This window comes from Musa acuminata, chromosome BXJ3-1 (assembly GCF_036884655.1).
Source record: "Musa acuminata AAA Group cultivar baxijiao chromosome BXJ3-1, Cavendish_Baxijiao_AAA, whole genome shotgun sequence".
Taxonomy (NCBI): Eukaryota; Viridiplantae; Streptophyta; class Magnoliopsida; order Zingiberales; family Musaceae; genus Musa; species Musa acuminata.
The window spans coordinates 12,399,197-12,469,137 of NC_088349.1; the positions used below are offsets into that span (position 1 = coordinate 12,399,197).

General features: G+C 38.8%; 8 protein-coding genes and 2 long non-coding RNA genes across 12 annotated transcripts; 3 read left to right on the top strand and 7 right to left on the bottom strand.

The window, feature by feature from the left end:
* The first annotated feature begins 1,340 nt into the window (after positions 1-1,340).
* On the top strand, positions 1,341-4,660 carry LOC135629421 (auxin efflux carrier component 3a-like). Of its 2 annotated transcripts, none has more exons than XM_065136736.1 (6): positions 1,341-2,952; positions 3,068-3,356; positions 3,478-3,563; positions 3,633-3,790; positions 4,060-4,136; positions 4,215-4,660. In XM_065136736.1, exons 1-6 carry the CDS (start codon positions 1,731-1,733, stop codon positions 4,279-4,281), a joined length of 1,899 nt encoding a protein of 632 aa, XP_064992808.1. In that variant the 5' UTR covers positions 1,341-1,730; the 3' UTR covers positions 4,282-4,660. The 2 variants fall into 2 exon arrangements, with proteins under 2 accessions (XP_064992808.1, XP_064992807.1); XM_065136735.1 differs by having other exon boundaries at positions 1,346-2,952; positions 3,065-3,356.
* Positions 4,661-16,428: 11,768 nt separating this feature from the next.
* Positions 16,429-18,208, bottom strand: LOC135629295 (uncharacterized). The gene is made up of 2 exons (XM_065136475.1): positions 17,015-18,208; positions 16,429-16,931 (listed from the first exon to the last, which is right to left on the bottom strand). Exons 1-2 carry the CDS (start codon positions 17,303-17,305, stop codon positions 16,500-16,502), a joined length of 723 nt encoding a protein of 240 aa, XP_064992547.1. The 5' UTR covers positions 17,306-18,208; the 3' UTR covers positions 16,429-16,499.
* Positions 18,209-18,353: 145 nt separating this feature from the next.
* LOC103997261 (ATP synthase delta chain, chloroplastic-like) lies at positions 18,354-20,036 on the bottom strand. The gene is made up of 2 exons (XM_009418433.3): positions 19,883-20,036; positions 18,354-19,262 (listed from the first exon to the last, which is right to left on the bottom strand). Exon 2 carries the CDS (start codon positions 19,260-19,262, stop codon positions 18,540-18,542), a length of 723 nt encoding a protein of 240 aa, XP_009416708.2. The 5' UTR covers positions 19,883-20,036; the 3' UTR covers positions 18,354-18,539.
* Positions 20,037-20,564: 528 nt separating this feature from the next.
* LOC135629294 (syntaxin-111-like) lies at positions 20,565-21,769 on the bottom strand. Its single transcript, XM_065136474.1, has one exon. It carries the CDS (start codon positions 21,678-21,680, stop codon positions 20,742-20,744), a length of 939 nt encoding a protein of 312 aa, XP_064992546.1. The 5' UTR covers positions 21,681-21,769; the 3' UTR covers positions 20,565-20,741.
* Positions 21,770-27,941: 6,172 nt separating this feature from the next.
* Positions 27,942-33,365, top strand: LOC135629738 (uncharacterized). Its single transcript, XR_010493329.1, has 2 exons — positions 27,942-28,265; positions 29,890-33,365. It is a non-coding gene; the product is annotated as an uncharacterized LOC135629738 (long non-coding RNA).
* LOC135629737 (germin-like protein 5-1) lies at positions 32,188-33,228 on the bottom strand. Its single transcript, XM_065137614.1, has 2 exons — positions 32,999-33,228; positions 32,188-32,932 (listed from the first exon to the last, which is right to left on the bottom strand). The coding sequence occupies exons 1-2, from the start codon at positions 33,129-33,131 to the stop codon at positions 32,388-32,390; spliced, it is 678 nt and encodes a 225-aa protein (XP_064993686.1). The 5' UTR covers positions 33,132-33,228; the 3' UTR covers positions 32,188-32,387.
* A 2,529-nt stretch (positions 33,366-35,894) lies between the features above and the next one.
* Positions 35,895-38,453, bottom strand: LOC135628924 (uncharacterized protein C24B11.05-like). 2 transcript variants are annotated; one of them, XM_065135913.1, is made up of 8 exons: positions 37,985-38,453; positions 37,370-37,430; positions 37,231-37,296; positions 37,054-37,151; positions 36,860-36,985; positions 36,427-36,735; positions 36,282-36,347; positions 35,895-36,143 (listed from the first exon to the last, which is right to left on the bottom strand). In XM_065135913.1, exons 2-8 carry the CDS (start codon positions 37,413-37,415, stop codon positions 35,994-35,996), a joined length of 861 nt encoding a protein of 286 aa, XP_064991985.1. In that variant the 5' UTR covers positions 37,416-37,430; positions 37,985-38,453; the 3' UTR covers positions 35,895-35,993. The 2 variants fall into 2 exon arrangements, with proteins under 2 accessions (XP_064991985.1, XP_064991984.1); XM_065135912.1 differs by having other exon boundaries at positions 37,995-38,449.
* Positions 38,454-40,693: 2,240 nt separating this feature from the next.
* On the bottom strand, positions 40,694-41,409 carry LOC135628538 (heavy metal-associated isoprenylated plant protein 2-like). Its single transcript, XM_065135268.1, has 3 exons — positions 41,354-41,409; positions 41,201-41,276; positions 40,694-41,119 (listed from the first exon to the last, which is right to left on the bottom strand). Exons 1-3 carry the CDS (start codon positions 41,357-41,359, stop codon positions 40,869-40,871), a joined length of 333 nt encoding a protein of 110 aa, XP_064991340.1. The 5' UTR covers positions 41,360-41,409; the 3' UTR covers positions 40,694-40,868.
* An 8,842-nt stretch (positions 41,410-50,251) lies between these two features.
* LOC135628797 (uncharacterized) lies at positions 50,252-50,929 on the top strand. Its single transcript, XR_010492993.1, has 2 exons — positions 50,252-50,388; positions 50,561-50,929. It is a non-coding gene; the product is annotated as an uncharacterized LOC135628797 (long non-coding RNA).
* A 5,518-nt stretch (positions 50,930-56,447) lies between these two features.
* LOC135628796 (transcription factor MYB61-like) lies at positions 56,448-58,493 on the bottom strand. The gene is made up of 3 exons (XM_065135706.1): positions 58,069-58,493; positions 57,831-57,960; positions 56,448-57,715 (listed from the first exon to the last, which is right to left on the bottom strand). The coding sequence occupies exons 1-3, from the start codon at positions 58,199-58,201 to the stop codon at positions 56,728-56,730; spliced, it is 1,251 nt and encodes a 416-aa protein (XP_064991778.1). The 5' UTR covers positions 58,202-58,493; the 3' UTR covers positions 56,448-56,727.
* Between the last annotated feature and the right edge of the window lie 11,448 nt (positions 58,494-69,941).

Below are 69,941 nucleotides of genomic sequence, written 5' to 3' on the forward strand. Positions count from 1 at the left end.
TCAGATACTTGTAGCAGGTATATTGAACAAAAAAAAAACCTAAAGTCAATATCAATGGAGGTTTATGCTAGATAAGTTGCTTATTATGTCCAATTCATTCGCTGATCATATAATGTTAGTATGATACTTGCAGATGTTGTAGATGAAATTCTTACAGATGTGATCAGATAATATCAGTTGAGGGAACATTCCAAGCTTGAGCTTGAGAATAATAAATTCTTAAAGATGTTTAATCTCACGGTCTGCATGAAACTTTGATAGTCCAGTTTATCAAGCTCCTTAAAAATGACTCAGTTTTAGTCTCATAGAGTTCTTCCCTCCTCTAAGGTGTATCTGTAAGCCTAAGCTATTGAGTCAAGCTATAATTACAAAGGTAGTCTTTCAGTACCAGTTAGGTCTAATATCACTTGGAGAAATTAGGTCTTGCTAGGAAGATAGAAATGGGCACATCTACAAGAGTAGTGCCACCTGATCTAAAATTCCAATCTATTAATTCAAGAGCTCTCATATATCACTTCAACAAATACACAGTTCCTCCATGTGAGACTATTCATCACATGTGAATACCCAATGGCGCCTTCCTAACGCTGACAAAAGTGTACTAGGAGTTGAGAATTTGTCAACACTTTCAGTGACATTTTGTATTTCCAAAACACAAGAAGCTCAGAGTCCACTGAAGGTCTCAGCTGTAACCTGTAAGATGTTAATGGCCTCAATGGCCACAGGCTGTTCTATCGAATATCTATGCAGGTGATTGATTGCAAGCGGATCACTTTCATAAGGCATATAAAGCACTTGCATGAGATTTGTCATGTCAAATGATCGAGTCATGGTAACTGTTCATTTGGGCACAAACATAAAAGCATAATCCAAAAAGCGACTCAGGTAGATATTTGAGTGCAAGAAGAGGTCTATAAAAATGAATCAAACAACTTCAAATGAAATCTCACCATTGAAACATGTAAATCTCGTTCCTTCAGCATGAGAAACATGAACAGAGCTGGAATTCATGTAGATGCCACAGTTTGGTACAAGTCTGGTTGCTTTCTGCTGAAAAATATCTCAAACATAATCTGAAAGGAGAATAACAATTATCGAGGCTTTTGACATGAACTCGATGCATGTATAAATCATGGATCTTGTGTATACAACTTATCTCATACCTGTGACTTTGTCCAGAGTGTAAAGAAGTACCAGTCCTTTTTGACAAGCATAAATCGAGCAGGTTGTTCCTCATTGCGACGTATGGATCCCTCAGATGCTTGGCATATCAAACACAGGATGCATGCTGCACCCTCATCCAATCTCACTTTTCATCTCCAACACAAGATAGGAGCAATCCCAGCTCAGCAGTGCTCTGCTTGTCATCTTCCAGGCTTCCTTTGTGGGGCATATATAAATACCCGCCAGGGAGGGCAGATGTACAGCAATAGTTAACACGCACTCGAAGACATCCTAGACTTTCTACTACTGAAATCTCACTTCCCCTGCTTTCCCTTCCCTCACTTCTTGGGAGAAGAGAGAAAGAGAGTCACCACCAATCAACTTCAGCTTCAAAGACAACCATCTCCAAGCAAATTTATCCGTGTGCAGCTCTCTTCGCCCCCATTTTTGTTCTGCCATCATCAACATGATTAACATCACTAGCTAGGCAGAGTAGTGGCGGCGGCGGCAGCAAAGAAGTGATAGTGAGCGAGAGATTGACGTGAGAAGGGCTGAAAGCTTGAGAGATGATCTCGTGGCACGACCTGTACACGGTGCTAGCGGCGGTGGTGCCGCTGTACGTGGCGATGATACTGGCGTACGGGTCGGTGCGGTGGTGGGGCATCTTCACGCCGGACCAGTGCTCCGGCATCAACCGCTTCGTGGCCATCTTCGCGGTGCCCCTCCTCTCCTTCCACTTCATCTCCACCAACGACCCCTACGCCATGAACCTCCGGTTCGTCGCCGCTGACACGTTGCAGAAGCTGCTCGTCCTCGGGGCTCTCGCCGCCTGGTCGAACCTGCTCCCACACCGCCGCCCGCTCCCCGGCGGCGCCGCCCCTCTCGACTGGTCCATCACGGTCTTCTCCTTGTCCACTCTCCCTAACACGCTGGTGATGGGCATCCCCCTCCTCATCGCCATGTACGGGCCCTACTCCGGCTCCCTCATGGTCCAGATCGTCGTCCTCCAGTGCATCATCTGGTACACCCTCATGCTCTTCCTCTTCGAGTTCCGCGCCGCCCGCCTCCTCATTGCCGACCAGTTCCCCGACACCGCCGCCTCGATTGTCTCCTTCCGGATCGACCCCGATGTCGTCTCGCTCGACGCCGGCGCCACCGAGGCTGCCGCCGAGGTCAGCGGCGACGGCAAGATCCACGTCACGGTTCGCAAGTCGACGTCGTCGAGGAGGTCGGCGATGATGACCCCCCGCCCCTCCAACCTCACCGGCGCCGAGATCTATTCCCTCAGCTCCTCCAGGAACCCCACCCCGAGGGGGTCCAACTTCAACCACGCCGAGTTCTTCGCTATGGTCGGCGGGGGCGCACCCGCCCCAACCTTCCGCCCCTCGAGCTTCGGGGCCGCCGACATCTACTCCCTCCAATCCTCTCGCGGCCCCACCCCGCGTCCCTCCAACTTCGACGACGAACCCCATCGCCACCTCCACCATCCGCCGCCGGAGATTTCTGCCGCGGGGAAGAAGCCCTATCCCCAACCCAACCACCAGCATCACCACAACCGAGCAGGTGCCGCAACGGCAACGGCGACGGGGGCGGCGGCGGACGCAAAGGAGCTACACATGTTCGTGTGGAGCTCGAGCGCGTCACCGGTGTCGGAGGTGGCCGGCCTCCACGCTTTCGGCGGTCAGGACCTCTCCGCGTCGGACCTCGGCGGCCGCGCCGATCACGGAGCGAAGGAGATCCGGATGCTTCTGCCCGCCGAACTACCCCTCAACGGCCCCACCACCAAAGGTTTAGTTACTAACATATTATTATCCCTAACACCAATTAATACCCGTTTTCTTAAGCCTTAATCCCGCCCATAATCCCAACTAATCTCGATTTAAATGCGAGCGGTTTACAGCAGCCGGTGAGGATTACCGCGCGGAGGAGTTCAGCTTCGGAGACGGGAGGAGGGGAGCGGAGGACGGACGTGAGGAGAAGGAGGTGATCACACCTGAGGTGCTGCAGAAGCTGGAGCCGAAGGTCGTCGGAGGCCAAGGAGAAGAGAGGCCAGGCGGGGCCGTCCACCACCAGATGCCGCCCGCCAGCGTAATGACCCGCCTCATCCTCATCATGGTGTGGCGCAAGCTGATTCGCAACCCCAACACCTACTCCAGCCTCATCGGCCTCATCTGGTCCCTCGTCGCCTTCCGGTTAGCGTCAATACCACCACCTTCTGAGCGCCTTTACAGTACGCCATCGGTAGACAATGATAGCAGGACGCAGTGCTTGAAATATCGACCTGGTAATGAACTGTCTAATTTTGGGGTGCAGATGGCACGTTGCTATGCCGAAGATCGTAGAGAAGTCCATCTCTATACTCTCCGATGCTGGCCTCGGGATGGCCATGTTTAGCTTAGGTGAGTTATATCCACGGCTTGCTCAGCAAAAACTGGCTGTATCCGATGCTAATGTTTCTGAACTGGCAGGGCTGTTCATGGCGCTGCAGCCGCGGATAATAGCGTGCGGGAACACGGCGGCGGCGTTCGCGATGGCGGTACGGTTCCTCACCGGGCCAGCGGTGATGGCCGCTGCGTCCATCGCCGTCGGGCTGCGCGGGACCCTCCTCCACGTGGCAATCGTTCAGGTTACTGCTCCGCTCTCGTGTTCTCTTCCATCTTCGGCATTGCCACTAGCTGTTCGGCCGTCCGATTTGACGGGATGGGAATGGAACGAACAGGGCTCGGTGTCAGTCATGTCACCACTGCCGTCTGATCTCTTCTGACACTGCGATCTCGTCGCTTGTCTATTCTCCTTGTACGATCAATGATCGTGTGCACACACGTCCGCATGCTGTGTTGCTTGGACCACAGGGGGAAGACTCACATGCCATGTTCTTGTTTGTGTGTGTTTTAGGCGGCACTTCCGCAAGGCATCGTGCCCTTCGTGTTCGCCAAGGAGTACAACGTCCACCCTGCCATCCTTAGCACGGCGTAAGCAGAAGACAAGCGAACAGTAACAAGAAGCAGTCGGTCTTTGTGAATTCACTGAGCATATCTCCTAACTTGCAGGGTTATATTCGGAATGCTGATTGCTCTTCCCATCACTCTGGTCTACTACATCCTACTCGGACTGTGACGGGCTTCTTCCACGGCGATCCCCCCACGGCTCAGCTTTGCGCGTCCATGCAAGGGAAAAAGAGTGACCTGCCCGCCCGTGTCCGACTCGACTGGCACGGAAACAACGCAGCCACGTGAAGAGTATTAGTTCGTGGATAAGTAAACTCTCTCCGAGCTGCAGTGGCGTTGAATGTTATTAGCTCTATTCCAGAGGAAGAAAGCAGAACAAGGCTTCGTAGTAAAGGAACTGAGAAATGTTTTCTCCATTAGCTTTCGATTTTAGCTTGGCTTTCTGTGTTATTACTACAGTTGTAGTCATCGAGACAAGTAAGTGTCTGCTTTCGGATGCAAAAAGGTTTTGTTTGGCAAATGACTCGAAGCATCTTTTGCGTGGAACATATACCATCTTTTTGAACGGGCAGCAAAGCTGCAAAAGCCCTCAGTATCGTCCTGCTCCTCTGTCTTGTATCGAATTCTAACGGGAAGCATCTGTCGGCCCACCAGATCACGACACGTCCCGTCGCGGTGTCGGGGTTGAGGCCATCGATCGGGATGCCAGCAGCACCGCGAGCTCATCTTCGGGGCGGACTGAGCTCAGCTTGAATGCTGCCAGTCCGATGCAGGCGGTGGGACGCATGGTGATCGGGGTGCAGGCGTTGATGGATGCTGGTCCACCACGAGAGCGAAGGCATCGTGTGCCTCCCGGTGGTCCAGAGGCACGGCCATGAGCGTGTGTGGGAGCTCCTAATCCTGCCGGGAACAGGGCCGTGTGCTGCACTAGTGTGTCGTGTGTGGAAACTCAACAGCCCACTCCTGCTCCGTAGACCAATCAAACCGAGCAGTGGGCGCGGTGGTCGATTATGAAGAAAGAGATGGTGAACATGGGGAGTCCATGTGTTGGTGCATGGAATGGGACTGTCTTCTTCCCGGTGGTCTCATTTGACAGTGGCTAGAACTGCCTTTACTTCCTATATCTGCATTGTAGCTGCTCCATCAAACAATATCATCTGATGATGATGCCAAAAACAACTTGTTGAAACCTTCGCCTGTCGTGCTAAGACGACGGATTTCACATGGCAAAGAAGCTATCGAACGAGGACAAGAGGCGGAAAGCTGAGAGACAGAAAATGGAGGGCCATAGTAAGGAGTCGTGCATGGACGTCACTTCACTTTCTCAAGCCCCACGCCGCACTTCCACGCCCTCCCATCACCGATCAAGTCACCCCCGGAGCAGCATAATGCTACCGGCAACATTCTCCCATCACGCAGCACGAAGCGGCATGTAAGCTCCTTCTTCAGACATGGTTGTGGGGAGCAGCAGAGTCTACCGTCTTCGTGTAGAGCGTGGGTTGGGGATTGGGCTTCATGAGAATAATTGCCGGGAAGCGTGGCTTGGTGTTGCCCGCCCAACCCGCTACATCTTCCAGGAGCGTGCGTTGTGGGATTGGAGGGGAACACACGCAGTGGCGCGGGGTCTGCAATCAAGGGATTCGCTGCAGGTACAGGTGTCACTCCTTGAATACCTATCTGAATCTAAACCCAAATCCAAACCCAATTAAAGAATCTTGAACTCTAACTATAGTTCTTCAGCTAACATCAGTGAAGAAAAAACACAATCAAAGATGTTTATGTTGAATTTTTTTTTTTTTTCCCTGAATACAACTATGAGAAAATCTTTCAATGATTTGGAGAAAGTTCATCATTCCTTTTTATCTACAAGTTTATTAATTTGAGCATGTCTCTCTCTGAATAGGAACTTTGGGTTATTCTGTCTTAACAACAACTGCTTGGATATAACCAGACAATGTCTCTCTCTCTCTCTCTCTACAAGAAAAAACTCCCATCACAGAAGGTTAATGTCAATTATTGCCTACTACAACAGTACATATAACATCATTAATTACAATGGTCCAGGCAGATGCAGCAACAATGAAAACTACTTGTATGTCAACTAGTTGATGACTGAGAAAGATGGGTTATGTGGGGTTGGGGGACCAACATACACACCTAGATACATGCTCCTTGTTCATGTTAATGGGTTGCATGGATCCTTTCTCTCTCACTCCTAGTTGCAAACATCAATCTTTAAGTTGCTAGTCAACCATAATTAGCCCAACTTGCATAAGAACTCTTATGACACACATATATATATTATAGGGGGATTCTTGCTGTCATATACCAACAATCTTCTGGTGATACAATTTGATCTAGTATATATTTGTTTAAACATATCACAAAATATATGTTTTTATAGTACTCAAAATGATATTACAAATGTGTATGAGTCACACAACAAATGTAATTTGATGGAGTGTATATATATCTAAGGAAGGTGGACTTGATTCTCAAGTCTGGTAGTTTCTCCTAAACAACACCATAAGCATTTTTTATCGACGAAAATATTTTTGTCGCGATCGTATTGCTGCACAATAATAATTTTCTTAACTATGATCAGTTTAAACATAATCTTGAGCTCAAGTTCAGATGATAACTTGTCATTGGTGAAAACATCCTGTGCTAGTAGGACTGGTTAGGCTCAAAACACTTCTCTTGATTCCTTGTTCATGTTGCCAGAGAACAAAAAATAGAGAAGCATATCACCATCATTCTTGCTATCCTGTAAGCAAATTGTTCATGGAGTAGCTCAATTCAGGCAATCTCATCTGTTTGCTCCTGAGAGAGAAAAGATGTTTTCGACGGCGGCAGCGACAGTCTGCGACCGACTTCTTCCTAACGGATGGCCGATCAGGACGAAGAAGCCGATCGCATTCCCGACGACAACAGGATGGATCCAACAGGAGCCAATAAGATGGAGAAGAGAAGAGAAGAGAGGCTTGCAGCTGCAAGTGTGGTTGCAGATGGCACAGCAATGGATTGGGTGGGTCCAGGCTTGGTAGGTCTCTCCATGCTGAGCCCATGTGAGAAATGGGTCCAATTTGGTGTGGCCCAAAGCCAGCTTTTGAGATGACATTATTGAGGAAGACTTGTCCTTTTTGACCTCTGTTTTGTGGCCATGCATTTAGAGGCTTCCTCTTTGGTGAGCTGGTGCTGATGTTGATGCAAGTGGCAAAGTTTGCAGCTCTTGGTCTTGATGTTGGTTTAAGGATCTCTCCATGGATAAGATAACAAGGATATGGAGCAAGAGAGGAAAAGCTGTGATGAGCTTTTCACATACTTTTAGACAAAGGCAGGCTTCTAATCATTGGTGTCTTCATCTAGCATTAGGTTTGAACTGTTCATGAATCAAAACACTTGTATTTTCCATTGGTCCCATTACAATTTAATACAATTTTGGTGTGTATTGAAGCAATTTATGTTGATGTTTTTTTTATGCGATGCGATATTATTAGGGGTTATTTTTAGCTATGAAAAAGGGTTGACATTCAAGAAAAAACAAATGGATTAGTCTATGTAAAAAGATCATTAAGTTTTATTGAAATAATTTTGATAAGTTATAATTAGGATATTACGACTTATTATTGTTATAGAATAAAATAGCATTCAACCAATATGCATCTTTCGAGAAAAAGATTATAAAGATAAAACCTAATTTTCTTTCTATGATTTAAACAAAAAATTATCAAAAAAATCATGTGCATGTAAAAATGACATTGGATTCACTATAGCACTTTGATTCTTTCTTTAATTCCAGAAAATTGTAGGTTCCATGACAATCATCCGACGACAAAGCCATCAAAAAGAGATTCATTTGGTTCATTGTTCCAAGCATCGCACCTTTTTGACTCTAATGATTGTCCTTATGATCTCTCTTTTGATTTGTGAATCATGTCTTTAAGCTTCCAATGAGTCAAAGAAGAAAGGGACATGAATGGCCATGGTGTTCCAAACCAGATGATTGATTTACTCTTTTTTTTCTTTCTTTTTTTTTCTGTGGTTTGAGTGCCATCAATTTGCAGGACATTGGCATCACAATCACCCATTTTGGTATGTGGTTTTCTGCTTGGATCATATTGAGATGATTGATTTGATGGTACATGAAAATGGATCAAAGCATATCAAGCCCAACTTATTAGCTGTAGTCATTCAAAGAATCTATATTTAGCTATCATCGTCATCGTCATCATCATCATCATCGTTATCCTTCTAACTTCAATGTTGAAGGGATTAATCGAACATAATTTCGATAATAATTTTATGAAAATTTTACGTCTCAAAATTATCTATACCGAAAATCTTCTCGCCCAACATGATTCTCTCTAGTAAGTGTTTTTTCGGAAATGAATCAAATCAGATTAGTATGCTTCTTTCCTTGATGAAAAAAAAGTTTAAGTTAAAAATTAAATTTTAATTAGATTGGCCAACTTGGATTAGAGAATTGAATTTGGAGAACTATTTACAAAGTGGCAGAAGTAGCATGAATTAGTGTCAAACCATGCAAATGGATATGCCAAAACACATGCTAATGCTTGTGATTATGATAAATGGTAGTTCAAGCACTTACATTAAATTATCCTTTGAATCAAAACAGCAGAGTTCTGGCCCTTTTCTAATAGGTTAAACTTTTAGTATGACTAGTAATCCAATCCAATAATTCATTATGGTATCAGAATCCATGGAACTGTCTCTATTTCATTAAATCCAAATCAAGCACAGTAAGAGAAACCTAATATGGACTGAATAAATAACCCATGATGCTATCTTTTCCTTTTATTTTCTACCACCATTACAATATTCTCTTCCATCAAAAACTATAGATGACAAACAAAAAAACAGGAAGCAACTCTTTTGATTAATAAATTAAGTACATTGATTTTTTTTTCTTTCTAATATTCATCTTGAAGCATACTCATGCAACATATTAAAATGAGCAAAGAAGCTAAGGCCCATCTAAGTAGCATCTCTATTGCTGACACAAAATTGTAGCCTTTCCTTGAATCCTCACTAAAGATCTTCTTCACAATGTCAAGTAGTTTGGCCCATTTTGGTGTGTGGAAGCCATTCCATGCCTTGCTGCCACCATGTCCCAATGACATCTCATACTTAAGCTGAGGCCTTACTGATCATAAGAGCACTCATACAACATACTTTGGGAGAGAAAGATGAGCAAGAAGACAGAGACAAGAACTCCAAAATTAAAACCCAATTCAATTTATAAAAACAAGATGATAGTCAGAGTCACTCTTAAAAGTTAAAAGGTTACTATTTCAAATTTAGGCTCTTTTGGCAGTAAATTGATAAAGAAAAACAACAAAATGCTGACAGAAATTGAGGCTGCTCAAACCTCTAAGAATGATTAATATTTAAGATAACATCTTTTTAAACTACTTTGAGATGTTTGGTAAGGATTCAAACACAAAAATGAGTGGAAACAACTGTTAATTTCATATTTGTATATGTAGGCATTTTTGCTAGATTATCACTAACTGCAAATGTGAATCTGGGCAAGGGAAGATTGGTATACAGAAAGGGAAGATAAAAAAAAAAAAAAAAAAAAAAAACGTCAGTATAGTGGATTTATCGTTTATTATATCTTGATGTCATGTGATGGCTTTCATAATTAATTTGACGTCAATGATCAACTAAGTGATACTTTAGAATCATGATTATATTTAGAGAGAGCTAACATATTTAAATTAATAATAATTTAAAAATAGAGATCAATAAAAATAAATTTAAATATATTTATAATACAGAAAAATTGAGTGTTATGAATGTTTTGGATGGTTTATTTATTCTCTACAAATAAGATGTTGATGTGTGAGAGATAAATATCGTAAAGAATCAAGTACTTAGTATGAGATCTAGGATTACAATGATATAATTTGAGTGATTTACTAGTGAAAAGTGAGGTTTCTTTAACATTTTAAATATTCATCTTTAAGAATAGATTTGTACTTATTTTTTAGATAGAAAAAAGTTTTAAAATGTGAATATACTTAAGAAATTATTTGATCTCTATGGAATTATTATATATGATGATAATATCATTCATATAAACCAATGCATATATAATATATCTTTTTTATTATCGTAGAAATAAAAAGGTGTTAGACTTAAGGTTGACGAAGCTGACTGACATAAAAAATGAGCCAAGTTAAGTATATCAAGCTTTTAGAACTTGACGAAGTTCATAAATAGCTTTTCGTAGTTTACAAATATAGTTTTAAATTTGAAGGTATATGAAGTCAAGGGGTTATTGCATAAGAACATCTTTAGTTAAGGTCTCCTACAAGAAAGTATTGTTAATATTTAGTTAATGTATATGCCAGTCTTAAGTGACAGCCAAACTCAAGATGAGTCAGATTATCGTCAGTTTAGCAACTGGACTAAAGGTCTCTATGAAATCAATACTAAGTCGTTGGTGAAACTATTTAGCCATTAGATATACTTTATATTTGGCAATGGATCCATCTGAGTTCTACTTAATTCGAAAGATCTACTTATATCAAATAATATTTTGTGTGAGATGAAATAGTATAAGAGTCCATATGGTATTATGGAGTAAGATATTATATTCTTCACATATGATATTACACTAGTGTAAAGATTTTTTAGGTTTGAGTGATGATTATGAGTTTAATAAGCTTAAGTAAAAAGCTTGTGACAGTATAAAAATCAAGAATTTAACATGATTTGAAGATGTCATTTTTGGAGCATGTGGTCATGTCTAAGCTTAGTAGTATTATTGATTTGTATTAAAGATATAAGAATTGATGAAGAGTTAGTAACATATACCTAATCAGGATGATGCACTTTGGTATCACTTGGACATGGAAGGGACAAAAACATCATTTATGATGCTAAGGGCATTGCTTCATCGAGCATTACAGAGTTGTTGAGAAATCTTGGGGGCGACATCAGATGTACAGCGGAAGAACAGAAAAACAAAATCCCCAATTCCCAAAGAGATGTTCGTCGTCGTGCGAAGATTGGTGCGCAAAATCCGCGTAACTAAAAAAACTACGTATAGAGTAGATTGTGTTACCTAGGGAGATCGTATATCCCTGTTTCCTTACAGACCTTTAGGAGACGATGAAGGAGGTCAAGCGTCCTCCTCTCTAGCGGTGATCCACATAGCAAAGCTGCAACGACACTCCTCAAAACTCCAAGCCTGCTCTGAGGTGGAGAGGGGAAGGAGAATATGAGAGGCAAGCAAAGGCTCTAGCCTATGAGGCTCTGAATCCCTCCTATTTATAGAGGTCCCCTGTCAAACCCTAATGGATCCTCCCCTAGTTGGTATTAGATCTGCATCCAATAACCCAAGCCTTTTAGATTAGTGAATTTCTATCCAATAATCTCTCATGAGCTCTTATTAGATCTTGTCAATGAGATCCAATAATTCAGGGGCTTATTAGATATCCAATAAGACAAGGGCTCCGTTGGATATCTCATATCCGAACCTCTACTCATCGCAATGCCTACCATATGTGTGTGACCCTCTAGGCCCAATATCGAGCTGGTCGTGAGTCATACCTATCAAAACTCCTTCTAACTCAGTGAATTATTATCTCTGTAATAATTCACTCGACTCATCGACTACGGATGTACTAGGCCACTACGTCGTAGTCCCTAGACGATACAGGGGAATCCAATCTATTGGACCTGTCTGTCCTCAGTTACCGTATACCTATAGTCCCTCATCCATCTAATATCCCAGAGACCGTATATCGAGCATGGTACTATCAGACCCATACGGTTTCTACTCGAGTCTCGCTCTAATCGGATTCTCCCAGAGAACTCTTTTTCTCTCAACCCCAATGACCCTGGCCAGGGATTTGTCTGAGCAAGAACACATGGGATATTCCTCTCATGACGTCGAGAGTGGATGATCCTCTATCGACACTTAGTGGCCATCGTAAGGTCGACTACCACTCCCAATGATCAACTGTACTAGATCTGGGATAGCCAAACCTATAAGTCTGGTATCAAAGAGTGGAGCACTCATATAGGACATCCTTGGTGTCTCAAGTCTAAGGACCAGATATACCACTAGGACTACGGAATCGCTGTCTGACAATAAGGCATCATCAACTATCCAGCATTCCGTAAGCGAATCAATCAGTGAACTCATTCTCCAATGAGCACCTGTACTGTATCCCTAGTGTCCCTACACGAGCAGCTATGAGACCAGCTGCATCCATCATATGGACGGGTATACAGCACACCAGTCTGTCCGGTTATCACGATGTCCCTCTCGAGTAACCTCTGACCGGGATTATTTAGGATATGTGTTTAAAGGTGAATCGATCTTATTTTCGTGATATCATCACGATCCGATTCTCATTGCATAAATCCAAAGACATCACAATATATATGTGCATATATTCAATAGTTATAAAGTGATATATGCCAAAATATAATAAGCAAACAGATTCTATATCAAGTCACTTGTGTCATCACTCACGTGATTGGCTCGTTGGGCACCTATGACTAGCAAGAGTGAGTTGGTAGAGAGATAGATTAAGAAGTTGTCGAGGGGGTGAGGTATTATTAAACTATAGTAATAAGGGAGTATATACCTATTGAAGAATTACTAGTTGATATGATGAGAGGTAGGCTTTAGGGGGTTTGAGGTATACTCATATGAACCCATTGATGGAGAGATGGATTAAGAAGTTATCGAGGGGCACCTATGACTAGCAACAGTGAGTTGGTGGAGAGATAGATTAAGAAGTTGTCGAGGGGGTGAGGTATTATTAAACTATAGTAATAAGGGAGTATATACCTATTGAAGAATTACTAGTTGATATGATGAGAGGTAGGCTTTAGGGGGTTTGAGGTATACTCATATGAACCCATTGATGGATGGTATTGTTGAAAGAGCAAGATTTTAGAAGGAAAATATAGACTCAACAAAAATAATTTGACATGAAATAAAAATATTTCGAGTTTAAGGATCATAGCACCGAAAAGTATTATGTTGAAGGGTGTACCTAATAAAGATGCAAGGTTTGGAGTTAACTTATATAAAGCATAAGAGCGTAGTTAGGGATAACATAAACATCCAAATACTTTGAGTTTTTAAAGGTTTGAGATTTTATGAAATAACTTTTCAAATAATGATTAGTGTTGTAAGACTATGGTAAGCATACAGTTAATGAGATAGGCTATAGTTTGAAAGACTAATGACCAAAATGTTAGCAGCATAGAGACTTATGTAAGAAGATAAGACCAGTTTCAACTATATGTTGGTACTTTCATTTGACAAAGCTAATTAGTTGAAATATGCATGGTAGTGACTTGAAATATTATATATCATATGATAGAGGCAAGTTGTTAGAGTTTGGTATTCATCTCCTCTATTTACTGTAAACTATTTTAATGGTAGAATGGAGGAAGTTCTCGACCATCTTTCTAAAATGAGTAAAGATTATATTAACTTTAGATTTATATTTGAGATGATATAGCTATGTATATTTAGTAAAATAATATATCAAAATGATATAAAATTTAAAATTGTCAAAGGAAGTGGTTGGGGTAAGGCCTCAGACATCGGTATAGATAATTTCAAGTAGTTTAAAGTAAGATATGGAAGATGTTTCAAAAGATTATCTATGTTTTTTATTACTAAGGAAGACATTACAATGAGTTATAATTTTACTTGATTTGAAAGTTAAGAGTAACGAGAAATTAGCTATTGTTAAATGAAGGATGACAGATAATCAAAACGACTATGCCACACATCAATTGAAGCAACAACTGAAGCAAGAGTGGTTGGATAGGTGATTTATGAAGATGATAGTCACTGGTAGATATCATTTTGATTCTGGTCTTAAACCAAAGATGTCTCGTGCTCAAATTCTTTACAAGAAACAAGTTATGAAAGAATACAATAGAGGTGTTATGTTATTTATGGGATTGAGAAATAAAAATAAGTTTTCTTTTAATGTGAGGTGTTTACAAAACATCAACGAGTGTAAAAGTATTTGTGTGTAAATTAAGTATTGTAGAACCAGTATAAGTAATATGGATTATGTTATCGCCACCAATGATAATGTATTCATTGCCTCTAATGTCATCGTGGATAGATAGATTTTGTAAATTAGAAGTGTGATATGATGAGAAGTATTAGAATCAATAATCTAATTTCCTAGATGAGCAGTCGAAGTAGTCATAATGTTTGCTTCAGGCCAATTGGGTATAGTAGTATACTTAGGTCAAGATTGATAAACTTTTATTGTATTTTTAATTTTGTCACCGGCCGGTACCTAACTTTTTGTTGATTGGTATTGTTAGCATATGCCAAAACTAATAATAGTTATAATTAACATTATCATCTTAGTTATTTGGATTGAAGTTACTATTATGATTGGAGAGTTGATAGTGTAATAGAGAAGGACGAGTCTTAGTTATTCGATCCTTTATTAAAACTCTTAATGCTTTGATTGCTTTTTCTTTTATATTTTTTATTAAATTAAGTTATGATAGTTGGTCACATCATCTTCTCTTCTTGTTTCACATATATTTATGATTAATTAACTTATCATATAGTTTTTCAAATAGCATTAGTGAGTCGCATGCATGAACTATTGTGTGTTCCTTTTATTCATCTTCTAGGCCATTGAGAGTATAAATAATAACTTTTTTATCAATTAGGGGATGATCTATAAAGTTAAATCATCTATGATAACTTTTAATTTTATATATAATCAATAATAATACTTTTCTTTTGTGTTATTTACTTCAAAGTAGATAAAAGAACTAACATGCGAGTGTGAGAGCAATCGACGAAGGTAGTTTGTAAAGTGAACAATACTTCTATTAGAGTATTGTATGAAGAGATTGGGCTTGAATAACTTATAGAATAAGATGATATTGTCATAATCATAACTTATAATCAGGTGGACAACTAAGAGAGCCATAGATTTAGCCTAATAGATCATATCGATTGCATTTGGATAGTTTAAAGAGAATCAAAGTTTCTGTATTAACAAATATAAGTCTTGTAAATTGAGATTAACTATTATTTTTTGAGAAAATAATAATTGAAGCATAAGTTATAGTTATATAAGAGGAAGACATGCTAAGAAGATATTGTAATCTACTAAGAAAAAATTTGGACTCAACTAATGATTTGATATATGATGGTGATCTGATCTATTATTGGAGAAGATTAAATTTGAGATGTGCATAAGGGAGAAATTGATAGGGAGAGCGGTGTTGCTGAAGGATTGCTATTTAAGGAGGTGTTTTTGATCCAAGGAGGAAGAAGATTCGATGATGCATAGATATAAGAATTAGGAGAAAGCCCTTCTTTTGACAACAGCGGAGGGCAGTGGCAATGATGGAGTCACAGGAGAGAATATTGCATATCTATGGTGGTAATAGTAATGAATAGAATTGGGACAAAGAAAATTATAGATGTATGCTGAATATTATAGATTTAGGATGAAGACCATTGAGCAAAGTAATCAACGACAATGATCGATGTTTTGCAATAGGGAGAAGAGAACGATTGCCAAGCTGACAATGACACTGGAGCAGATCAACAAAGAAGAGAAATCACTATCGTTAGGGCAACAAGGAAGAGGAGGCCTTGCTTGAATCAAGAAAGTCTTAAAACCTATGTGAATGAGGTTGTCGATCATCGACAGTGACAACAAAGTAGAAAGGGCAAGTTGTAGATCACGATCGATGGAGATGATGAATCAGATCGAGTAGCATCGTTAGTAGTAACAAGTGAAGGAGAGCGCATGAACAAAGGAGTATCTGGTTGGTTTAACTAACAATCCACATATCTATGATTTACATCAAAGGAGGCGTTTGAGGACACCGACAAAGTCGACAATGATGTTCATGGCCGATAATAAAGTTGATGATCGGATGTGGCATTGATCGGTGGTACTAGCGAGGGTGAGACGCCTATAACTATAAGAGAAGTTGCAATGGCAACGATAATAAGAGCAATAATAATGAAGAGTTGTAGTGAATAGAGTGATGGGGTGAATAGAACTTATCAGCAGTAAGAAAGATAAGGGAGAAGGTGCCCTCGAGAAATTCCGATGCAGGAGGATTTTTTTTTTGTTTTTACTTGAAGATGATTATGATATCATAAAGAATTGAGAAACTTGTTTTATTCATTAAGATAATTTATATTTATATAGATGTTGAAAAAAAAAAATTCTCAATTATATACTTAAATTATACAATCAAATTATATATTTAAATTTATGATTAATCCTTAATTATAAATTGATTAGGGAGGTAAGAAATAGAAAGCTATCGTTTCATGTTTATCTCATGATCTTCTTTTTATCACATTCATGGCGAGCGCCGTTACCCCGTCCGCTGCAACCAAGTGTTCCTGAGCTGCACATGGACGGCTTCTCCGAAACATTTGGCTCTCGCGAGGCAGAAGTGAGTGCAAAATCCCAGCGACGACTTCACGCGGGTGGTGTCGAGGATGTAGCACGCCGTGGAGTCCATGCCGCGCCCTTGCACTACCAGCCCCCACGTCCTGCGGGCGCCACCGGCCACGCCACAGTTTGCCGTGGCCTCATCTGCCTCCGCCCCGCTCTCCCCCTCCTCCTGTTCGAGCACCTCCACCAGGATGACCGCGTCAGGGGTGCGGCTCTCCCGGTCCCACCTCTTCTTGATCCGCGGCCAGCTCTCCCGCAATGCCGCTTCGCTCTTCAGTCGCACGCCGGGCGCGCCGCCGCTGGAGAAGATGCGCATGAGAAAGGGCTCTTCCCCTACGTTCCGGACTATCTGCACAACAATGCAATTGAGGTCAGCAAAAGCCAAGCAAACAAGGAAGAAAGATTGCAGAAGGGAGCAGATGCGATCTCTACCTCCCCGATGGATTCCGTCATCCACTGGTCCACCTGTTCGGGTGTCACGGGCTCCCTCCGTTGCTCCTTAGGAAAAGAACGCTCCAGGCAGGCAGAGGAGGAGGAGATCCCCTTCGTCCCGCTGTGTCCCGCCGCTTGGGCGGCCCTCAGGCTAGCTTTTGCACCCATCGTCCTCCTCCCCCATGGCGCGAGATGGCAGCTCGAAGCGCCGCCTTGCTTCTCCCTAACCTGAAGGAGTTCCCTGGCCGGCCCTGCCGCACGCAGCTCCAAGGCACAAGATGAAGATGCCATCGATCGAGCTGGATCGATAGTCGTCGCCCTCCGCCTCCTCGCTCCTTCTTTTATGGCTGCTGATGTGGTATTACGGCCGGAGGAAGGTGGAGGGGAAGGAGGGACGAGGGCAGGAGCAGTCAAACTGTCACCGCGTCCGTCTTCTCTTCCCCCACGCTTTGTGCCTTTTCCACGTGCTATCCCATGTGGCCACCATGCCCTGATCGGCTGCGGGAATCGAGTTGCACTTGCCGTCCGAACCGTCGCGTTTACTACTGACGTGGGTTATTCTCATTGGAAGATTATGCTGTATCAAGTTCAAAAGTCAAATTCGGATCCACGGTGCGTGGGCGACTCCGTCACACGTTTTAGGCACACGGCAACGACTCGGAGACGATTCCTCGAGGACCGCCGAGGTGGTCCTCTCGGAGTCGAGGCACGGCAAGGCTGAGCTGAATCGACATCACTCTCGGTGCTCGATCGAGACGACGATGAATGCTTAAGAACAGATAGAGGATCGCCCGTTCATGGGATCCCCCGAAGGAGGCCACCGGAAAGTTGCCCTTCTCACACGACTACCATCATCTCATCTTCCTTCCAAGTTCAACCGGCCAAGAAAGCACATGGATTGTGCATTGCATCTGCCACAGATACGGTTTCAGTCGGAAGCACATGTTGCATGAGAAACGTGCTTCCGCAACAACAGCATTTAAAGCTTCGAGGCTTCTTGGGGTCATCAAACACAGCCCAAGTTATAGTTTCATTCATGGCACACGAATCGCAGTAAACAGTGTTTTTATTCCTCGTGTAACACTTGGTTCCGCACACCATGTGATTCACAAGAAGTGTTAGATTCATTTGGGTATGCATCAGCATGCATTTGTCATCTAAATCTTATCGACCTTGAAATCTCTTATGTGCAACAGTTCAAAAACCTGGGTTTGAAGAACAACCATAGCAAATTGGGGTGGTAAGGTGATGGCATCAGATATCTTACACATCAGGTCAAAACATACAAGGCTAATTGGCAGTCGCATCTCTTGATCTAAACTGAGATAACTCTGCAAGAAACAGTCAAAACTTGATGCATATAACAACTCCGTTAATAGGTTCACTGTCAATACATGAAAGAGGTAGTAAGAGCCTGCTTGTATCCACATCTCTGAAACCAAAAATTTAGAGTTGAGCAGAACAAGATCAAGATCTTGCTTCCTTGAGTTCATTGTCCTGACTCATGAGTTTGTATATGATCAGTTTAGCTCATGTTGCTTGGGAAACTCCAGCTTTGGACAGTGTTGGCAGTCTTCTGATCCGACGATTCGAGCCGGGCTGCTAGTGTAGCCAACTGACCTTTCACGCTTAGATCGATAACATGAGACCCATCGCTGCAGTAGCTGATGACAAACCCTGCAATTAACGATGGATCAACGATGTTTTCCAGCCTCAACTTTCTGAATCCTGTCAGCTTCTGCATCTTCCTAGTGATGAGATCCATCTGTTGGTCATCCAGCTCCACAGCAGATGAAACAGAGATGACAAGAACATCACTTGGCTTGAAGGAGCCTCGATCAGACTCTTTGCTGCCAACATCTTCTGTCTCACAGAACTCCTCATTCTCCACAAAGGCATGCATGAAACTTGGATTGAAGGGCTGGAATTTCATGCTGCACACTGATATCTTGCATTTCTCTGCATTCTCAGATTGGTTTTCAAGCTGGAGTAGATGAGGCAGGTTGCGAATGCTGCTGGTGAATCCATCTAGTATGTCAATGTGTCGATCAGTCCGAAATCCAACATCAGATGCACCACGAACAGAGGAAGCTTTCTTCATGGAGCTCGATCGGTATGCCTTCAGGGTGGAAGTCTTACGCAATGGCAGGGCCATTTGAACATTTTGACAGGCATCTTGTGCGGCAGAACCTTTAAGGGGGAATGCCGGTTGTCCATTTGGACTGATGGACTGGTTTAAGATGCTCATCTGCAGCCGAATGCTTAATCTATCAACCTACTGTTCAACACAAACAACACAACATCCAGCTAAAATGCTCCATGTCTCAAATCTCAATGACTAGCAATTGAAATGCATGATGAGCACTAAATTCCTTCCAAAGGAGCGTAATGGGAGACATCCGAACCTTTTGCAGTACGTAATACATGCCATTTGAAACTAGAAACCAGTCTCAGCATGAAACTGTTTTGAATGAAGAGAAGGGTTAACATATCTAAGTAAACTTACACCAGCTTAACAACAAGTGATTCATACCGAAACAAGTAGTAATGCAACTTTTCCTTGCTCTAAAACCTCAGAAGAAACTAATTCCAGCTTAGCCTACTCCCTGATAACAGGATAATGCCTTCTTAAGATGATCAAAGCCAATAACTACAGGGCTAAAAGGAAGAGAGACAGAACGAGCTAAACCTCTGCATCATGTTAATGCTTTAAGATTACGAGTAGCCTATCTGCTCCAACAGTGAAGCTAATGAATTCGCGTATCATGCACTAATAATATATCCCCATCGTCTTCCTTAATGCACAACTAATCAAACAAAGATTGCTGGGACTGCACTGCATAAAACTAAGCAGGGAAAGAGAGGAACCTGTAAGAGGAAGCTGCCCGGGCGGAGTGGAAGGAAACAAGGAGATGAATGGGTAGAAGTTGGAGAGAGAGAGAGACACTACTGACGGGCTTAAATGGTAAAGGGAGGTGGAGAAGCTGCGCACGCTCACAGCCGCAGAAGCCCCATCTCCAACCCCCGCTTCCACGGCCACTCGCTGCGCGTCCTCGGGCCCCGCGTCCCCATCTTATCTCTTACCCGAGCCGTCGGACGCTTATGGACAAGACCATTCTTTATATCACACGTTGCGCATAGATGGCCAACGGTCAGAAATGATGTTTTATAAGCTCGTTTATCGAGTATTGTTTATTGTTATTAATTGGTTTAACAGTTTTATTTGCTTACTATATGACTAATAATTGTTTTATCCCTTTATTATGATTAAATTTTTTTTATCTATTTCTCGAAATTTCATATGCTTAGTTAAGATCCGATTAACATGTGACATATGTTTGTTTATGAACTAATATATATATATATATATATATATATCATAATCATAATCATAATGATATATATATTTTTTTATATATCACACATTTAAACATGGCCCTGCAATTCTTAATTAACCCAAACAAGATTGAATCTTTCATGAAAGAATTAAATTAAATCAGATTGCAAATATCAAGATATTCTAAGCAGGTAGCACAAACATAAATATAAATTGGAGGAATTGTAAGTTTATTTTGTTTTCTTTTCTAGAATGACACTTGAAACTTTTCATGAAACTTTTGACTGCAACAAAGCCAAGCAGACTTCTCCCAAAAGAGGAGCTTGAGCGGAACTCCAGACCCCAAAAGAAGAACCTCGCCCGCTAATAGAGAAATCGGTGCCTGAGCGTCTAAGACTTGCTAAAGCTGGTGGCGATGGGGATGACTATAACCAGTATGATCAGGAGGAGCAGGATGATGCCGATGCAGAGCCACTTGCGGCTGCTCCTCTGGTACTCCTTGGCGCACTTGAGCTCCCTGGTGCCGTCCTTGACGTAGTGGGCGGCGCTGGCGACGTGGTGCTCGATGTCGTCCATCTGCTCCCCCTGGGCCTCCACGATCACCGCCATGTCCAGGAACACCTGGTGCAGCTCCAGCAGGCTGCGCTCCACCTCCTTGGCCGCGTCGTGCCGGTCCTGGATCTCGTGTACCGTGGCCAGCACCTTCCCTCGCCCGTGCTCCAGCATCGCCTTCTTCACCATCCCCTCGCTCTCCCCGTTGGCGATGATCCGCTCGATAACCTCCTCCTCGGGGGCCTCCCCCGTCACCGTGAAATAGCGCCGCTCCACCGTCTCCCTGTACTCCGCCATCATCCGCTGCCGCAGCGCCTGGAACTCCATCATCAGCTCCTTGAGCTTTATCCGCAGCCCGTTGGTGACCGCGGTCCGGGTCCGGTCGACGGGAGTGCCCTCGCGGCAGCCAGACAGCCGCCGGTTGGCCGCGTTGGACCGGTCCATGGCCTCGAGCCGGCCGCGGATACCACGGGCCGTCTTGAGCACCCGCACGATGTCGGCATTGATGCGATCGCGGAGGCCGCGGAGAGCCTCCGGCTGGTGGAGGGACTTGCTCTCCTCGTTGGCAGCCTGGAGCCGAGCGAGCAGGTCTCGGATGGCGGCCATCTCCTCCTTGACGAGCCCGGCCTCCTCGAAGAAGTGCCGGAGGTGACCGGCGGCGTCACCGGCGGCCATCTCAATCGCGACGTCGTCGGCGGCGCCGGACTCCAGGTCCTTGAGGGCCTCTTTCTTGAGGTCGGCGTAGCTGTAGAAGGATTTGGTCATCAGGTCGTTCATCTTTCTGTCGAGCTCTTCTTTCACCGAGAGAAAGGAGACGGAGGAAGCAGAGCGAGGAAAGAGAGAGAAGAGGAGTGCGCTGTGCCCCTCTGTCGAGGTCGAGGCTGTTAAAACAGCGATCGATTCCCAACGGTCACAAGCGAGCTGTGGGCTTCCAACGGCTATAGTTTTTGAATCCCGAAGGAGCGCGCGGGGTTCAAATAACGGCATGCCCAACCTAACGGTCACTTCAGAGTGTGACATGTCATATCCTCTTCCCATCCGGAGATGTTCGCGGAGGAGGAAGAAGACGAAGCCGGCAGAGCAGCAGCTGGGCATCCCTCATCAATGGTGTGGATGAGGAATGGAAAAATGAGACTCCCTCCCTGATGATGATGGTAGGTATCTCTATTTCTCCCTTCTTTCCCGTCTCTCTCTGATGCCCAAGGCGCCATCCATCGTTCTTTTCTTCCTTTTCGCTTCGTCTGGTATCAAGTTCATGTCCTCGCCGTCTGTAATGGCTGACCGGCAAACCTTCCCTTTTTCATATACAAGATCGATCTGGTTCGGAGTAGCCAATCGAACAGTTCGAGTTGGACGCTCCTGATGGATTCCTTGACCACATGGTGATTTTCCTGAGAAAGGGAATTCTTTAATGCTAGATCAGAACTCGAGAACTCAAAACATCGGAGATCTTTGGACAAACGTTCCTCTCCTGTAGAAATTGTAGTGAAACTAATGGAACGGGTGATTAGGTTAATCTGATGGAATATGAGAAGACTATATGTGCTTCAACCCTAATCGGGGAACAATCTTGAATTAACACAAAAACCAGTAGAAAGCTTCTTGGAAAGAAACAAATAATTGGTCCTTGGTAGATTGCGTTGATTCAAGAAGATTGTTTTGAATCAGCACGAATTCTTGAATTCAAGATTTTGTACCTTGTGTTACATTCAGTAGAGGAAATAATTATAAGCACTCAAATTTCTTACTACTGTTTTGTCTTACTTGTTCTCCTCTTCATCATACATAATTGGACCTTGATGTTTTGTATTGAATAAGGCAATTGAAATGTGGCCTCTAATTCAGACTTAATTCTTAAAACATCTCCAATCTTTATCCCCTTCAAAATGGATCTTACAGTTTCAAAGGAATCTTGAACTTTTGAGCAATAGTCTCAGTTCTGCCAACTATTTAGACTTGATGTTGCTTTTCGGCTTGGCTACATTTAGAGTGCAAGAAGATCAAAAACCTAATGTGAGCTGATTTCCTGGTAATTTCTCCCAAACAGTAGTGGGTTTTGAAGGTTCTCCTAAAATTAGACAAAAACCCCACATGGGCCTTGGAGACAGAACTAACCTGTTGCTTTTGTGCTTTGACTACATAGTAAAGGATGCTATGTCTCATTACCATACATACACAAAGGCTAGAACCCAAAATTTAAATGAATGATAAGGCTTTGGCGTTACTAATTGAAAATTCAATGATATATCCTCGGATAAAAAATTGGCTACATTTAATATCATCAAACGTTCAAAAAGCTTAGAGACCAGAAATCCCCTTTTGCATGTTCATCCAACCGGCACAAAGTGAATGATGAAAAAGAAGATTGTGCTGTAAAATATGATGTGGGCCATTACATTATAGAATTCACCATTACTGATTTTGAAACAGTAAGATTGAAGAGCAGAATCATTCTAGTAAGATTATTTCCTCTCTGAATGTAATCTAAGGTACGAGTTTTTTTTTCTAAGGGCTGTTAATTGATTATTCTAGTTGTGCATTAAGAGATAAAAAAAGTATGAATAGTCTCTGTTTCATCTGCTAGTGCTTGATCCTCCTGAAATGACTACAATGTCAATTGCTCTTGTTTTGCATTCAATATTCCTCGATATAAGGTTGGTCATGATTGCATTATTGCTGCAAGCAGTTAAATCTTCTGGTTGAGGAACAACTAGAGTACACATGTGTTATTTGTAAGAATCAGATTCTTTTGTATGGCTTCAAGCTGTCTGTTGTGCAACAAATACCTGAGAAAACATACTTAGACAATCTGATCATGAATGAGAGAAATTGCGCAAATGAAGGGCTCATATCATGAAAGAATCACATGCAAGTGAAGTCAGAATTATGTTGTCTCCTTCTCCTCAAGTATCATGAAAATAAACACTATTCAATTAACTTGATTGGGTGATAGTATGTTTATGTCACTCGAGAGTCTAAATTAGAAGGTTAAACTGTAGCAGCTGAGTGCCATTTTTATTTACATCAAAAAATTTGGAAAATATCTTTGTACATCAGGTCCTGAGACTTTCATCTGAAGATATGTTGTTTCTTGTTGATTTAGTTCTCAAGCATCCTATTTATTCTTCACGACAGTTTTATTCTTCAATTATAAAGGAAGATTCTCCCTTTAAACTTTACTTCCACTAGCTTCCAACCTGTAAGAATGATGCACCATGAAGTTAGAGAATATATTCCCTTCTATAAGCTCACTTCTGCGGGCTCATTTTGTGATCTTAAGTAGCCATGGTTAGCAATCTCTTCGTACTGATGATGAAAGCCCTCCATACTCGCTGGGAGACTGGATTGCATAATAGTTTTTTGCTTGCCTCGTCTGTCTTAATTGCCATTCTTCTGTCATTATTTTGTCCACTTTTCTCAAAAATCCTTGCCTTCTTCTTTCCTCTTCTGATTTCTACCTCAGTATGTTCCATGGCAGTGTACCTATTTATTTTGTCAGGTAAAGAGGCAGCCAAAGAAGTCTTCTTCAGCAATGGAGAAAATTCTGCGCCTCCAGTGATCAAGGTTTATGATGAAATAAATTGCGGTGTATATAACAACAAAATTAGAGTGGCCTGTTTCTTCTTCAAGTCAGATATTGGATGGTCTAACAGTTTGCCAGGGGAAGACGGCGAGCCGATCAACTTTGCAGGGAAATTACAGGCAGGAAATGGTACTGGTGCTTTCGATGAGGGTGTTGAATTGCTCAAGGTAGATAACATAGCTGAAGGAGTGTGGAACTACTACCTTGGAAGATCTTCAAAATGGCACTACTACCAGAAGAGTTTGATGTATGAGATAGCACAGTAGGTACTTTCATTTCCGTATGTTTCTGCCAATAATTGGAACATTATTGCTGCTAATAACTTGTCAACCATCCAAAAATTAGATCTCATTTTTCACTTCAATGACATGTACCAAGTGATGTGTCTGTATGGTTCTTCTGAAATCTCAGGTAGCTTGACTTACCATGTATTGTATCGACATTAAATTGATTGCTTGAATCACAAAGCACTAATTTATGAGTCGATGAACAGAGCTAAGAATAGTTGCTGTGATTGTTGTCAGCCATCTAATAGATGGCTTTTCCTGGGAGATTCTTGTTGTCTATTAAGGCTTGAAATTATGAAACTTTTGTTTTTGTAATTATTATAATATTATAAAATTTTAGGAAAGAGTTATAAAAAATAATATAAGGCCTGAAACAAATGAATGTATCTAAAAATTAATTTAGTTTTATGTTTGGAAGCTATTTATTTATTAAGATAATTAATAAAAAGTATACGGAGAAAAATTTTAATTTATGATTTTTATTGACTTAGAGAAAATATATCATAGAGTTTTTAGAGATTTATTATGGTGTATTTTAGAAAAAAAAATATATCCACTAATTATATTAATATTATTAAATATATATATATATATATAATAATATAATTGTTAGTGTTAGAACTATAGATGGTATATCTAGTAAGTTTCTTATTAGCATAGGATTACACTAAGGATCAACATTAAATTTCTATTTTTTAAAATTAATACTGAATTAACTTATTAGTCATCCTTTCTAGTATGCCATTTACTAATGGTATCATCTTAATTGATGAAAGCTTAACTATAATTAATTATAACTTAAGTTATGTACACAAGCCTTACAAACTAAATATTTTAGATTAAATATGACTAAGACTAAATATATAAAATATAATTTTAAAGATTCTATGAATAGATTAGAAAATATAATTAAATTAAATAAACAAGAAGTCACTCCAAGTAAAAGCTTTATGTATCTTAGGTATCTTATATCAATTATTCTACTAGAGAGATCAATAAATATATTATTCATAGAATAAGAATAGAATTGTTAAAATAGCAAGGGTGTCGAGAGTATTGGCATTAAAATAAAATTTTGAATATGAGACACTTTGAATTTGAGTATTAGCATCATCAAATTTGAATTTGAGTATTGGCATTATCGAATACTTTTTCAAATTAAAAAAATTTTTTGAGTAGTGGCATTAAGAAAAAATATTTATAATTTTTTTATTATCGAGATGAAAATATTGAGATGGATGCGTGGAGCTACTAGGAAAAATAGAAAAAGAAATATCATTATTTATGAACAACTAAATATCATTTTTGTAAAGAATAAGATTAGAAAAAAAATTTAATATAATAAGCATGTACTAAGAAGACCTTTTGATCCAATAGTCAAAATAGATAAAATAATTAATATTGATGATACGAGAAAAAAATAGAATGACGTAAATAGATTTAAATAGAAATTATAAATAAAATTTAAGTAATATGAAATTAATTAAACATATGATTTTTATAAATTTTAATGATGATAAAAAAAATTATATAATCGATTTGACTTATGATATAATAATAATAATAATAATAATAATAATAATAATAATTATTATTATTATTATTATTATTATTGTTCGATAATGATGTCAACACCCCTTCTTATCAGAAACTTTAAACTGCTGCTGGTGATTTGAACCGAAGAATTGACTGCCCCAATCACACTGCAGCTTTGTACATGAATTAAATAATGGAGCTGACAATTATTAAGGCTTGAAGCATCTGATTCAACAAGAGCATCATCTTTTCTGCAAGGATTCTCTTGTACTTTAGCTTTTAAGCCATGAACAGATTGTTTACAGTAAATTCTCCCACAAGACTCCGTTTGGTAGACCCAAGCATTTGTTCTACAAGATCATGTTGGTGGGTGCTCTACCTTTTCATTCCCTACCCACTGGTTTACAGCCTATATAGCATGACTCTTGCAAAGTAATCAATCATTGTGTTGGTGGCTCGAATGACAAGGAAGTCATCAATGAGCACTATTCTTTAGTTCTGTATTCAACATATATGTGTGCTTAATGGCCTAAAAGAAAATAAAATAAATAAAAGATTCACTTATTGATGGAATTATTCTACTACTTATATAAAGTTTATACCAAAGGTAAATATTTTTATTCATCTTTACTGTCTTTTTATAGTATACTGAAAAAGAAAATATAAAAGGTTCTTCAAAGGTACCTTTTTTTTTTTTGGCCAACACTCAATGATTAATTCATCTTTAAAAAATATACTACTAATTCATACATATGTAAGAAAAATTGAGGGTTAGTCTTGTCTCCGTGACATTTTATAGAATTCATGGCATTCAGTAGAAAAAAAAAGGTAAATACTTCAAATTTTTTCGATAAATGGCCCTAATCTTTAATATAATAATATACAAAAATTAATAATGTATGCTATATGATAAATTTTTAGATATTAAGCCTTAATTTTTTAAAAAATAATAGTTAAATTTTTTTATCATCGTAGTCTTTAGACTTCAAAAATTTATATTGAAATACATATGGTTATAAAAGTAAAATATATAAGTCTATTTATCTTAACGTCATCGATTTTATCGATAGAAATATAAAAACAATAAAAAATAATAATTTTAATATTCTAATTGGTAGTGGTGGACGACGTCGATGGTGACGAACAACCGTATCGGTGGGGGCCGTGGATGATTACTATGGATGTGAAGAGTAATGATAAAATATGAAGACCACTCTACATCAGCGTTAACACTAACATAATTACCAAATGATCCTTTCACTACTCTGCATCAATATTGGTGGTCTTTCATCGTTTGACAAGTATGTCGGAGTTAACGCAAATGTAGAGTGGCCCTCAGCAACCACCCATAACCCCTAGTGGCATCATCATTTGTTACCAATAACTAAAATATTAAAATTATTATTTTTATTATTTTTATGTTTTCATCAATAAAATTGATGGTATTAAGATAAATAAATCTAGATATTTTACTTTCATAATTATGAAGATTTTAATATAATTTTTTTAAATCTAAGATCAAGATTCAACTGGAATAATGTATAATTAGCTCGAAAATTTGACCCCTTTTATATAACAATTTATATAATAATACGTAAACTAATTTTTGTGGCGGACAAGTATTCATACTTCCCGGCGGCGAGAAGAGTTCAACATGTTCGCTGGGAGGAAACTTCTGCTCCTAAGAAAGAAGCCCCCGCCGGTGAGAAAGAGGATCTGGATGCCGTGCTCTCGGGGCCGAAGCTAAAGCCTACCGAGAACCCACTTTTGTCGTTCGTGATGATCATCATCGCTGAGAACCCTAAGAGCCGGTTCTGCATATACTGCGGGATCATGCCGGAGTGTCACGAACGACAAGGCTGTAATGCTCTTCAAGGATGGACGGAGATGAGCGGACGGAGAATGGCTCGCCTATGGTGAGTTCCAAGTCCGCCTCGAGTAGTTTGAGAATACCAGGTGATCTTCTAAGATCTCTTGTTCGAATATTCGCAATGCCCTAATTTTGATTTATTATTAATCCATTTGTCTACATTTCATATTAAAATGCTCGGGGACGAGTTCTCAATTACGTTAGGGTTTTGCATAATGCTCCTTTCTTGTTTCTGTTGCACAAAGGACTAGTAATTAATTCTGGAATGATGCTTCTTAGATCGTTCTTAGTTGATGGGAAGGAAATAGGAAGTATCTGATTTCATTTCGATGGGGACTCTCATTGGACCCTCATATCCTTTCCTTGGCTATATGGAATTTTGAGGTATTGATTGAGCAGAATAAAAACAATGGAGAACTGCCTTGTCCTTGTAGATCAGCCAGCCATAATCCCAGAAGACCATGAAAATTGGATCAAGAAGCGAAGAAAAACAATGCAAGCGGTATCCAAATCTCTCTACAAATTTGAAGGTCTCAATCAGCAATAACATGATAAAATCCATAGACAGTTTCATGAATGATAAATGTCCATGATCTGCATGATTAAGGGCCTAGCCCATACTCACCTAGGCCACAGGACAATACAGAATATTTTATGCAAAATAAAGGTCTCTTGATGATGCCAAAGAAATGGTTTTGTTGTATTATACAAGACCTAATCCTGGTTTAACTTCTTACACTAATATATGGGAGGTCAGAGGTTTACTGTTTCGTGATACAGTTCCAATCATGAAAACACAACACCATACATGTAACTTCTGTGTCCATTACAAATCCTCAATATAATTCCTCCAACACTTTAGGTAACTGTTTTATGGTTTATGGCTTTAAGCAATACCAAAATACCTTAAGATAATTATATATATGAGCCTCAACCTCATTTTACATGACATTGATGACTTGCCTTATGCTTATTGTCTTAAAGCCTTCTATACTATGGGATGAACCCATGTATGGAGTTGAGCTCTACTTAACTTTGTGATTTCCGTAACTGGTGTTCATTAATAAGACTAGTTATTCTTAATATAGAATCATTTAAGCCGAGGACTTACAACAACAATAGGTCTGACCATCTGAGATCATATGGTGATCAGCCATCACAGATCATAGAACTAAATGTATTGTGTAGATTTAAAATTGACAGGGATATGTAAACAAAAAAGAACTGAAACACTGGGTGATGAAGCAAATGCAAACATATTTGGCACAACCTTATTAAGTTCTAGTCTAAACCATTCAAGAAAAGAGTCAGTATGTGGAACATATTGATGAGCAATACTGACACACTTTGCAACATTTGAAAAGAGAGATTGTTACAAGTCTGGTAATATCAACAAATAGGCTTAATAAACTTAGTGTTAGGTGTTGAGAGATTAATATATCTGTCATTAAATAACCAAAACAGCAGACATGAGTAAAGAAGCAAGCCAAAGGAACACCATCTATTTCAAACATCAAGAGCTAAACAAAACTAATTTTAAGATGGATATTGTGGAGAATGCAAATGCAATGATGAAGTAGACAAGCACAGATCTAATTGCAAAATGACAATTTAGTCAACCATAGCATAAGAAAAGGATTATCTTGATTTTGGAAGAGCACTATATGACAGGAGTTTGGTAACAGAGTTGCATTTTCATGTAACATTCAGGAAAATGAAGATTATAGTAAATAATCATAGAGCAAACGTGAGCCGTGGTGCCCAAAGAAGCAAATCTATGCAGGCAAAAGTTGGTGCCACTTAGTCGACAGACCATCCATCTCTCCGGATCACAGCAAAATCAATCTGGGGTAAGCAAGTTAAAAGTCTAACTTCTAACTTCCTTTCTGTCATATCATTTTCTGCTCAATCAACACCTAAAAATTCCATATAGTCATGGACAGGATATGAGGGTCCAATGACAATCCCCATTGAAATGAAATCAGATGCTTGCTATTTCCTTCCCATCAACTAAGAATGATCTCAGATCATGGACATTTATCATTCATGAAACAGTCTATGGATTTTATCATGTTATTGCTGATTGGGACCTTTAACTTTGTAGAGAGATTTGGATACTGCTGACATTGTTTTTCTTCTCTTCTTGATCCAATTTTCATGGTCTTCTGGGATTATGGCTGGCTGATCTACAAGGACAAGTCAGTTCTCCATTCTTTTTATGTATCAGTAGGTATGACTAGCTTATGAAGCATTATGTTATTTGGGAGCATCTACTTGAGTTTTTCAATGATTTGGTTTAGTTTTATCGTGATGATTCTCTCACATTATTCCTCTCAAAAGCTGGATACAGACAACCAGGCTCGCGGACAAGGTCTGAGCTAAGAACAAATGCAGCTCATATTCAATGATAAACCTAAGCCCTACTGCATAGTGACTATAATAAGGGCATAGAAAATAGCATGGCTCTTTGCTCATGCAGGGGGCCAAGAAACCATAGGTCCCATGTAAAGAAATGAAATGCACTGTTGCTAGTCTGTTTGGATGCTAACATAAGGAGTGCAGGGGAGCAAAGAAGCAACCAAAGATACAAAAAGAAAGAAAGAAACACTCAAAGTCCCCCTCTCTCTTGAATCTTCTTATTCTTGAAGAGGGGAGTAAACAAAAGAAGGCATGGAGGAGAGTTGGTTCTTCTCCATTTTCTCTATTTCTCTGCACGTTCTATATCAAGACTGATTTATCCTGTCATTCTTAGTGTCTTCAGGCTTGTAGTGTTAGGTTAAAATAGACTGTTGATCACATGATGAGCTCAATGGTCATAAGCATTTGGTAAATGGTCTTCTGTCCTGACATGGATCTTCTACCAGTGGACTGGGTCTTGGTGAAAGGAATAGCTTAAGTGACTGATTCAAACTGGCAACCAAACAGTGGTTGCAAAGTCAATCTGCAGAGAGGCATTTGCCAATCTCGGAGGAACACTTGTTTATTTTTTAAAAAAAATAGAAAAATGTATAATTATATAAAAAAAATCAAAACATCAATAATTGTGGCTTCAAATATAGACAATAACATAGGGCTTTATTCTAAAGTCTCGTAGACTTTCTTTTAGATGTTTTTTTCTCTTTTCATTATAAACTCTTTAAAGGACAGATTATCTTTCCGAAAGCTGTCTGAAAAACACTTTTTTTTCTTGTCATTTTTGGGTAATCTTGATAGACATGACAGATTCAATTGGCTCAACATTAGTTCTTTGACTTTTCCGATTCAATTAGTATCCCCTCTAGTTTTTTCTTTTTTCATTTAAATCAATCTATCTGATCTGATTTTGATAACTATAAAATTGAATGGTCAAAGCTATACAGGAAATCGATATGCTTCTGGATGAATTTATAGTCCAGAATCTTGAACAGAGCCTCATATTGGAGAAGTACAATAATGGTGGCTGTCTATGTCCATACTTACGGGGAAGGTCTGATGGTGACTTAATGTATAAGTTACCATTCCCGTTCTTCCGCACATATATGAAGTTGTTCATCACAAATGGTCCAAGTAGTGCAAGGCACTTCTTGTGAACTACTATATCTCTTTGTCCTCGGCCATTGTAGTCGACACTAGTTTTCCTGCTTCCTGGTGCTTAAAGTCCTTTCTTGTTGGCCCACTTATCCACTGATTGCTCACCCTTGTCCTAAGCTATGACTATTCTAAGCTTGTTTTGGCACTCTCCTTTTCTATTCTATTTGACATGCATTTGCATTCTCCAAGCCCAAAGAAAAATATTCACATATTAATCAAGACTACTCACCTAATTAGATATATGATTAATTTGATCAGGATATTACAGTCTCCTGCAGTTAAAATACATGCATGCCATAATCTGATGAGACTACACAATCAGTCACAATACTCAAATATGTCAAACTTCCAAGAAGTAACATTTAGGTGTTTTTTGAGTTAATATTAAACTCATGTAGTATCCAATGTCTATAGAATCATTTCAGAAGGGAAGAGAAATGAAATGATTAAGCTTGTTTGAGCATTATTATTAGCTAATGATTGAATAAGCATCGAACAAAGGCTGAGGTGCCCAACACATTGAAGTAGTTATTGCACTCTTTATTCTTCAACCACGTAATGACTTCAAAACAAATGTTGACCGAAGATAACAACACACGGGCGGTTACGGAGTCTCGTTGACTCGATCCATTGCCCCCTCACTTCTTGGGCGCAAGGCGGCTCTTGATATCCTCCACCTCCTTGGTGCCGATCTGGAAGGCCTTGGCGAGGACGTCGTCGGGCACCGTCGGGGTTGCCGCGAAGAGGGTGGCAGCGATGGACTGGGTGCCGGGGAGCTGGCTGTTGAAGCCGGCGATGACGGCGGCGGGCACTGCGCCGTTGTTCTTCTGGAAGTGGACGAGCCCACGGGGGAAGACGAAGACTTCGCCCTTGGTGATGGTCTTGGCTATCAGCTTGTTGGCGGTGGTGATGAAGCCCACGTCGAGGGTGCCGTCTAGGACGAAGACGATCTCGGTGGCGCGCGGGTGGGTGTGGGGCGGGTTCAACCCGCCGGGGGCGTAGTCGATGCGGGACATGGACACGCCCAGGGTGTTCAGCCCGGGTATCTTCTCGACGTTGGCGCCGGTCACGAGGGAGCCCATGGTGTTGTTGGTGGCGCCCGGCGTGGCCAGCCCCTTGAAGAAGAAGTCCGCCTCTGTCACGTTTTCCGCCGGCTTGCAGGCGAATCCATTCAGCTTGACGCCTGCACGCAGTGGTCAGTTTGCAGGAGAAAGAACAGCCTCTGATCTCCGCAAAATAGATCTGTTACCTGAGCCAGGATCTGCTACGCAGATGTCTTGCAGCATGTCGGGGTCCGCGGCAAGGCAGGGAGGAACAACGAGGAGGGAGAAGAAGGCGAGCAGCAACAGCGAAGGCTTGGTCATGGCGGTCAGCATTATCATCACCGTTGCTGTGCTTGGCTTGGGTGGGAGACTCGACTTTTAGGCTGTGCAGAAGAGAAGAAAGCGATGAACTTGGGAGGGAAAAGGGGTGCTATATATAAATAAATATAAGGGGGTTGGTGTGAAGTGTGTAGGCACGAAATGGAGGACCTCAAGCCAAGAAATGAGGGAGAGAAGACCAAAGAAGGAGGCATGAAAGGTGCCATTAGTCAACTATCCAATGGAAAAAAAATATTATGTGTAGCTTCTAACTCAACAAATACATGCTTGAAGTGCATTAAATAAGCAGAGATGCTTCCAGGCTGTAACTTAATCTTGCCAACCAGTAAGCTTAAGATGATTGATAACGCTGGCACACGACATCAATTTGGTTTTGCTGATGTCGGATAAGGTTCTTCCCTTGAAAGTTCAGCTTATCCATCACAGCCAAATCGGAGCAAGCAACCTGTGACAGAATTCAAGGCTGCTGGTAACAAAGAAATCGAACCACCAATTTGGAGTGGAAGCTACTGCGGTGAAGCTTGATGTAGCTGATGCTTGCAGCAGGTGGCACCACCAAACACACAAGACAGACAGAGCAACAGTGGTTTAACAAGTTGGATCACAAAAGTGGATTGGATGGAAGGTAAGAGTGCAAGTCGAACAGTTGATGTGCATGTGATATGAATCACACGAGCCAACAACCATAAAGGATAGCGTGCAATTGTCGTTGGCGTTTTGCAAATGAGGACGACGAGAAAACTACATGCCAACTGCCGAAACATAGTGCTTGAAGCTATCGACTGGAACAGTCTGTTGATGGCCGGAGACAAATATACCTCAAAGATTCAAACTAATCCAGAAAAAAAAATGTAAATTTAGAGAGAATCAAATTTAATATATCATTTAAATTTTTATTTTGCACTCATAAATTTGTTGGACTTAGATAATAGTAATATGGTAGGACGGAGATTGTATGATTTATGGCTCGGTTTATTGGATTTTGATAGTAAAATTCATGGATATTGTATGGTTTATAAATGATATCTTTCAATTCAATTAAATATTAAAGCGGTTTTTTCTTTTCATCTACTACTCTACTAATTAAAATTAATTTAATTGTCTTTGACATTTCATATATTTTCAAGACACCCATATTAACATAAAGCATAATACAATAATTTGAATACCGATTTGACTAGAAGATAATAGAATCTAATCTGTCATACTTCATTACTTGAATAACAAATAACATCACGAGTAAAACTAATTAATTTATAATTCTAAGGTCTCTTATTATGACATTGTTCTCTAGTACTATTTCATATTCAAAACTTGAGATTCTTCTTTGTGTCTTTGATTTTTTTTTTTTCGATGCCCCGGAGCATGAATATAAAAAATACATTCATTTATAGAATCTTATGATTATAAAAAGAATAAGATACTATTTATGAGTTTTTCCTAATTTGATTCTTTGATATGTGCTTTGGATGATAGGTGGACAGATAGAACGTATATATATATCACATTTATACGTTTCAAAATGTAAAGAGAAAGAAAATATTTTCATCTGCATATTATATCTTCTTCAATATGTTTATGCATTTTTGGTTTCCTCCAATATTACACTCAAAAAAATTTAAAATGTAACATGAATCAAAATGCAATGATAATTGATCCACTAAATTCTACGGTTGATATAAACAAAGCTAATTGGTGTCATGCGATTGGCATCAATTACGCATGACATGACATGACATAAAAAATAACCATACCAGTTTAGTAAATTACATGTTAAGACAATATCTTCTCTACTATTTTCAGAGGACAAAATTTTATTTTCACATTGAAATTTCTGGATCATGTAAGTAACATTTTTATCCACTTGGCAAACATTATACTGCATGACTCTTCACTTTGGCTCAGCAATTGCTTTAATATGAAATTATTAAATCTTATTTTTATATATTCACTCAGTAATACTTGTCATAGGATGATAAAAAATAAAGGGGAAAATATTTCATCCAATGAAATGAAAGCATGTTCAAAATTTCTGAAAAAGAAAATCAATTTGAATGTTTTTGAGATGTGAAGTTGACTTGTGTATTTTATGCCTAAAAATATTATGAAACAACTATTTTGGTTATTTAACAAATTAAATGCAGAGATAAAATTGTATTGAAAGGCTGCAATTGTTGGTACTTTTGATTTTTTTTTTTTTTTGTCAGCCCAAATTATGATCTATTATTTATTAGGAGTAGTGTTGGGCTGAGCCAAGTAGAAAGCCCATTTAAGATTATTGGGCTTTAACTTGGGCTTGACCTTTTGGGCTATACCCTAATTGGCTTGCCTTACTCAGGCCATCAAGAGAATATGAGACACTGATGACATGTAACTCTAAAGAATAAATAATGAAGGCAGGATTTGAATCTAAAATTTTACGGTAAACTATCAGTTTTTATCAGCTAATTGGCACCTTTATGACTTGACCTCAAATCTTTTTCTTCATTACTATAAATCAGTAGGACTCATTTCTTGACCGACCAATCTAATATAGTTTGATGTGACAAATCTCGTCTAATCGGAGACTTCTTATATACACTCACCATCCTCATGTTATAGTATATATATATATATATATATCGAAAGTGGACTAAGACTTAGATTAACTTATAAGAATTCATGATAATATCATTGTATATCAAGTTGATGAAAGCCTTGTGATTGATGTTAGTGCTTTTGGCATTTGTGCGCAAAGGAAACCAGAACAGAGGAGAAGGAGAATGCAAGGGAACAAAGCACGCCCACCATTTTATGATCTCAACAATACAAGTGCTACAACTGTGGGTTTTGCTTCATACAAGTCAAGATGGTGGTCATGGTCTAGGCAAGGACTGTCGTTTCTACTGCAGCGGCAGCAAGAACTGGTTCCAGCTTATCTCCATCCTTCCATATCTCAGGCAATGCCTCTCTCATGTTGTGGATGCTCTCCAGTGCAACATCAGCCCCTGGTACCAGCGTTGGGCTCCCAACCTGCACTCACCGACATGTAGTGTGACATGAATCTTATGTGATCTTAGTTTTCTGCAAGTTATGATCATGCCAACTTGAGTCTGACTCCGTAAGAATAGCGCGAAGAGGAGGAAGAAGATGGAGGGAGCAGTGACTTACAAGAACAGTATGCAGACCTGCTGCCTTTCCTGCCGCGATGTTTCTTGAGCTGTCGTCCAAAAAGATCTGAAACCCGAAAATTTTCGATCAGTACGTGGCCAATTTGTGATTAGAACGGAGAACCGATCTCTAAACTGAGACAAACCGTTCTCTTCGGATCGATGTTTGCGATCTTGATGGCAGCTTCTATAGCTTCCAGTGATGGTTTGCAGAGTATTCGGCCTTTGGAATTCGACTTCCTTCCACCAACACAACCAGCGGTATCAGCGCTTGAATCACTCTCTCCATCGGTGTTTGAATAAGTCTCACCAAAATTTCCATGACCATCAGCTGAACCATTCTGCTGTGGCGGTGGATTGAGTGTCTCAAAGCATGTGACACCCTCGAAACAGTCTTCGAGGCCAAGCCTACTTAGAACTCGTGCAGCATGAGCTTTGTCCGCATTTGTGAGAATCTGGTGAAGAATGGCATAGATCAAATCATTAGCATGCGATTTCTAAGCAATTTAAGTTCTATCTTTTGTTTGTGATTATTCATAATTGGTGCTCTTTTTCTTCTTCATCCCCAGATTTGCTTACTATCTTTCTTTGTGGCATCGAAAGAAGTAGATTCCTCAACAAAGGGTCAGGCTTTAGTATCTCATACGGCAATCTCCCATGAACATAAGCATGGAATTCGTCGTCGTCGAATTCATATCCTAATGCCTGCTCACAGAAAGACAAAAAAGATTAAGCTGATTCAAGTGTACAGACTTCTTAATCAGATAGAACACCTTAAGACCAGCCATTGTTGTTCCATATTCCTTGTACAATTCCAAGCACATTTTTGGGACTTGACTTTCCTCAATTTGGAGATGATGAAGCATGTAATCTGTGATTCATGTATATAGATTAATTAGAAGAGGCTACATGCTTGGAATCAACTCAAATGTCACTAGAGCCGAACTCACCTTCTATGTTCTTGCGGCAAGCTAAGTTGAGGCCAGAACTCAAGGGATATAAGGTATCATCCATATCTGAGATCAGTGCATGTGAATGAAAAGAAAGAACAAATGCACATGTATAAATATGCCTGAAATCTGAGCTTACCAAAGAGCAGACACTCATACTTGGCTTCATGTACAACAGTTTCCATGCTTCAATATTATTCCTTCAAGAAAAGCAGGTCAGCCATTAGAAAGATTTTATGGCAAAAGATCAACCTATGATGAAATTGTTCAGCTTTGGCAAATATGAAATCTGTCAGGAATTCTGTGGAAGAGATGATAAATCTGTCAGGTAAATGAATTTGTTTTTTTGCCTACAATATGCTTGGATGGAAACACATCAGCTTGATATAAAGATGTGGAGTTCCTTGCTTTGATATCAATGCGGCTGTTTTCATGTTAAAGAAAGGATAAGATTAACAATTTACACCAAATATGATATTATAATTATGTGTGATCTGATCACCATCAGGAAAAGACTTGTGACAATAAACTTTTCTAAGAATCCCCAAAGATACCAATCTATAGTAAAGATTGATCCATCATAAAACCAGTTTATTATTAGACAGTAACAATAATGTAAAGAACAGAAAACAATTCATCAGTGGAAAGGTCAGTAGATCGAAATTTATAGCTGACATGAGAGATCCAATTCACAGGGACATCAAGAAGAGCTGAAACAAACATGAGAAGTATGAGAATCTCCAGAGAAGCATACATATCTTTACCTTCAAAGAATGTGATGCTGGATGCTGGATGCTCAGATTGGTTTCTCAAGGGGCTCAATTTATACAGCATCAGGAACCCAGATTTGTGGCTAATGGAAGAAGATGACACCTGCAATGATTTCAATGGGATGTTTGAGAAGAATATACATATATCCTTCAGTCCCTTGAATGATCCAGTGGATCTGCTTTTTCTGTCTGTAATGCCCTTCCACACAGATCCAAGTGCCTACCCACACAGACTGAACTAAGGTGTTGGAAAGAGTAGTACAAGTGACACAGACAACAGCACCACACTTTGGTACCCTCATGGCATTCACCACTGCAAGGTCCATTTACTTGGCAGTCCAACTTGTGGCTTTCCTCCACTACCTGTCTTTTCATGCTCTTAACCATGCTGGAAGCTGCAATGTGGCTGCTGATTGCCTAATTCCAACTCGGGATCTAACTTCCTCTTGGAAAATTGGCAGCAGATGTTTGCTAGAATCTGGTCATGTGGCAGGATCCTATAAGTTTCAGTGGAGGATGAGCTCTGTTCTTACTTTTTTCATGTAGTGATGGGCATCAAGGATTTGGCTCTTTTTTGTAGTACTCTGCTATCTTTTTGCCTTTTGGTGGCCTGTTTTGACAGGGCACATTCAGTGTAGACAATTAGATATGTTGTCAGATAACTTAGATTAGATGCTGTGAAGAAGGTGGGTCTGATGGATGGTGATTGAAAACAACTCAATGAGCTTTTTTGTTTGTGGTTCATGAGGAGGTGGACCTCTGCTTGTTGAGACAAACCAGCCAAATCTGTGCTCCTGATGACAATGCCAAGAAGCCTTTACTCTTGTGCTAGCCAAACCAGCCAAATTTGTTGTGGACATGCAAAGAGAAGTATTGAAATAAACAGTTTAAGAAAGACAAATTCTTGTGTGTTGTGCTATTAATTTGTCTCTCTGTATTGTGGTAGACACATGGAAGGAGATTGCAAAGAGAAGTATTGTAATTAGCAGTTCAAGGAAGACAGATTCTTATGTATTGTGATGCTATGATGCCTCCATATTGTTGTCTTTCCATGATGTCATGCAAGATCTTATAAGATGCTGATAATATTTAAGACAATATTATAATGGTAAGATATATAGCTGGCCTCTGATTGAAGATCATCTCCACTTGTTGAGATGTGGTCAGGGAATGATTTGATACTTAATAAAAAAGAGTGAATGATGCAGATTTAATGCTCCGATACAAGAGGGATTCTTGAATCATGTGATGCTGACCTTAATAAACTTAGTCTAATTTGTAGAACATGGGGCTGATAAACTTGGTCTAATCTCTGTTTGACAAGTCAGTCTGCCATCAATTGTTGGTTAGGTATGAGATCCTGGAAACATCCAAGCTAAATCTCTGAGGTAGGTGCTCTGAAGTAGAACCAGGGAAGAAAAATATTTGATGGAAGAACAAGCCATAAGAAGATTGATTAGCTTGAGAGACCAAAAAATTCTGATACATTTTAATATCTTCTTCCAATTTTTTTTTCCAAGTCTTTTATAGAAGAGATAATTTCTTGTAGCATCAAACTGAAGCCTTCAAAAAAATTTAAATGCTCTTTCTTGATGATTCTTGCCAAGGTTTAGTTGTACATTTCAATTGATGCTATACATTTAGTTGTACTTGAATGCTTCACCAAACACTCATGCAAACAAAACAAATCCAATAAAGTAAGGAAAATTAACTCAAAGCAAGTGAATCAATTAGTTTTCAGGGGTAAAAAGAACATGATATAGGGGACATGAATTCAGAACAAGAAACCCTTTGATTCCAAGCATAATGATTGATTGCTATTAGAATATTAAATCAAACCTTGCGATTAGCATGGAAGATCCCAGCTGAGTTAGATGACGGCTTATTACTTTACATTAGGTGAAGAGACTAAGAGATGAGTATAACATTCAACTTGCATGGTCGTGAGGCACAAACCTCAGCTCCTCTTATTCCGTGTTCTCTCTTGCCTCATAAATCTATTAGAGAAGAGAGAACATGTGCTCCCCAGAGCAGGCTGCCAATGGCGTGATAGAGATGAGCTGTTTCCTCCTGCTTGGGACAGTGACACAAGCAGTAGTAGTCCGGCGGATGATGAAGACGAGCAGTATCTTATACCCACGGTTTCAGGGAAATACCATGTTTAAGCCTACCTGTTCCTCTAGTTTATTTGCAGCGTGGTTGGACTCCTCTGAAAATAAATGGGACGTTCAACAGCTCTGACGTCCGACAAGCTTCAGAAGTTGAGTTCTCAGACTCCTTCCTCTGAAGTCTTTGCGGTCTCGATAGATCAAGATGTAATTTACAGTACAAGACAAATCAAAGCCGTCATTTGTGTATATGAATTCAAAGAGTTGTTACAGTACACCAGTTGTGTGTATGAATTAGATAGATTGCATTGGTAGGACCATTTGGTTTGCACGTTGACTATTCTACCATCATCAGTTTTAGCTACGTGAAAAGGCTTGTACGTTGACTCATGATCACAGTCGTCTCATCGAGCTGTTGAAGGTTGGGAGATGAGAGGAGAATCAAGTGCCGTTGATTCCAACTCTCTCTCTCTCTCTCTCTCTCTCTCTCTCTCTCTCGGGAGAACAGGATTCTAGTGCATGAACCAAATGCAACATGATTGGAATTGATTTCACATGGTTAAGCAGATCATGTGGGATTTGGGATTGAAAGGATTAATCAAGAGCAAATATATATTCATTCTACACAATCTGCTGTTTGCTTACAGTACAAACGAGAAATTAAGTAGATATTGGAAGCATCTGCGTACATGAGGAAGTGATGAGGAGATGATTAAGCCAAATCAAAGAGAGGAGCAAAAGCAGTGTGCATGGAATGGATTCAGGATATGGTGCAGGCGCTTGGTTCATCCAGCCACACGACGGTGGTCCGGCAGGCGTTGCAGCACGGCGGCAACTTGCAGTCCTCAGGCTTCTTCTTATCCTCCTCCTCCTTCTTGTCCGGTTCGCCCACGCTGACGATCTCCGCCGGCTTCTTCGCCTTCCTCAGCGCTTTCACCACGCCCACCGCGTCCACCGCCCCGACTATCGTCACCGTGCTCTTCTCCACGTCCATCGCGATCGAAACAATCCCTGCAATCAATCGATCGATCAAGCTTCAGTCTGATGCAACACCAAAGAACCCAACCACAGAAGCAATCATCCGCTGCAGACCGTCGAACTTGGAGATGATGGTCATGATGCAGATCTTGCACTTGGTGCACATGACGCTGACCTTCAACACGATCTTCTGCAATTGGACCCCAAGAAAACTATCAGAACACAACGTACCATGAACCCTCTCGGCAGCAGGAGGTCACCACTTACCTTCATGACTGCAATCTTATGCCAGGCCGTGGTACGACTCTATGTGCGGCATCGGAAGCTTATATAGCGGTGGCCAAGAGGGCTCCGCCCAAGTTGGTGGAGTCAACGTTGAGTCCTGCTATGATGGACAGGCCGATCGAGCTCATAGGGGTGACGCGACGAGTTCTGCAAGTTGGTGCCCCGAGTTAGTGCACCCGAGTCATGGACGTGTCGCAAGTCAAGAAGCAGACAGCCGTGACAGTGCTCCGAAAACAATGGGCCGCTTGATTGGAGGTGTTTGAAGACTAATCAACCATTCATGAGCTGGTGAGCGAGTACGAAGACTTGGTGAGCAAGTGCTTGAGGCGTTTCTTGGTGAGATGAAAGAGTTAGGTCTGTATATATATATATATATAGTTGATTAGGGTTCTTCTTCTTCTTCTTCTTCTAATCAAGTTTATAATTACCAGTGCAAAGCACGCAGTGCATGGGGAGGATAAAATATCAGATCTCTTATGCACCTCATTACAATATGACTGGCATTGTCATTAAGCTCCTCCAACAAACGCTAACTGTCTTCTCCCAAAGCTATTGTAAGTTCACAACGTTTCTTTGTTGACCGCAATGTTAATGTTGACCTTGTGGAAGACTCATTAGAAGAGAAAGTAATTAGAGATTTTGGAGAGAGATCACCCAAAGGACTATTAGAATGGTTGCCTTTTATTACCCTAACAAAAGCATGGAGTGACATTTGGTCAAATGTAGTTGTTGTTTGGTTAATCTTTGACTATTTTGAGAAGACATAGTCAAACTTCTCAAGTCCAATTTAAAAGTACGTATAGGTAGTTAATACTACTCTAGTAGGGATATTATTTTGTCCACTTGGTATGAATCGATTAGGTCGTTAATGTTGCTTGGAATACCATTTTTGTCCTTCGTCAAGTCAAGTCTTCTCTTCTCTGGTTATAAAATTGAATGACACTCAATACACACAATATTTATTTTTTATTAAAAAATAAATCAAAGTTGCATCATTCAAAATAAATATTTAAGGCTAAAGAAAATATAGCAAGTGACTAACTCATCATACTAGATAAATTTACTAACTTTTTTTAGTATATCAAAGATAATTAAAAATTAATCCCTATTATGTTAGTCGTATTCTAAAATTTATTAAAGTATAATTAATTTTTTATAAAGGTTAAATGATAAAGACAACGATACAATAAACTATCGAACTCTTTACCAACTAAGCTAATTGACATTTTCAATAAAATATATCGGATGAAGTTTTGAATGTATGATATTCATCAATTAAAAAAATTAATTAAGAAAAGAATCGGCCGATAATATAGAATTAGGAATAATTCTAAATTGAGCTTGAAAATTAACATACTCAATTAATATTGACTCAATTGTGATTTTATAAAAAACTGAATATTTGCCCAAAAATTAAAATTCTACAAGGACCATTTTCATATTATTTATCATAATATAGATTGATTAGGCTTGATCGACCACAACAATTATAGAATAATGAAACATAAGTATTCTCAATCTAAAATAGATGATTATAAGTGCATGATATGGGAGGATGGTTTGACAACATTCTTTGATCGGTTCACGTAACCGTTATTATTAAATATCTAATTTAATAATAATATAACTGTTCTCAGTCAGATTCATAATTCATTATCATTAATTTCTTCACTAATTATGATATAAATGATTTCAGTTTTTTATTCTTTATAAATGAAATCGTTATTATTAAATTAAATATTTAATATCATTAAAGTTCTTTCCAAACGTTATAAATTTGAATTACTTTTTGAACGTTATGAATTAATGATAATAAATGTTCTTGATGAATTGGTGATAATAAATGTTCTTGATGGGAGAATATATATATATATATATATATATATATATATATATATATATATATATATATATATATATATATATATATATATATATATATATATATATATATATATATATATATATATATATGAGGATTTTGGTTTCTGGGCTCAATCATCTCTTTGAAGCAAAAAAGCTTTCCTACACCATCTAAAGCAAGAGTTCTGAGTCGATAAGTGCCAAAGTTCAAGAAGAAACCTCTATAGAAATTCTTGACAACAATGGTTGGAGGTACGCTATTTTGTTTCCGCATCAGTTTTTATTATGTTTCTTTTATAATGATTTAAAAGCACAAATTGCAGTGATTTGTTACATTTGGTATCAGAACCTTTTGACCTTTACCTTGATACTCAATTGATCTTGGTTTCTTCTTAGAAATTTCTTGATATATTTTATTGAAAATGATGAGAAAATATCATTTTCAACATTTTAGTCGATAAAATGCTCATATTATGTATGCATATTTAGCAAATTTTTTTATGTTTAAAATGTCTAGTGATCCATATAATTTTAATTAATTAGGAATTAGCCACAACATACTTAATTAATTAAAATTATATATATAAAGTTAAAATAAGGATCACATAAGTAATTAGACATTGTGACTGATTATATTTCATATAATAATTATTATCGCACAGAATATTTTATTATATTTAATATAATTAATCAGGATAAAATATCAGATTATTTTCATAATTTACCTACGGGGATTATGAATTAGAATATAATTTGATAGTTTTATCATAAAAACCATATGAATCTATTTGAATTAAGAATTTAGCCCCAAGCAATTTTTATGTCATAGGATTCATATTTTTGGCATATTTCACATTGGTAAAATATGTAATTTAGTCTATTAAACTTCAAATTTTGATATAAGCATGTTTGATTTTATTCAGTTTCTTGTTAATTTCTCTGATATTCGATGTGATATTCCTGAACTTAACGGTGATAACTATAAGATATGGAAAGAGAGGGTTCTCCTCCATTTAGGGTGGATGGATAACGATTATGCTATCAAAAAAAATGAACCACATATAGTTACTAATACCAACACTCAAAGATCACGTTATATGAGCGATGAAAGCGATCCAATCGGCTCAACGTGATGTTTATCAAAACTAAGATGACTGCTGGCATACGTGGTTCAGTTGACCAGCATGAAAATGTCTGAGACTTGCTAAAAGTTATTGATGAACAATTCGTCACTTCGAATAAGGCAATAGCAAGTACCCTAATAATGAAATTCTTATCCCTTAGACTCACCAACATAAAGGGTGTGCGTGAGCACATAATGTAAATGCGAGATATTGTGGCTCAACTTAAGAAACTTGAGGTTAATATGTCAGAATCCTTCCTGGTGTACTATATTCTGAACACCCTTCCACCTCAATATGGCTCTTTTAAAATTTCATACAATACACATAAGGACAAATGGTTAATCAATGAATTAATGACCATGTGTGTTCAAGAAGAAGAGAGGCTAGTGATGGAATTGGGTGAGAGTGCATTGGTAGTAACCACTCGCGGGAAGAACAAAACTAACAAATATTAAGCCAATCAGAAAGCTCATTAGTAGAGAAAAGGTAAAATACCACCACAAGCTAATATCAAGAAAGAAGTAAGGTGTTTCTTTTGTAAAAGAAAGGGACACATGAAGAAGGAATGCACGAAATTTCAACGGTGGCTTGAAAAGAAAAGTAAACCAACCTCATATGTATGTTATGAATCTAATATGGTCAATGTTAATATTAACACCTGGTGGATTGACTCTGGATCAACAATCCATATTGTAAACTCTTTGCAGGGTATGCAAAACCTAAGGAAGCCAGTGGGAAGTGAGCAAAACATCTTATCAGGAAATAAGATGGGCTCACATGTGGAGGCAATTCGAACATGCATTTTAACTTTAAGTAGTGGTTTTGTTTTAAAATTGGAAAGAACCTTTTATGTACCAAGTTTCTCACGAAACTTAATTTCTGTTTCTAGACTCGTACCATTTGGGTATTCCTTTAATTTTAAAGACACATCATTTCGTTTATTACATAAATCTAATTGTGTTGGGAATGGTATTTTGTTTGATGTTCTTTACCATATTTTATTACAAAATGATAATACTCAAAGTTCAATGCATGTTCACACTGGCATTAAGAGGTGTATATTATGGCATCGGAGATTAGGACATATCTCCATAGAGAGAATTAAAAGATTAGTTAAAGATGGGGTACGTAGTACTCTTGATTTTACTAATTTTAAGACTTGTGTGGACTGTATTAAGGGAAAGCATACCAATAAATCCAAAAAGGGTGCTAATAGGAGTTTAGACTTATTAGAAATAATTCACACTGATATATGTTGTCCAAACATGGACATACATGGTCAGAAATACTTCATCTCCTTTATAGATGATTACTCACGATATATGTATATATATTTGCTTCATAACAAAAATGAAGCATTGGATGCCTTCAAAATCTTTAAGGCTGAAGTTGAGAACCAATGTGATAAGCAAATTAAAATTGTGAGATCATATAGGGGTGGAGAATATTATGGTAGATATATTGAAAATGGATAAGCACCTGGTCCTTTTGTTAAGTTTCTTCAAGAACATGGGATTGTTGCCCAATACACTATGCTTGGTTCTCCAGACTAGAATGGTGTTGTAGAAAGAAGAAACTGAACATTATTAGACATAGTGCGGAGTATGCTTAGCAACTCCAATCTTCCTAAGTTCTTGTGGACTGAAGCACTAAAAACAGCTGTGTATATATTAAACCGAGTTCCAACTAAGGCTGTCCAAAAGACACCATTTGAATTATGGAAAGGTTGGAAATCGAGTTTACGACATATATGCATTTGGGGATGTTCGTCTGAAGTCATGATATATAATCCACAAGAGAAGAAATTGGACCCGAGGACTATTAGTGGGTATTTAATTGGATATGCCAAAAAGACCAAAGGTTACAGATTCTATTGTTCATCTCACACAACTAGGATTGTGGAATCAAGAAACATTAAATTTCTTGAGGATGATGTGATTAGTGGGAGCGATCATTTCAAGAACATAGTTTCCACACATGATCATATAGAATCTCAACCTTCCACATCAAATGACAGATTAGTTATAGTTCATAGCACTCCTCAAGTATAAACTAGTGCTGAACAACAAATCATTAAAATTCCATAAGTTGTTGATAGTATTCTAATAGATCAAGCAGTTCAGGAATTACAACAAGCTCCTGAACAACTAGTTGAACCACAAGTTCCTCAAGGAACCATTCGTACAATATTAAGAAGATCTACTAGAATACTATCAACAACTTGTAGAATTTCAATGATTGGTTGTTCAATACTAGTTTGTACTTGAGGAGTGCTATGAACTATAACTAATCTGTCATTTGATGTGGAAGGTTGATATTCTATATGATCATGTGCGGAAACTATGTTCTTGAAATGATCGCTCCCACTAATTACATCATCCTCAAGAAATTTAGCGTTTCTTGATTCCACAATCCTAGTTATGTGAGATGGATAATAGAATCTATAACCTTTGAACTTTTCGGCATATCCAATGAAATACCCACTAATAGTCCTCGGGTCCAATTTCTTCTCTTGTGGATTATATATCCTGATTTCAGACGAACATCCCTAAATGCGCATATGTCCCAAACTCAATTTCCGAGTTTGCGAAGGCTATTGGTTGAAATAAAAGATCAGCAATTCCTAGTGATTATGTTGTATATATACAAGAATATGATTATAATATTAGAGCCAAAAATGATCCTGAAACATTTTCAAAAGCCATGAGTTGCAAAGAGTCAAATTTGTGGCATGATGCCATGAAAGAAGAGATGAATTCCATGATGAGCAATGGAGTCTGGGATCTTATAGAGTTGCATAATGAAGCAAATGCTATTGGTTGCAAATGAGTCTTTAAAACTAAGAAAGACTCGTTAGGCAACATTGAGAGATACAAGGCAAGCCTTGTTGCAAAGGGATTTACTTAAAAGGAAGGAATCGATTATACGGAGACGTTTTCTCATGTACCTAAGAAAGATTCTCTATGTATAATTTTGGTATTAGTTGCTCATTTTGATCTTGAATTGCAATGGATGTGAAAACGGTATTTCTTAATGGAGATCTAAAGGAAGAGATTTATATGAAACAACCTGAAGGTTTCTCCTCTAGTGTTGGTGAACACTTGGTTTGCAAGCTTAGGAAGTCTATATACGGCTTAAAACAAGCCTCCCGCCAATGGTATTTTAAATTTCATGAAGTGATTTCTTCATTCGGATTTGTTAAAAATCCCATGGATAAATGCATATACCAGAAGGTTAGTGGAAGTAAAATATGTTTCCTTGTTTTATATGTAGATGATATTTTGTTTGCAACCAACAATAAGGGTTTGCTGCATGAGGTGAAACAATTTCTTTCTAAAAATTTTGACATTAAAGATATGGGTGAAGCATCTTATGTCATTGGCATTAAGATCCATAGAGATAGACATCGAGGCATTTTAGGTCTATCACAAGAAACCTATATTGATAAACTTTTAGAAAGATTTCGGTTGAAGGATTGTTTACCAAGTGTTGCTCCCATTGTGAAAGGTGATAGGTTTAATTTGAACCATTGCCCAAAGAACAACTTTGAAAGGGAATCAATGAAAAACATCCCATATGCTTCTGTCATAGGAAGCCTTATGTATGCACAGGTCTGTACTAGACCTGATATTGCATTTATTGTGGGGATGCTAGGTCAATATTAGAGTAATCCAGGTATGGACCACTAGAGAGCTACAAAGAAAGTGATGAGGTATCTAAAAGGAACTAAAAATTACATGCTTATATATAGACATATAGATATTCTGGATGTGATTGGTTACTCAGATTCAGACTTCGCCGGTTGTGTTGATTCTCGTAAACCAACATCATGATATATTTTTATGATGGCCAGTGGAGCTATTTCTTGGAGAAGCGCTAAGCAGACCTTGACTGCTACTTCTACCATCGAAGCTAAGTTTGTCTCCTGTTTTGAGGCTACTTCATATGGTGTATAGATTAAGAGTTTTATTTCTACTTCATATGGTGTATAGATTAAGAGTTTTATTTCTGGGCTTAGAATCATGGATTTTATTTCTAGGCCATTAAAAATTTTTTGTGACAATTCAGCTGCTGTCTTTATGGCTAAAAACAATAAAAGTAGAAGTTAAATTAAACACATCGACATTAAGTATTTAGCCATAAGAGAACGTGTAAAAGAAAATAAAGTGGTCATTGAGCATATTAGCACTGAATTGATGATTGCTGATCCTTTGACTAAAGGCATGCCACCTCTGAAATTCAAGGATCATGTAAAGAAAATGGGACTTGATTCCACTTTGTAATGATATTGAAACTCTTATATATTATAAAATTTTCTCATTCATGTGCATATTATTTTGAGAAAATATATTGTTAATGGACGAAGAATAAACATAAGGTTTATTCATTAAGTAATATTGTCACATTAAGATTAAGAAACTAAATACATCGTGATACATGGATGATAATACTCGCTCTTAGAGGACTTATCGTTATGATTTGTATATTTATTTATTAAAAAAGTTGTTCAAGAAAGATTAATTCAAATTATTAAGATAAACGTATGGACGAAGTGGGAGAATGTAACCGTTATTATTAAATATCTAATTTAATAATAATATAACTGTTCTCATTAAGATTCATAATTCATTATCATGAATTTATTCATTAATTATGGTTTAAATGATTTCAGTTTTTTATTCTTTATACATGAAATCGTTATTATTAAATTAAATATTTAATATCATTAAAGTTTTTTATTATGGTCCAAACATTACAAATTTGAATTAATTCTTGAACGTTATGAATTGGTGATAATAAATGTTCTTGATGGGAGTCCAGGATTTTGGTCCATGGGCTCAATTATCTCTTTAAAGCAAAAAGATTTTCCTACACTATCTAAAGTGAGAGTTGTGAGTCGAGAAGTGTTAAAGTTCAAGAAGAAATCTCTACAGAAATTTTTTATAACAATGGCTGGAGGTACGTTATTTTGTTTCCGTATTAGTTTTATAATGATTTAGAAGCACTTGGTTTCAGTGATTTCTTACAGTTCAATCTATGAAATTGTTGGGTTCTTCCCCTCGGACGACGATAGAGTTGTTGAAGGCCAGAAAGTTCAAGATTATACAGCGATGATATGGTAGATGTCAAATACAAGTGCAATGATGCATGCATCTAAGTCCTAATAATTCAAGAGATTTGAATCCTTTTTCTATGTAACCTAATTGATTTGATCAGAAATCACACTCTATTTCAATTGCTTAGCTATTCCTATTCACTTAGATGAAAATAAAATACATCGATGAGTTTATCCAACGAGGGGTGAGATTAAGATGGTATCCTAAGCTCTCTTCTAATGTCGAAAACCAAATAGAATATCTATTTTCTTTTAATATTCGTTGCATTGATATATATATATATATATATATATATATATATATAATTTATTTTTTGAGTTTGTTTTTAGATATTCTATTTTATAGTTTTCTCATTTGATTTTTTTTAATATCATAAATATTATCGTTTGTCATCTTCATCCCTCTACGAGGTCTTATTATTATGAGAGTTTTTATTTCTTTTCATGAAGTCTTATCATGATTGTTTTTATCATCTATATAATATAAATATATAAATAAATAAATAAAAGGCATATATATATATATAATATTAAAGAAAGTACATAAACGAGACATGCACATAAATAAATGATCCTAATTTAACCTCGAAATAAATTAAACTATCAAATTGATGTAACTCAACCTACTACGTGATTCGATGCATGAGTTGCGGCCAAGGCAACTGGTAGAGCGGTTAGTGTCACTCGTTGCTTAAGTCGTACAGTCTGTCGCATCCCACGGCAAATCCTTATACTACAAGCTGACACAATATGGTAGAGATATTGGTGTAACTCGTAACTACAGTCGCAACCCAAATGCCGGAGCCCTACGGTGTATCCCGTGATCTCGCACTCGCGAGAGCGACTCCTCTTCGATCTGAAGCCCAAAGGTGGCTTCTTTCCCCGGAAGTCAGGGGAGAAACAATCGAGAGCCTGTAAGTAATTCGTTTGCGATTCTTATCGGTCAGGAAAAAAGAAATCCTTACTATGGCATTCTACCATGCCAAATTTCGATTATTCATGGTGAAATCATATCGTGGTTAGTTGCTTTTTGTGCATGATGGGAGAAAAGAAATGATCTTGACCATGGTTTTCCTTCCATTTTAGGTGATAGAGAGACTAAAGGTTTAACCTTCCCCTTCAGTTTTGCGTCCAGAAGCTTGTACTGTTATTGCTTCTCAAGAACATATTGGGAAGGGAGCTTGTTCCGATCCTTGAAAGCCACTGAATGGCTAAGATTTCTTTCACTAAAATGTCTTATTAAATAAATTTGGTAATGCTGGCGGCGTTCCATTTGAACATTCCCAAATGTAGCTTTCACAACATCACGGTCATATTTAATGTACCAACTATTCCATAAGTTTCTCAATCTCAGGATAACTATCTAAGTAGGGATTAAAATATAGGTAATGTTTCTACAATGTACTATAAATGTTGGTGCTTGAAATTTATATCAGGTACAGACATGTGTGTCCATCGGAGAATGTATGTGAACTATTGATGCATGCCTCTGAACTCTGAAATTGCAACTTTTGATTTGTTTTTCTTCTTAGATATTTCCTTTACATCACAATCAGTACATGTTGGTCCTGTTAATGCTGCTACCACCAAGAATTTTGAAGTTTGGTGATATAAAGATTGACTCACTAGTTTTGATTTGTCGTTGTAATCATGTGGTCTGCAGTAGAATGATAGAGCTAATGTGATCACTCTTAGATGTTACAACTGTTCAATGCTAGTCGCTTGGCTTGTTCACTGCTACGAATGGTTGCCTGTCCATGTTCAGGGCGTGATGGATATATTTTGAAAAGAATTCTAAATTTGTATGAGAAGCAACAAAATTTAAAGCATCATTTCCTTTGGTGTGTTCAATTTTTTGCATGGTGAATATATGTGGAACACCAGTCACATTAGTTCTCTATTTTATAATGGTTGATCAATTGTTGGTTCCATCTGGTAACTTTCCTGATGCTTATATCTGATCTTTTCTCTATTTTGTAGATCCTTCCATGAAGCCATTCTTCATTTGTCATATTTGTACATATTATTTTTCTCCTTTTTTTTCTATAAAGTTCTATTCTCATAATTAACGAGCTCAATTTTTTAGGCAACAACACTTGATAACTTCTCAATGAAATTTTTGGTGCAAAATTTTCATCAATGATTTCTCAATATCTTAAGATAGTTCATCCATATCATAAGATGCTTGAAATGTCGCAAACCCAATCCAGTTGGCTATTTGTTTAATCTACGTGTCCTAGGAGTTTTGAAGTGGTACCAAATTTTTATCCAATCTGCTTTTTTTTTGCAGTTCTGTTACTTGGTCATCATGTTCTAAATAATTTTTCCTGGACAAGTTTATAGTTTCTTAAGTACTACTTTAGGTTCATTGTTCCATCAGAATAAATGAAATATAGTTCTGTAGCCACGTAGGGTCTAAGCTGCAGGCTGCCAACATGTAAGCATGAGATTTAAAAAATTGGCTTCAATGCGATATTTGTCTGAATTTGTTCAATGTGTCCTGGTGTGAAAAAGTTGTCCCACTTCGTTCCAACTATGTAGGCTGCAAGAGAATTCCAGAATCTGTAAGCTGAAGCTCAGAGGCCATATCTCTCACTTGACATGTAAATTCTCTTTTTGCTTTAAAGTTTGAACTATGAAATCTAGACTGATTAAGGAGAATTTTCCAAGTAGTTGACTTATGTCTCTATTATGTGATTCCATCTTTTTATCTCAGAAAGCACAAATGGTTCCAAGAACTATTAAAATAGTGGCTCAAGCTCTGCCTGGATGTTAGTACATTCAATTCCTTCAAGTCTGTCCTCATCACTGAGGAACATTGCAACTTGCTCATCCACAAAACATAACAAACAAAGTGGGAAAATAATTTTTTCTATAAAAACTTTATTGATACAATTTCCTTCTACATCCTTAAGTGTCCTAGATATATACTATTTTCTGTATAGGACTCTAAGCATGGAGGGCCTAGCTTGCAATGCCTTCCTACCATTGTGATTGTCAAGTGAGAGACACTACAGTGCAGTTTTATGAAAGAGAAGCCATGAATTTTGGCCATCTATAAGCTATTATTTCATTCAATTTCATCTTGTAAATAGCAAAGCATTGAGAGCAAATAGAATTTGTTCTAGTTTTGTAAACTGAGGAAATATGTGTATAACAAAAAACATAACTAGAAGACGAAGGTAAACACAAGTTCTGACTAAGATTGCATTTATCTTGGAGTTAAATGATTGAGGTTCATCATCTATACTATCAACTTTTGATCCAATGTATATACAACATCATATTTTTTTAGTGTCATTTTTATGTTAGACATTATTTTATATAAGAAAAATGGTCTGTTCTTGTGAAATTCTTCTCTTATATTGTATAGTAAAGAAATTATATCTGATAATGCTGTGATGTGTCCTCTTTGATTTAGTTTTGAGAAAGGGTTCTGACTTTTATAGTTCTAGTTTCTCTAGTAACCTGCTAATTTTGTATTTAAAGCCCATTTTGTTTTTTTTTTTTTCTGGTTTCCTTACTTTGTGCTGATGTCATTTATTAGCTCATAACAACTCCACATGCTTTTAATCATACTGCAGAAGGAATTTTCTTCTTAGCTTTTAACATATTCTACAAAAATGTAAGGAGAATTGACAAAGTATCAGGAACATAAGCTGACTATTTTAGATGTACTACTTCTAAATGCAGGATAGTGACAAGGTTATATAAAAGTGTTTCTTTTTCTTAGATTGTAGTAAGAACTAGGTTTCACTGGTAGTATTAAGTAATGAATGGTGCAAAAGTAATGAGTGAAAGGCTTATTGTTTCTCCCTATGGCCTTTATTATCCCGACAGTTGTTTTTATCAATTAATTTTGCAGGTAAGATAAGGAAGAAAACAGCTTCAATTATGTAAAATAGAACACATAGTGAAAAAGTAACACAATTAGAAGTAAGAATTTGTTGGTTTTGTTTTTTTTTATATGTCAGATGTGCATCCCGTTCTACCCTTATGCCTAGGCTATATTTTTAAATTGCAGAACTATGATGTTTCTCAATTTTTATCATGGAGTTAGGAGCATTAATAAATACAGAAGTGTAGCTGATTGTAAGAGATGCAATATACTGATCTGTAATATTTACGCACAAACTAAAATTTTGATGTATAAAAAACCTCTCTATGTTGTTGGTGATGTATTTTTAGATTCATATATCAATCACATTTAGTTGCTGTCTAAAGGACAGTGGACTATATTGATCTTGCTGACAACCATCATTCTCAACTAGTTTATGTGCACTAGCCATTGGAATATATTCACTCGTGAGTCGTGGCTATGGATCTTGGCATCAATTGATTGTTATGCTGTTATTCTCATTCATGGAGATCATCCACGTATGCTCACTATATGAATGTGGTATTTTGCCATCAAAAAGTCTCAGTAGTCTGGTTGTTTGTTCTCTTCTTTCTGCCATGTCTCATATGCTTTGCATTTGGTAAATGCATTTATTCTAAGATTTGGTATAATTCACCATGTACTTATTGTTGTGTTTGATCTCTGTGGCTTCTTTCTCCACAATTTTGCAGTAGTACTTTTCATCAAGTACATTTTTCAACTTGTAGTTTGGGTCCATCCTTGTAGATAAGGATTTAGATTGATAAAGAAGTGCTATTCTTCATCAAATTTGTTAAACATAAATGATTTCAGAATGTACTATTTGAGTTCACATATAATAATCATGTTGACTAGTGCGCATGGGTTCACGTACTCAAGTTCTAGTGATGAAACATGTGGAGGTAAACACTTTACATCATCAAATTTTTAAACAATTTGGTAGATGAAGGCAAGTTTTTTTAACCCTAAAGTAAACTTCAAATTATTGACCTGTGTTCGGCAAATTCCTGAGAGTATGCTGTAATAATTGGAAAAACCTTGCCTTGGGTAATTTCATATAAATTTGCTTGACGCATTGTGCTGCCTTGTCCTTCCAGTTAAAAATGGTGTTTTAAAATGATCTGAATTCTATCTGTAGTTTGTTTTTCCTTTTTTGATTCAGGTGCTCGTCACCATTTATTCATGAGAACTGTCTTTCTTTTCCAAAAGACAAATTAACTGTTAAGAGAATACATGAATTTGGTTTGTTCCTCGTACAGTTAACTTTTTGTTTTTGCTATGTTTTTCCTGGCACTGTTTCTTGATGTTTGTTTACTTGATTCATAGAATATACAATAATCATGTGTTATCAGAGATGCCAAAGTTTGTCTCTTGTTCCCTATGCCATTATAGAAGATTTGTTTTTTCCCTTTGAGAAGATTCTGCATAAGAACATGTTATTTGTCTGCTCTTACTGTCTCAGCTAGTTCATAGGCAGTCTGCTTTTAGTCTACGGTTCCTTGATTGCTGTATCCTCATTTATGGTTTTTGTATGCAATCGATGAAATTGAGTTGCCATTGAAATGGTTGGTGGTTATAATCTAATTGATAGGCTTCATGGTTATCAATCTCGATATGTAGATAGTCCGTGGCACTTCCAGCGTATTACTCTTTCCTATGAAAGGCACATTCAAAATTTACTTCACTGAAGTTTTGGTGGTGCAACAACCGGAAGGAGATTTTTTCTATCTTAACCTGCTTTATAGGATCAATGCTTCTTACTAACTAGTTCTCTTTGCCATTCTATGTCGCTCTGAAAGTGCAGTACTGGTTTGGAAATCGGCGAGCAATCTAATTATCTTGTGCTTCTACTTCCTGAAAGATTCTGCTAAAATACCACTGTCATGTTTATATATTCTCTCTCTATTCTTCCCTTCCTTTTAACTAGTATTTGCAATAGTATCATGGCTAAGCTCAATATTTCTGCTACACGGCCACCATGCTGCATCTTACTGTTGTGTTTGCATTAAATTCCTATTACCTGATCTGAATTTCATGTTGTCCTCTATGATGAAGGTGTTTAGGTCTCTAAATAGTCACTGATTTGGAGGTTTCATGTGATTTGTTGCATGGGTCACATGTGTATCTGCTGCCTTCTCTTGTACAATGTGTGTATATTTATTGATAGAACTATCAGTTATATATAAATCTGCATTATTCTTTTTCCTTGGCTGTTGATGATCCAGGTTGACATCGGGTTTCTTCTAATCAAGTGATCAGTATACATAACTGCTGGCCCCTAACCAAGTGTGCAGGTTAAGAAAGTTCAACTTGTTGATGCAACTCAGCTCTGTTGAAAGCAAAAGAAAGGAAGAATACAAGGAATGTAAGAATGAACCTCAGGACCAAAAAGCCTTTGTGGAACAGTAGGTCCCTCCGCCCTCTCTCTTTCAGTCTCTCTCCTTTTTTGCCTTTTCTCCATAACTTGTTCTTGTGCCAGAGAAAGACGCACACATCAAAAAGGAAGAAAAAGGCAGGGAAAGTAAAAAAGGCCTTGACTTTCCCACTCTGCTACCAAGGTATCAGCATCAGGAGGAGCCCATTAAAGAGATTCAAATCCATTGGAAAGATGATGCAGATGGTGGCTCCCTACCAAAATAAACAATAGGTATGCACCAGTGCCACAAGATGCTTCATCTAATGCCCACACTTTACCTGAAACTGGCACAGCATAGGCATGTGTCTCATACTTTCCCTAGACTTGAAAGACCTCAGATTCTAGGTAATGCCTAGAAGGTTATGGCCAGTAATAGATTATGTGAGATTGGCACGCACATCCTTTTTCTGGTTGTTCTGCTGGTTCATGATGATCCAAGTGGCAGTACTGCCATGGTTGAGAGTTATAGCCAAACCATTCCCTGTTCCTTACCTTTAAATGCTTCCAAAATGAGGTAAAATTAGTCGAGTAGCTATCAGATGAACGAAAAAGAGGTGGACAGCAAGAAATATTGGCTTCAGAAGTCTATTAATCCATGTTGGCTGCTGGAAAAGAGTTGTTATAATGCATCTCCAAGAGCTACCGACAGCAAGCTGAGACTTGTCAGAGATGAGGAAAGCAGAAGAACAAAAGACGACCAAGCAAACCAAAGTCGAAACTTCCATTGAAGGATAGAGAAGTTAATATATGAGCTTGCAAGTCACTGAGAGCAAGAAGAACATTAGAAGAAGTACAGAGACTCAGACTGTCACAAGCTTTATTTTGCACTCTTATTACCATATCTATTCACACAAGAAAAATCAATGCACACAGACCTGTAAAAAAAATCAGGAAAATTCTGTCACCCAAACCTTGCAAATTGAGTTGTAACTTTCCATGCTCTGTGTAGTCTTTCACGATCTATACCTGTCCGAATCCCACGGATAACATCTGGAAATCCTTGCCGTAGATGTCTGAAGACTGTAGCTGCTGCTGGATTTGGTGCCAGGATACTAGATCACTGAACACAGATGGGCTTTCTGCCTTGACGTCACAATGCAGAGGTTGGCTTAGGCTTTGGCTTTGGGTGGCTGCTGACACCGGGAAGGCGCCGTCGAGATACTGCGACCATTTGAGGTCCTCGGGCTCCTTTTCAAGCTGGACCTGGGCATCCTTGTCCGGCGTTGACTCCGGCCAAAGAAAGATGTCATTGTGGAAGAAGGAGCTGCTGTTCTGCATCTCTACTGTATCAGAACTGTTCATGCTACTCTGACTACTATTTCCGGAGTAAACAGCATCACTGTACTGCATGCCATCGATACCAGCGCAGATCTGTGCCGAATTATCCATTGAAGTGGAAAGGATTGTGGTTGGAACTGATGGTAAGCATGTGGATATTGTGTTGCAATGGAAGTCCCGATTCATCTCGAGCAGCCTACTGTTATGGCTGAGCCAGAGAGGATTCGGACAGGCCGATAGGTCGGCCAGGGCTGTCTCACTGCTGCTGCAGTCAGTGGCAAAGCTCAACTGTGCTAGGGGGAAGACACTCACTGGATCGGAGCTGCTTTGGCTGGTAATGAATTGGTCGAGGAAGAAGCATTTGGTCATCGGTGATGCCTTCCTCTCGACGGCACACGTATCGAACACCGGCATTGAAGACGACGCCGGTCCGCGTGCTGCGTCATTCAAGCTCTCCAATGCTGCGGCGGGAACTTTGAGGTCGACGGAGCCGGACGTGCCTTCGCTGGTCCTGGAGGCTTTGGCTTCCCCCACTTTGTCCTCCGCGAGCGGCTTGTGGGTGTTGGGGTCGATCCCTCTCTGCTTGAGCATCTTCTTGATGCAGGAGTTCCAGAAGTTCTTGATCTCGTTGTCGGTCCTTCCCGGCAAGCGTGCTGCGATCTGCGACCACCTGGAGAAGTTGCCGGTCCAGAAACAAGAAGGCAAAAGGATCAGAGGCCCGAAACCTGACGGCGTTTGGGAGCTCAATATGGATAAAAGATGAGGAGGTGAGGGTCTTCTTCTACCTGTTTCCTAGCACTGCATGGAGTTCAATTATGAGATTCTCCTCCTGCTTTGAGAAGGACCCTCTCTTAAGATCAGGCCTCAGGTAGTTTATCCACCTCAGCCTGCAGCTCTTCCCACACCTCTGAAGTCCTGCATGCAGAAGAAACAATGGAGAATGATCAGATACAGAACAGTAAGGAAGGAAGGAGATGTTGAAGTTCCACGCATTGCAGCCTTAGGTGGCCGGTACTACATCACCTGCTTGTATGGGGACAGAGCTCCAACACCCATGGCCATATTTTGTTATGTGCTTGATGAGCTTTTCATCTTCCTCAGGAGACCACAGGCCTTTCCTCAGCTTTTGCTTGTAGCAGCATGTGTGCCTCCCCATTTCTGGTGAGACCCGAGGGGAATGCAGCAAGGCTTCCTGCCTGCGGAATTGGCGGTGGGAGGAGCTTCGAGTGAACGAGGAACCCGAGAATGTGGAGGAAAGAGATAGGAGGGAGGCAGAGGAATTGAACTAACACTGGAGAAGGAATTGGAATTAGGAGAAGGCCAAAGCTTAAAAGAGAGGGAGAGGGAGAGGGAGAGTCACAATCAAGTGGTTGGGATCGAGTTTAGCTTCTCTTTTCTCTCTTTTTCTTCCCCTTGTTTTAAAGGTGCAGAGAGGAAGGCTCAAAGCATCTGAATTGTTCATGCTTCAGAATAAATTGTCTGGTGCAGCCATGGTGGGTCAGCTCCTCTGATATTTTCAGTGAAAAAGCTCAGAATGTTCCCATGCTGATCACTCGTAAGGTCAAGTCAGTAAAAGTAACTTGGTAGCAGACATGCAACTCCATGAAGAACAATCCTCCTCCGAGCTACCTCCATCCGAATTGTGATTGAAGCAACCCATCCCACCTATTCATGATGCTCCCTGCCACAAGCATCTCATGCAAGGACAAGAATGTTGTATCTGGAAAGGTGGGACTGGGAGAGTCCTGTGGAGGCAAAGATATATCCTACATTAATTGGGTCTGTTTGCTGGAATGGCTGCATTCCTTCCTCCTGTCCAAAAGAAGCCAAAAGATAAAATTCCTGCTTGAGCTCTACATGATCCCCGAATCCATGGCCATGTTGGAAAAGCTTCATCATTGGGCAGAGACCAAACAAAAATTATGTGAGTATCAAATAACATAGCATCTTCCTTTCATCTTGACAACCATCATTGTCCTCTTGGAAACTTGATGGAGAAATTTGTTGTCTTCCATTGGAATACATGTCCTGAGGCATCTACATCTTTCTTAGTTGGTGCCCATGACAAACAAAAGCTGTGTTTTTGTTCTGTCCTTAACAAGAGAATCTGAAGCAGGTATTTTTATTCTTTGTTTCAGGAAAGATGAGGCATTGTTCACTGACACCAAGTAATTATCCAATTGATGGATGTCAACATATATTTCCACTGAGAGTACTCACACTGGTCCTCACTCCAACATTGATAGAGAACACCATGGCTTTATCACTTTCAGGCAGTTCAAATATGTGCAGTGTGCTCAGGTTGCTGCATTTCCACAGAAGCCTCTGAAAGCCAATATGCTTTTGCATCATTTCATGCAATTCTCTCCTTTGAGTAAAAAGTGAAGCAGCAGATTAAAAATGACACTTCGAAGGTTACGTAATTAAAATGTTAAAAGTTGACAAAGAATAAATTAAAAACAATTATATTATGCAATCATATATTAAAAAGAATAAATTGTTTGGATTGCAGGAAAGGAAAGGAAAATAGTTTTGGTCCCTTTTTTATTGAGGGAAAACTATTCTTCTTCTTCTGGAATTGTCATGCAAAGTTGATTGGAAAAATGAAAGGCGATTCCCTAAAGAAAAGCTTCTTTTTTTTATTCGCTTTTCTCCTTAAGAGGTATCCATTTCCCTCACCAAAACAAAAACAAAAAAATCTATTTTTTACTTTTTTAATTTTTTTTCAAATGATATCTTCTATTTTGAATAATAATAAAAATATTTATTATCATTAATCTCATCGATACTTCAGTCTTTAAAATATTGTATGAACTAGTCTATAGGACATACTGGTCCAAGTGAATGGATCAGTCGACATAATATTATGATCGTATAGCGAACCTATTACAATATTTAGAGTTAGAAGTTTGATTTATTATATTTTTCAATAATTTTTTTTATTATGATGATTAAAATATTATAACAAACTAATTTTTGGTGCCCATTTGAGTTAACAAATTAGATGGTATCTACATAGACCAATGCAACCTATGGACCAACCTACAAGATGTCTTTAAAAATTGATGAGAAAAGTATCACTGGGTGGGTGAAAGATATTTTTAATATTATTTCAAAAAAAAAGCTATCATTAAAAAAAAGGGGGGGGTATCATTTAAACAAAAAAGAACTTTTTCAGAATAAATTTAACCTAACTCTAGGAATAAATTTCATGAAAAATTGATTTGTGCATGGCAGCATAATTTGCTGCCATCAATAATTACGACTCAATTGCATGATGGCATTATTGAGTCCATGTGATGCTATGCAAGTCTCCAATTGAATAAGAGATCGTAAAGTGCCAATGCTAATTGCATACTATTTAATGAACTCCACCACATCTTTTGTTTTTTTTTTTTTGTGGTTGGTGCCACATTGGATCAATTAGGATATGAGTTCTTTTGATAGAGAGGGCCAACATACCCTATCTCATTCAATATATAAATATATATATATATATATATATATATATATATATATATATATATATATATATGTACTTTAAAATTCATCGATAAATCGTCGTCAATGTGACCCTAAAGTGATGCCACCTTTATGTGACATTATGTACAAACTATCTACAAAATAGTGCCCAAAGTCCACTTTAGAGGCTTATAATTTTTGCAATGCATTGCCTTTTTGACCATAATATACAATTTGTAGGGAAGCCATCAATGCCATAAAGATTGGTACACATCGTAAAATAATTGTACTTGTGTTTTTATGGTTTTGATCCATATATATGTATTTTTTTTCCTTATCTATTTTATAATATTGATATGGTGTATCATAGCTAAAAAATATTGCCATACTATACTAAGGAAAGGTCAAATGGAATAAGACCTCAAGACATGGGGTTTGATTAGTGTATTTATGCTTTCAACGTGCATCATATGGATGGATCCTTTCTTGAGGCATCTACAAGAAAAACAAAAACAAGTGGTCTCAAATGTTTTGTATTATGCACTAATGACAATGGAATTGCAAATGATCAACCAATCTTTGATTTGATCTCATTCCATCTTTGAAGTAGCAAAAGGTAGAGAGTGATTTTGTTTTTGTACCAAGAGTGAATCATGGGTTGCTCTTACATGCTAATTTCAAATGGCTCAATAGGAGTTAATTTGGATTCAATCTATGTTTGTGGGATAAACTACAAATTGTACTAGATGGATGATAACAGTACCCTACAAAAAAGAAAAGAAAAATGGTAGGGAAAACCTAGTTTGAGACTATGGTAGGCCATTAATAAATTCAACACTTTAATGTAGTCAAATATAGGAAGGACTAGTGACAAAAAATTATATTAAAGATAATGCACAATAACCCTAACTTGGTCCATTCTGAAGAATAAAGGGCTCCATGAAATAGTAGGGTTAACATCACAACACAAATGACCTAACTTTTGCAAAGAAGAAAGATATGTGAAATCTCCAGTGGGACCAGTTAAAACCATGGTGATTGGAATTGAATTTTACTCACCATCATCATCATCATGTATGTGATAGAAAACAAAATGATTTGATGGATGGACAAAGTTTCATGTGGCAATCATTCTATTAAATGAAGCAATTGTCATCCGTTCATCTCATCAATTAGCTGAGTTCATTTCATATGAAGCTTCATGCTATATTTTAATTCCTTTTTCCAAAAAAAATATATATAAATTATTCTCCTCGACGCGTAAAATGCAATCCAAATCTCGAGTTCCTTAAAGGCTAAATACAAGTCCAGTGCATTAAGTTTTAACCATCCAATGAGAGCTTAATCCATCTGGTTCTTATATTACATTAGGAGATAACACGACATTGGATTTGAGTGTGAAGAAATGTGATTATGACTTTTTATTGGTGACTTGCTAAATGAACATTTCAGTGAAAAGGACTGCCATGAGAATCACGTTTTCTTCACTTACTTGTGATGCTAAGATCCTCATTGTGTTGGTTTAAGTGTTTATATCCTACGACAATATTTTGGATGAGGTACCAAATTGGTGCAATGAATCACCCTTGTGGTGGTTGAAACAGCCAATTCATTGAAGGCGATGATACGTCCTCCTTGATGAAGAGGTGATGGCTGAGGCTTCGTCTTTCTTCTCTAGACATTGCCCCTTGTAACACAACAAGCAGGTGACTCCATCATGAGTCGAGAGAGAAAGAAACCCTGCTGACAAAGGAATAAAGATGAGTTTATGCGAATTCGCATGGACTCTTACTTAATGATAGCATGATCAGAAGCTGATAACATGTGTGACAATTTAGTAATCTTCATTTTACATCACTTAGAATCCACATCATGATTGATGGCTCAAGAAAGAGGATTAATTAGAGGACTTGCCGCACATATGATTGATTACTTTAATCGGATCGTATTACGGGGACAAAGGGAAGAGACGCCAAAACTCACCTCGACCGACAAAGGAGCAGCAGAAGAGTCTCCTACTTGCTCGATGGGGTGACAAAAAAGTCAACTTCACGGTTTCCCTGGTACTCCATTATTGACGTGTTTGCTTGGTCCGTGAGACTCGAGATCGAATGCCCAGTTTTCTCTCCCACTTGCAGCTCATCTGCAGCTATACTGTTCTTCGTTCTATGGATCATCGCGTCTGTTCAATGACGTACTCCATTTTGAGCACCCGAATATATCAATGACCGGTGGTTAGTAGCAGCCTGAAGTGGTTGACAGGCACGTCTGCAAGTGCATTAAAGTACACCATGAATCAATCGGCAGTCACTGTTCATACAAGCGAAACGACAGTAGTTCCCTGCTTTTGCAGTTATACACTGTCAACTTTGTGTGTAATTAATGGGTGCTCTCAGTCATCGACGATTGTGCAGTGCGTGCTTCAAGTTATTATATCTTTGATCGGGTCAAGGAAGACAAGGAGCAAAGAATTGCACCGTGCCTTTTTTTAATGCCTAAATTCATGAGTCTGAGGTAGAACAATATAAATCATATTTAACACCATATTCCATATCTGCCTCTTTCACAAGGATAGCTCAAATTATGATTTGAACCTAAATTCAATATGTGTCAGTCACCCTATTCTTTTAATTTGTTCATCAACTATTAACGTTAAGCTATCTGAGATAGCAGCAATATCAAACTATTGTTTGCATGTCCACTTGGGAATGGCATGCAACTGTGTAGAGTACTGTAATGTTCATGTCCGTCTTTGATCTATAAGCATGCAACTGTGTACTCTAGAGCCATGCCCACGCATGACAGTCTCTGAGTCCTTCCCCCTGTGTGTACCTTCTCTGGTCCATCCCTGAATCGAAGTAAAGGAATCGTGTCCAATGTCCTCCATGGCTGCCCTTGAGGACTAAAATGAACAACCAGACAAAAAGGAGTCCTTGATTGCGGTGTACCAAACTCCTTACCCCTTGTCCACACGAGCAGGCAATTATAGGGTTGTTGCAACGACGGAGAGGAACAGCGTCCCAAAGCAAATGGTTGTCTTTGTCCCATGGAATCGTCAAAAGAAGTGAGGCGGAAGGTCCACCACTCTCCATGCAATGTTCCCTTCAAGTTAAAAGTACTTTGCACTCAACCATGCGTGTTCGGATAGGGTGGGCAGGGCGTTCATATATGATTGCAGCAGGCCATGCATGAGGGACAAAGGTGCTTTCTTCCCTTTGCCGAATGATTACACGCCACCGGAGGATACGGCTAGTCTTCGTCTCATCGTTCAGTTCCTTTGGGTTCACTCCACCCCCTTTTATTACTGCCCTCGACAAAGAGTTCCTTGCAAGTAACAAATGTTACATGGCTTCTTTTTTGTTATTTTATCGATCGATAAGTATGCGATCAAAATTAGACTCTCGTTGTCGTCACCCTAAAATTAATGCATCCCCGCACAGCATGCACTAAATGTGAAGATGAAAGCCGCAAGCAAGCACACGGTTGAATGCCAACCACGACAAATCGATCGGTATACGGAAGGGGGACAGCTTCCTGTTCGTCGTCGTGTGGAGCACGGTGTGCCAACGACTTTCTCCATGGACGATTGCTTGATCCGACGCATCTGCCAGTCGTGATCGTTTCCTTTCCAAATGACAACTGCAACTCGTCACTCACACTGTTCCGGGATCAGCTCATGGTTAAATATCTGGTTTTTCAGCTTCGAGCTGCCGACGCTCCGTCGAAGCCTTGAGATATATTAGCATGCACACTTGTGTAATGATCCAGAACAAGAAATTCGGGAAAATGACCTGTTAACCAGATCTTTTTCTGTAATGAAGTTCTTGACATTAACGTGCACTTTGATCCATCGTTTTCTAATAAATGTGACACTGTGTATTGCACATCAAAGTGATCAGAATTCCTCCCTTACCGACCGCTCTTTCGCTGGTTTCGTGAACATCCAGCACGTGGATCGAGGCAACAAGTAGCAGGCGTAATTAATATTATCATCTGAGCAATCTAAAGAAGCAGGTCGCAGGTCCGTAGTTGTGCGTTGGTAGCTCCGTTAGGGCGGATGAAAGGCGAAGGTGCGGTCGGAGCATGCAGTTGCCGAGAAAGGACGACGAGGGAAATGCAGTGATAGATCATGGACGCTGGGGCCCGCGAGGAGGGCCGGCCGGCTTGCCGGGTAGGTGAGCCTGTGCACGAGGCGCCCGTGCCGTCGCGTTGAGGACCCTCGCTTTCTCTCCCTTCGTCGGTGCTTTCCACGCCGCCGGCAGGCCGACACATCCACGGTCGTCGGCGGGCCCTCCGTACCCGACGTGACCTTTTTGTCGGCGCACGCGGGTCCCATCTGGTTCTTGCCCTCACGTGGGCCCGTCCTTTGCTTTCCCCACGAGTCCCGCGGAATCTTCGTATTCTTCCTCCCTGTCCCACCCACCACAACGGCGCACTGGGGCCCACTTAGCGATCGCGATGAGTCTGGGTGACCTTGTTTGGGTATCCGAATCATTTCGATTACATACATATATATATATATATATATATATACATATATATTATATTATATATATGGTGTGAAACGTTCCATGTTTTCTCGAGTATATGTTTCTATCTGACAGAGATTTATGTCAATTTTGTCAAGATTTCTACATATAAATTCCAGTACTGGATTTATGTCATTGGAAGTTTCGTCGGCCGTGTGTTCTCTGTAGAGATGGCTTCTCGTTACATCAAGAGTTTCAAAAGCATGTCTTGATCTCCTTAGCATCTCCACCAACAATTATTTCTTTAAGCTGACTTGAATCGGGTCAGGAAAGCGGCTTTGCCTCCGCCTCCTGCTTAAAGGCAAAGATCCTCTCAGGATTTGTTCTTTGACTGGCCTGTCATGGACAAAACAAGACCTCACCGATCAGTATCTTACATCGTAGTAGGTATTTCCGTGATCCTCATGTCAGAGAATAGCTGCAGAGGAGCAGGTGAAGCTTACATCGTATCATTTCATCATGCTATGTTTCTCCAGACCAGCTCAAGTACACAAATCATCTGCTCCGCAGCTATTACACTATCATGACTGTGATCGAGGTCCCTTTTTCTTAGAAGCTTTTCGATGAGCTTTCCATGGTGATCATCGCTTCACGTGAACTCCGAGATGGAGGGGCTTAGAATTGCGGTTAACTTTCGATCCATGAAAGGGAATGCCTACGGAGAGGCACATCAGTGACGGCAATTGACTCCTGCAAGAGAAAAGATGGATCTTGGAACGCCTAAAATCTTCTTACGTGCCAATTGCCGACCATCCTCTTTAAGAAAGCATTCCATTGTCTCTCCCATACTTGATCAATCATCCTTCTCCCTCTTGTTTAGTGTAAAATGACAGTCATCTGCCATCAGACCTTACATCATCGCCAAGTAGTGCACCGACTATTGCTCAAAAGATATGATTCTTCCAGTTCTCCTTACTAAATGATGCTTACCGACATGGTGCACATTGAAAGAGCATATATATAGAAATATAGATCTTATACAATCAAAAAGGACAGGAGATCTAATTCTGCTATTGCTCATGATGGTGGAGACTGGAATAGCAGAGTGAACTTTAATTTAATTGACCTGACATTAACAGATTGAGTAGCAAGAGAAAGGAGAGTGATACAGCCAAGAGAAGGGAGACAAGGAGAAAGGCTGGTTGATGCTACGAAGGCCTAAATCAGAAACAGTGATGGGAATGACTCTGCTATGAGGAACAAGCTGAAATCCAAAAGCATCTCAATTGTACTCGAGTATTATTTGCCATGGTTGGCCATGGATTCCATGAGATCAGCATGTCAGGGGTGGACTAACACACACACAGACACACACACACACGACTGGGGAAGTTGGATATTTGATCTAGAAACTGATGCAGAATGAAGCAAAGGGTTGCAATTGCAAAGCAAACAACTTGCTGCCAAATTTGTTTCAGAACCATGGAAGTTTAGTTTAGTTTGATTTGATGTTCTTTCGGCTGATGGAATGTGTTCTCAGAAAAAGAAATGTTGAAACTCGGAACTGCAGAGTGATTTGGCTCACTCTTAGATGCTGTCAGCTTAAATGGTCATGGAATATGAACTCATCTCATCTCAATGCGAGCCACACAGAAGAGGTACTCCAAAGAATTATAAGGAAAAGGCAAGGCTGATTCCAATCAACTACATGTTTGATGAAATTGCTCTCACTGTTCAGAATCGAATGAGTTCTCAGGTGGTTTAGATTGAATCGTTCAAAATTAAATGTAGAGTAAAATTGTACTTTATTTTACATGATTTGGTTCATTAGAGACATCATATATCTAATAAACCCAATTGAGATGTGACCCAAAGCATTAAGTTTGGGCCATTAGTATTAGACTGTATGGGTTGGAATATGTTGTTGATGTTCCATGGTGTTCCAATGGAATCAGTGGCTTTAGCTAAGCATTTGAGTGTTGAGTGATCTCTTATAATGCTAGGAGTGATAATAAGATGGTTCATAACTTGATAAATATTAGTTGTAATAAATGGATTTTTTATTATTTATTTTTGATGTAATAAGATGTTTAATTGATGAATGATTTTTGAAAGAGAAGTTCATGAGGTATCACAATTAGGCTTATAAATAATATTGTTTTTCTATTTTCTAGTTATGAATATTGTCATATAATCATTATGAATAGATAATTTATAATATTTAAATGCAAGGAGAAATTATAATTATATCGAGAAAATATGATTTTTTTTTTATCATATTAGTATCAATTCCAAATGGAGAACCAAAATTTATCCAATAAACTTGGAAAGGATCAAAGGCAATGATGTCTTGGTACATGCACTATATTAAGATGAAAAAGCTTCCAAAAACAGGATAGTTGAGGTTGAACTTTGGCTTAACATTATTATTAAGTGAAAGCACTTAAAAGTTAAAAGTTCAAATGGGATGTTAGAAAATATATCTAATTAATTATCTTGTACCTTACATCGAAACCACAAAAATATGCATAAAAATTTACTATATAAGGAAGGGTTCATGAACCTTCAAATTAGTGCATGAACTGTTGAATTGGTGCATGGCCCTTAGAATATGATCATTAAAATTGTATGCTCTAATCTCTATAAATAGATACAAAGAAAATGATGATATTGTAGATATAGTAGTGCGATATAACTCTCCTCCATCTTCATCCTACTTTCCGTCGCCTCTCATGAGTGATAAGAAGGAGGCCATGCCGGAAGAGGAGGAGGAAGAGGCACCCAGCACACCGCGGGGTGCAGAACACAGGATCCCCGAGCCCGTGTGCCCGCCGCCGCCGCCGCAGCCGAAGAAGCCGACCATGGCGCCCCGCTCTGACCCTCCTCCCCGGACGCACTTCACCTCTGCGGAGATCGACGAATTGTTGGCAGAATTCACTTCAAAACAACAAAGCATGTCATCTAAACCACCAACCAAAAAAGAGCATTAACTAAGAAGGGTGTAGCGTCGTTGTAGAGTGGAAGCATCAGTGCTTCCCTTCGTATATCAGCTTGGGAAAAGCTTTGGACTCGGTAGATGCAGTTATGTATGTTTTCTGAAAGGTATATATATATATAAATATATACAATACTTATGGTTCTTTAATTTCCATGAATTTAAGCATTCATCATGTCCTCGGCACAAGTATTTTGTTGGATGGATTGTATGGTACAAAAGCTCCAATGGCATCTCTCCTAATGGTATTTGCTCACTTGTGGAGCTCAGCAGATATTGGTAAGAAACTGAACTCAGTCACTCCTCCACATTGTAGGAAAAAACAGCAGCTGGACCTCATAAAAGGAATAAACACTATTCATAAGATGGCACATGTAATTCTTCAAGTTAATTTATCATCGTAAAACCAACATAAACATGTTACTCTGACTCCTTCAGAAAAGAAAATAGGGTGGGGCTGAAATGGACATTACCACAATTCATCATCATCATCATTTAATTCTCTGATTGAATATTCTGTTGTTAAGAAAGGGCAATGCATTTCATTAAAAGGGTGCCTTTATGGGACCTGCAACACTTCATACATCTTTGGCATGGACAAGGAGCAGATGAATCTATGAACAAAAATCTTTTCTGAGAAGGTCAGGTACCAAAATCATGTTCAGAAACCAAGCTAAAAGTTTCCAATACTGTGGCTCATCAACATCCAGTAATGTGGGCACTACTTCTTTCAGTGATTGTTTTGGAAACATGTAGGTGGACCACTGTCTTTGCTAAAGGAATTTGGCATTTAAGATTCCAGCACATACAACCCATCTCAGGACCACAATTTTCAGGCTCTGATTATTGTCTCAGCTTGAGCAGGAAACTAATAATGGCTTCTTCCTGTTTCTGACACAATTATGAACAACTTGTTTCTGATTGCTTGAATATTATTAAACTTTGATGTCAAAATAAATACTTTTAACACAACAAAAGCAGCAAATTCTTTTTCTACTTCTCTTAATCAAGCCAACATAGCTTGTTGGCTTTGTAGCAATATTTGATCAAGAAAATAAGAAATTATTGATAACAAGAACCATAATTGACTTGGCCTGAGAGATGATACCAGTAGGGGGTTGTTGGTCTCTGATACTACAAGTGGTTTAGGAGAGGACCTCTGTCCCAAGAATCTTGTTCTTGAAGCAGTGTGTGTGGTCAGTAATGTTAGGTCATGGAGTGGTGGTTGAAAAAAAAATGATTGGCAAATATGATACAAAGTACTTGTGTTGTCACTAAGACAAAAACATGATAGTTTGGTTAGCACTGAGACATGCTCTAAATCTAATAAGCAAAAGTTATCATAAAATATCATGAACTTTTGTTAACTGGTAGTAGGTGTGCAGAAAGAAGGAAAACAAGACTTCTAGTTAAGCCTCCAAAGAACAGCATTTAATCTTTTTCCTGAAGTTTCATGATCAATGGAGTAGGTTTCTTTTTCCTTTTTTTTTTTTGATTCAGGGTAGTCAAGTTACAAGGATGAACAATCTCCTCCCTAAAATTAATTTACAATTATTAGTACATATTTGTTACAGATATTCCAGCTGATCTAATTGAAAGAAAATAATCTGTTTATGACATTTGTCATTTATCTACTAAATAATGGATTTGTTATTGATTGCTTAACATATAAACAATATGCAAAAAGTTTCTCACTTTGCTTTTCTGTACAATTGGAATCAAAGAGGGGGCTGGCAGCACAGATTGTGTGCTTTTTGTCTTTTCAGTGGAAAGAAGGATTACACTTTAGATATACATATATATATATATATATATATATATATATATATATATATATATATATATATATCTGTATACATATATATATATATCTTCAAGTGACCTCCTGAACTACTAGCCAGAAGTCAATGCCCAAAAGACAACCTATGTCAGAGAAGGACCACACTAGATTGATCCACAAGACAGAGAAA

Excerpts from the sequence above, each read along its gene's own strand:
- LOC103997261 (XM_009418433.3), bottom strand. The coding sequence starts at position 19,262 with ATGAGCATCTTAAACCAGTCCATCAGTCCAAATGGACAACCGGCATTC.
- LOC135629737 (XM_065137614.1), bottom strand. The coding sequence starts at position 33,131 with ATGATAATGCTGACCGCCATGACCAAGCCTTCGCTGTTGCTGCTCGCC. Across the intron at positions 32,933-32,998 it reads CGTAGCAGATCCTGGCTCAG|GCGTCAAGCTGAATGGATTC; the intron begins GTAACAGATCTA and ends CACTGCGTGCAG.
- LOC135628924 (XM_065135913.1), bottom strand. The coding sequence starts at position 37,415 with ATGGAAACTGTTGTACATGAAGCCAAGTATGAGTGTCTGCTCTTTG. Across the intron at positions 37,152-37,230 it reads TTGCCGCAAGAACATAGAAG|ATTACATGCTTCATCATCTC; the intron begins GTGAGTTCGGCT and ends CATGAATCACAG. Across the intron at positions 36,736-36,859 it reads CGATGCCACAAAGAAAGATA|ATTCTCACAAATGCGGACAA; the intron begins GTAAGCAAATCT and ends ATTCTTCACCAG.
- LOC135628796 (XM_065135706.1), bottom strand. The coding sequence starts at position 58,201 with ATGGGGAGGCACACATGCTGCTACAAGCAAAAGCTGAGGAAAGGCCTG. Across the intron at positions 57,961-58,068 it reads CTCTGTCCCCATACAAGCAG|GACTTCAGAGGTGTGGGAAG; the intron begins GTGATGTAGTAC and ends TTCTGCATGCAG. Across the intron at positions 57,716-57,830 it reads CATGCAGTGCTAGGAAACAG|GTGGTCGCAGATCGCAGCAC; the intron begins GTAGAAGAAGAC and ends CAACTTCTCCAG.
- LOC135629295 (XM_065136475.1), bottom strand. The coding sequence starts at position 17,305 with ATGGCATCTTCATCTTGTGCCTTGGAGCTGCGTGCGGCAGGGCCGGCC. Across the intron at positions 16,932-17,014 it reads TGACGGAATCCATCGGGGAG|ATAGTCCGGAACGTAGGGGA; the intron begins GTAGAGATCGCA and ends ATTGTTGTGCAG.
- LOC135629294 (XM_065136474.1), bottom strand. The coding sequence starts at position 21,680 with ATGAACGACCTGATGACCAAATCCTTCTACAGCTACGCCGACCTCAAG.
- LOC135628538 (XM_065135268.1), bottom strand. Across the intron at positions 41,120-41,200 it reads CATCATCTCCAAGTTCGACG|GGATTGTTTCGATCGCGATG; the intron begins GTCTGCAGCGGA and ends GATTGATTGCAG.
- LOC135629421 (XM_065136735.1), top strand. The coding sequence starts at position 1,731 with ATGATCTCGTGGCACGACCTGTACACGGTGCTAGCGGCGGTGGTGCCG. Across the intron at positions 2,953-3,064 it reads CAACGGCCCCACCACCAAAG|CAGCCGGTGAGGATTACCGC; the intron begins GTTTAGTTACTA and ends AGCGGTTTACAG. Across the intron at positions 3,564-3,632 it reads GATGGCCATGTTTAGCTTAG|GGCTGTTCATGGCGCTGCAG; the intron begins GTGAGTTATATC and ends CTGAACTGGCAG.